Below are 72089 nucleotides of genomic sequence, written 5' to 3'. Positions count from 1 at the left end.
TTAAGCTTAAAGCTTCCAACCATGATGAACCTTGTAGGATAATTCTTTCCACTGACCATCTTCCTTTTACTCTTAATGCCACAAAGAGCTCTAAGTTGACCATCCGTCTCCAGTAGCCCATATTCAAGTGGGATTAGAAAGCTATGGGATATGAATTTTACCCACTTGAATGTTGTGAAGGATGATGGCGACTTAGGGGGAGGTATCTTTAATGAAATTGCAAGCTCCACTCCCTTGTGCTCTTCTCTGATAATTACCACCTCTTTGCAAACTTCTTCAATTTCAACCTCTTCCTCTTGGTAGCTTTCTTCCAATTCAATCATCTCTTCATTGCTTTCCAAGGGCATGGGAGGTTGTGCTTCTTCTTCTTGAATCTCCATCTCTTGATCAACCTCTTCCAAGTCTTCAACTATGATATGCTTTGGAGGTTGTACACCCTCCTCAGCATCAATTTCAACCGTCTTGGAAGGAGGCTCTATGTCTTGACTTTCCCATGGAGGTTCTACATCTCCTAAGTCTTCAACCACTTCTTCTTCTTCAATAATTCCGGCTTCCTCTACTTGTTCCAGTACAAAGTCATGCTCCGTACTGTTCACTGGAGTTTCTAGTATCTCCTTCATACTATGTTCTTCATTAGATTGTCCACATGAAGCCATGGGGGTTCCTTGAGTGTCCGAACGTCGGGAGGCTAATTGACTCATTAGGAGTTGCCCCAATTGATGAAGGGTTGCCTGACATCGATCTACTGTTTCCTTGAGACGATCCTTTGCCTCTTAATGCACTCGGTTTTCATAAATAGGATCATAATGCTCTTGGATTGATGGATATGGAGATGGTGAATATTGAAGTGGTGGTTCTTGTGAGTAATTGGATTGGAATTGGGGTGGTTCTACAAATGGTTCATATGGCTCATAAGGTGGTTGGTATGGTGGTTGAGGGTTAGGATCATATGGAGGTGAATGGCGGAAAGGGGCTTGTGAGTATGGTGGTCTAAAGTCATGTTGAGGAGGGGGTTTATAGGCATATGGTGGTGGTTGTTGATAATCAAAAGAGCGCTCACCATAGCCATCATCTTGATATACATCACAGAATGGTTGTTGATAATCCATTGGAGGTGGTTGTTGCCATGAGGGTTGATCAAATCCTTGTGGCTCCTCCCATCTTTGATTGTTCCAACCATGGTGCATGTTGTCATTATAATCTCCCCTTCCTGCAACATAATTGTAACCAGACTCATAGCCAAAGGGGTGAGAGTTCATGGTAGTAAGAGAAAATAAAAACAAAAATTAATAAAAAGAAAATATTTTGAAAAAGATATGGTTTTTGAAAAAGATAAGATAAGATAAAAAAAAATTTTTAAAATAAAAATCTGAATTTTTTTTTTGAAAAATATTTACAATAACCAATAATAAGGCACACGTTTGCAATTTTCCGGCAACGGCGCCATTTTGACGTTAGGATTTTTGCCAGTAAAGAATGTCATAAAAACAGTCGCGTTGTAGATATAGTCTCTAAACCGACAGAAATCCCTTCGTACAAACGTTTTGGTTGTCACAAGTAACAAACCCCTTAAAATTGATAACCGAGTATTTAAACCTCGGGTCGTCTTCTCAAGGAATTGCAGGGAGGTATGTTCTTATTATTGGTTATGGAGATTGTAAATTTGGGGGTTTGAGAAAGTAGTGGTAGGGTTTTTAGAAATTAAGGGAGCAGTATGTTGAATGGCAAGTAACATAAAATAATAATAATAAAATCTCTTGGCAAGGTATGGAGAACTGGAGGTCCTATCCTAGTTATCCTTATCAATTGTGATGAGAATTGGATTCTTCCCCCACCTTATTAACCTCTAACTATGAAGGTAAGTTAAGTGGACAAATTAATTCCAATTTTCAATCAACAATGAGTTTGATAACTCAAGAGTTACCAATTATTTAACCAAAGCCAAAAGGGGAAAAACTAAATCTACTAGAATAACAATATCCTCAGATTAGGAATAATAAAAAGGGACAATCATAAACTAAAATACCTCAAATATCATTAAATAAGAAAATCATCATGAAAGTGGCATAGGCCAAATAGGCAACATAAATCAGATACAAATAAAAGCATGAGAGTATCTGAAAGTAAAAGAGAAATAAAAAGTAAAAGGAATATTAAACCTGGATCGAGAGTTACTCCTAAAACTAAGAGCAATCCTAAATCCTAAGAGAGAGAGAGAGAGAGGAGAGAACCTCTCTCTCCAAAACTACATCTAAAACATGAAAAGTAAATTATGAGAGGCATGATTATGAATGGATGCATTTTCCCACTTTATAGCCTCTAATCTGTGTTCTCTGGGCCGAAAACTGGGTCAGAAACAGCCCAGAAATCACTTCCAGCGCTTTCTGGTCTGTACAGGTCACGGAAAAGTGACGCGGCCGCGTCGTCTGCGCGACCGCGCGGATTGGGTGTTGGCCAGGTCACGCGTCCGCGTGACCCACGCGTTCGTGTCACCTGGCGTCGGGGCAACTATGGCAAATTATATATCAAATCGAAGCCCCGGATGTTAGCTTTCCAACGCAACTAGAACCGCGTCGTTTGGACCTCTGTAGCTAAAGTTATCGCTATTTGAGTACAAAGAGGTCAGGCTGGACAGCTTAGCAGTTTCTCCAACTTCTTGCATTCCTTTCACTTTTGCATGCTTCCTTTCCATCCTCTGAGCCATTCCTGCCTTATAATATCTAAAAACACTTAACACACATATCAATGCATCTAATGGTAATAAGAGAGGATTAATAATAAGCAAATATAAGATCAAAAAAGCATGTTTTCAATCATAGCATAAAATCAGGAAGGAAAATGTAAAACATGCGAATTGTATGAATAAGTGAGTAAAGAGTTGATAAAAACCACTCAATTGAGCACAAGATAAACCATAAAATAGTGGTTTATCAGTCATCCATTTTAGAGAGAAGTATTGATTCAGGAATTTTTCTGACAGCTGTTTCCATGTCTTTATGCTAGCTTTAGGTTGGTTATTTAACCACCTTTTAGCTTGGTCTTTTACAGAAAATGGAAACAGTAATAATCTGTAGACATCCTGATCTACTTCTTTATCATGTACTGTGTCAGTAATTTGTAAAAATTGTGCCAGAAACTCTGTAGGTTCTTCCTGTAGAAGACCAGAATACTAGCAACTTTGCTGCACCATGATAATGAGCTGAGGATTCAACTCAAAACTACTAACTCCAATAGAGGGTATACATATACTACTCCTATATGAAGCAGTAGTGGGGTTAGCATATGACCCCAGAGTCCTTCTGGACTGTTCATTTCCACTTAAGTCCATGATGGAGAAAGGGGAGATGATGTGAATTTATTTTATTATATATAAAAATTTCGAAATAATAATAACAAAATAAAATAAAATAAAGACGACAAGAAAATAAAAATAAATAAAAATAAAAATAAAATAAAAAAAAGAATTTAAAAATATTTTATGAAGATTTTCGAAAAATTGAGGAGAGAGAAAGTGGTTAGGATATTTTCGAAAAAGATATATATTTTTTTTTAAAAAAAATCTTAGAAAGATAAGATTTGAAAAATTTTGAAATTGAAATCTGAATTTTTATAAAAAAAAATTCGAAAATATGGCTTAAAAATAGTTAGAAAATATATTTTTTTTTGAATTTTGAATTTTATGATGAAAGAGAAAAACACACAAAACAAAAGACACAAGACTTAAAATTTTTAGATCTAATGCTCCTTATTTTCGAAAATTTTGGAGGGAAAACACCAAGGAACACCAAACTTAAAAATTTTAAGATCAAAACTTAAAGAAGACTCAAGAACACTTTGAAGATTTACAAGAACAGCAAGAACAAAAGAAAGAACACCAAACTTAAAATTTTTTTTTTGAAAACCAAATTAAATTTTCGAAAATTAAAGAAAATTAACAAGAGAACACCAAACTTAAAGTTTGGCACAAGATTCAATTAAAGAAAAAATTATTTTTGAAAAATTTTTAAAAAGAAGATACCCAATTGCCAAGAACATAAGCCAACGCTCTAGCCAACTGAGCTATAAATTTAACGTGTTTTAAAAAGGTATTTAATAAATAATTTTTTTTTGAAAACTAAAAATTTAAAAAAGCACAAGAAAAATAAGAAAAGACACAAAACAAGACAAACCAAAGATCAAACAAGAAAAATTGACAAGAACAATTTGAAGATCAAGGAAAAAAAAGAACACGCAATTCGAAAAATTGAGAGACAAAGAAAAGCATGCAATTGACACCAAACTTAGAACATGACACTAAACTTATATAAAAAAGAATGAAAATTCAATTAAAGAAAAAATAATATTTTTGAAAAATTTTTAAAAGGAATAATAGAAGATGCAATCCTAGTGACTCTAAACCAAAAAGACAAATTTTTCCTAATCTAAGTAACAAGAATCACCGTCAGTTGTTCAAACTCAAACAATCCCCGGCAACGGCGCCAAAAACTTGGTGCACGAAATTGTGTATGCCAATATTAATGGACTATTTCTCACAGCTTCGCACAACTAACCAGCAAGTGCACTGGGTCGTCCAAGTAATACCTTACGTGAGTAAGGGTCGAATCCCATGGAGATTGTTGGCTTGAAGCAAGCTATGGTTATCTTATTATTCTTAGTCAGGATATAATATTAATAATGATTCTTAGTTTTGATTGTAAAAAGTAAATGAACATGAAATAAATACTTATTATGCAGTAATGGAGAATATGTTGGAGTTTTGGAGATGCTTTGTCCTCTGAATTTCAGCTTTTCACTTGTCCTCCTCTTCACACACGCATGGCTCCTTCCATGGCAAGCTGTATGTAGGGCGTCACCGTTGTCAATGGCTACTTTCCATCCTCTCAGTGAAAATGGTCCAAATGCTCTGTCACAGCACGGCTAATCATCTGTTGGTTCTCGATCATGTCGGAATAGAATTCATTGATTCTTTTGCGTTTGTCATCACGCCCAACAATCGCGAGTTTGAAGCTCATCACAGCTATTCAATCCTTGAATCCTACTCGGAATACCACAGACAAGGTTTAGACCTTCCGGATCCTCAAGAGTGGCCGCCAAAATGTTCTAGCTTATACCACGAAGATTCTGATTAAGGAATCTAAAAGATACTCATTCAATCTAATGTAGAATGGAGGTGGTTGTCAAGCACACGTTCATGGATTGAGGAAGGTGATGAGTGTCACGGATCATCACCTTCTTCATAGTGAAGCGCGAATGAACATCTTAGATAGGAACAAGCTTGTTTGAATGGAAAACAGAAATAATTGCATTAATTCATCGAGACGCTGCAGAGCTCCTCACCCCCAACAATGGAGTTTAGAGACTCATGCCATCAAAAGGTATAAAGTTCAGATCTAAAAATGTCATGAGATACAAAATAAATCTCTAAAAGTTGTTTAAATACTAAACTAGTAACCTAGGTTTACAGAAAATGAGTAAACTAAGATGGATAGTGCAGAAATCCACTTCTGGGGCCCACTTGGTGTGTGCTGGGGCTGAGACTTAAGCCTCTCACGTGCCTGAGCTTTTTCTGGAGTTGAACGTCAGGTTGTAACCTATTTCTGGCGTTGAACTCCAACTTGCAACCTGTTTCTAGTGCTGAACGACTGACTGTAACATGGAACTGGCGTTGAACGCCAGTTTACATCGTCTATCTTCGCGTAAAGTATGGACTATTATATATTTTTGGAAAGCCCTGGATGCCTACTTTCCAACCCAATTGAGAGAGCGCCAATTGGACTCCTTTAGATCCAAAAAATCCATTCCGTGTGCTGGGAGGTCAGAATCCAACAGCATCAGCAGTCATTTTTCAACCTGAATCAGATTTTTGCTCAGCTCCCTCAATTTCAGCCAGAAAATACCTGAAATCACAGAAAAATACACAAACTCATAGTAAAGTCCAGAAATATGAATTTTGCCTAAAAACTAATAAAAAATATACTAAAAACTAACTAAAACACACTAAAAACTACCAAGAAACAATGCCAAAAAGCGTATAAATTATCCGCTCATCACGTGGTCAAAAGACAACTAATACAATAGTAAAAAGTTGTATTTATACTAAACTAGCCACTAGGGTTTACAGAAATAAGTCTAAGTGCAGAAATCCATTTTCGGTGCCCACTTTGGTGTGTGCTTGGGCTGAGCTTGAGCTTTACACGAGCTGAGGCTTCTATTGGAGTTAAACGCCAAGTTGTAACGTGTTTTTGGCGTTTAACTCTGGTTTGTGACGTGTTTCTGGCGTTTTACTCCAGAATGCAGCATGGAACTGGCGTTGAACACAAGTTTGCATCATCTAAACTCAAATAAAGTATGGACTATTATATACTGCTGGAAAGCTCTGGATGTCTACTTTCCAACGCCGTTAAGAGCGCGCCATTTGGAGTTCTATAGCCCCAGAAAATCCATTTTGAGTGCAGGGAGGTCAGAATCCAACAGCATTAGCAGTCCTTTGTCAGCCTCATATCAAAATTTTGCTCAGGTCCCTCAATTTCAGCCAAAAAATACCTGAAATCACAGAAAAACACACAAACTCATAGTAAAGTCCAGAAATGTGAATTTTGCATAAAAACTAATGAAAACATCCCTAAAAGTAGCTAGATCCTACTAGAAACTACCTAAAAATAATGCCAAAAAGCGTATAAATTATCCGCTCTTCACAACACCAAACTTAAATTGTTGCTTGTCCCCAAGCAACTGAAAATCACATAGGATAAAAAGAAGAGAATATACTATAAATCCCAAAATATCAATGAATATTAGTTCTAATTAGATGAGCGGGACTTGTAGCTTTTTGCTTCTGAACAGTTTTGGCATCTCACTTTATCCTTTGAAGCTTAGAATGATTGGCATCTATAGGAACTCAGAGTTCAGATAGTGTTATTGATTCTCCTAGTTAAGTATGTTGATTCTTGAACACAGCTACTTTTATGAGTCTTGGCCGTGGCCCTAAGCACTTTGTTTTCTAGTATTACCACCGGATACATAAATGCCACAGACACATAACTGGGTGAACCTTTTCAGATTGTGACTTAGCTTTGCTAAAGTCCCCAATTAGAGGTGTCCAGAGCTCTTAAGCACACTCTTTTTGCTTTGGATCATGAATTTAACCACTCAGTCTCAAGCTTTTCACTTGGACCTGCATTTCACAAGCACATGGTTAGGGACAGCTTGATTTAGCTGCTTAGGCCTGGATTTTATTTCCTTGGGCCCTCCTGTCCATTGATGCTCAAAGCCTTGGATCTTTTTTACCCTTGCCTTTTGGTTTTAAGGACTATTGGCTTTTTCTGCTTGCTTTTTCTTTTTCTTTTATTATTTTTTTCGCCATTTTTTTCGCAAACTTTTGTTATTCACTGCTTTTTCTTGCTTCAAGAATCAATTTTATGATTTTTCAGATCATTAATAACATTTCTCTTTTTATCATTCTTTCAAGAGCCAACAATTTTAACATTCATAAACAACAAGATAAAAAATATGCACTGTTCAAGCATTCATTCAGAAAACAAAAAGTATTGTCACCACATCAATATAATTTAAACTAATTTCAAGGATGAATTCGAAACTCATGTACTTCTTGTTCTTTTGTATTAAAAAACATATTTCATTTAAGAAAGGTGAAGGATTCATGGAATTATTCATAGCTTTTAAGACATAAAACACTAGACACTAATGATCATGTAATAAAGACACAAACATAGACAAACATAAAGCTCAAAAACTGAAAAATAGAGAAATAAGAACAAGGAAGTTAAGGAATGAGTCCACCTTAGTGATGGTGGCGCTTTCTCTTTGAAGGACCAATGGTGTTCTTGAGCTCCTCTATGTCTCTTCCTTGCCTTTGTTGCTCCTCCCTCATAGCTCTTTGATCTTCTCTAATCTCATTGAGAATGATGGAGTGCTCTTGATGTTCCACCCTTAATTGGTTCATGTCATGACTCAATCCTTCTAGAGAAGTGTTGAGTTGTTCCCGATAGTTGTTTGGAGGAAAATGCATCCCTTGAGGTATCTCAGGAATTTCTTGATGATGAGCTTCCTCATGCGTCTCTTGAGATCCATGAATGGGCTCTCTAGTTTGCTCTATCCTCTTTTTAGTGATGGGCTTGTCCTCTTCAATGAGGATGTCTCTTTCTATGACAAGTAGCATAGATGGCAAATGAGATGAGGGAAAGCTAGCCTTGCCAAGGTGGATGGCTTTTCGGCTACTTTGTTGAGTTCTAGAGAGATGACTTCATGAACTTCTACTTCCTCTCCAATCATGATGCTATGGATCATGATGGCCCGATCCACAGTTACTTCGAATCGGTTGCTAGTGGGGATGATGGAGCGTTGGATGAACTCCAACTATCCTCTAGCCACAGGCTTAAGGTTCAGTCTTCTCAATTGAACCGGCTTGCCTCTTGAGTCTCTTTTCCATTGAGCTCCTTCCACACATATGTCCATAAGGACTTGGTCCAACCTTTGATCAAAGTTGACCCTTCTAGTGTAGGGGCATGCATCTTCTTGCGTCATAGGCAAGTTGAACGCCAACCTCACATTCTCCGGACTCAAATCTAAGCATTTTCCCCGAACCATTGTAAGCCAATTCTTTGGATTTGGGTTCATGCTTTGATCATGGTTCCTAGTGATCCATGCATTGGCATAGAACTCTTGAACCATTAAGATTCTGACTTGTTGAATGGGGTTTGTAAGAACTTCCCAACCTCTTCTTTGGATCTCATGTCGGATCTCTGGATACTCATTTTTCTTGAGCATGAAAGGGACCTCAGGGATCACCTTCTTCTTGGCCACAACTTCATAAAAGTGGTCTTGATGGACCTTTGAGATGAATCTCTCCATCTCCCATGACTCGGAGGTAGAAGCTTTTGTCTTCCCTTTCCTCTTTCTAGAGGTTTTTCCGGTCTTAGGTGCCATAAATGGTTATGGAAAAACAAAAAAGCTATGCTTTTACCACACCAAACTTAGAATGTTGCTGGTCATCGAGCAAAAGGAGAAAGAATAGAAGAAAAAAACGAAGAAATGGAGGAGGGGGAGAGAGAGGTGTATTCGGCCAAGAGGGAGAAGAGAGGGTTGTGTTGTGTGAAAATGGAGAAGGAAAAAGGGGGTTTATATAGGAGTGGGAGAGGGTAGTAGGTTCGGTCATTTAGGGTGGGTTTAGGTGGGAAAGAGATTTTGAATTTGAAGGTATGTGGGGTTTTTGGGGAAGAGTGAATGGATGTGAGTGGTGAAGAGGTGATAGGGAAGAGAGATTGAGGTGATTGGTGAAGGGTTTTTGGGGAAGAGTGTTATTGGATTGTGTGAAGAAGAGAGAAGGTAAGTTGAGGTAGGTGGGAATTCTGTGGGGTGCACAGATCCTAAGGTGATCCTGTGGGGTCCACAGATCCTGAGGTGTCAAGGATTTATCATCCCTGCACCAATTAGGCGTGTAAAATGCCCTCTGCATGCAATTTTGGCGTTTAACGCCAGATTGATGCTTGTTTCTGGCGTTAAATGCCAGTTCTATGCTTGTTTTGGGCGTTCAACGCCAGTCTGCAGCATGTTTTTGGCGTTGAACGCCAGTTCCATGCTTGTTTCTGGCGTTTAACGCCAGCTCTCCTTAGGGTGTAATCCTGGCATTTAAACGCCAGACTGTTGCTTGTTTCTGGCATTCAATGCCAAATTCATGCTCTGTTCTGGCGTTGAACGCCAGCTAGATGCTCCTTACTGGTGTTTAAACGCCAGTAAGCTCTTCCTCCAGGGTGTGTTGTTTCCTCTGCTATTTTTTATTCTATTTTTAATTTTAGTATTTGTTTTGTGACTCCACATGATCATGAACCTAATAAAACATAAAAAGAACAATAAAAATATAGATAAATAAAAATTGGGTTGCCTCCCAATAAGCGCTTCTTTAATGTCAATAGCTTGACAGTGAGCTCTCATGGAGCTTCACATAAGTTTAGAGCATTGTTGGGACCTCCCAACACCAAACATAGAGTTTGAATGTGGGGGTTCAACACCAAACTTAGAGTTTGGTTGTGGCCTCCCAACACTAAACTTAGAGTTTGATTGTGGGGGCTTTGTTTGACTCTGTATTGAGAGAAGCTTTTCATGCTTCCTTTCTATGTTTACAGAAGGATAACCTTGAGCTTTAAACACAAGGTAGTCCCCATTCAATTGAAGGACTAGTTCACCTCTGTCAACATCAATCACAGCTCTTATTGTGGCTAGGAAGGGTCTTCCAAGGATGATGCATTCATCCTTCTCCCTCCTAGTGTCTAAGATTATGAAATCAGCAGGGATGTAAAGGCCTTTAACCTTTACTAACACGTCCCCTACCAATCCATAAGCTTGTCTTATTGACTTGTCTGCCATCTCTAATGAGAATGTGGCAGCCTGTACCTCTAAGATCCCTAGTTTCTCCGTTACAGAGAGTGGCATAAGATTTATACCTGACCCCAAGTCACACAGAGCCTTCTCAAAGGTAATGGTGCCTATGGTACAGGATATTAAAAATTTACTAGGATCTTGTTTCTTTTGAGGTAGAGTTTGCTGAACACATGTATCTAGTTCACTAATGAGCAAGGGAGGTTCACCTTTCCAAGTCTCATTACCAAACAACTTGGCATTCAGCTTTATGATGGCTCCTAGATATTGAGCAACTTGCTCTTCAGTTACATCTTCATCCTCTTCAGAGGAAGAATAGTTCTCAGAGCTCATGAATGGTAAAAGGAGGTTCAATGGAATCTCTATGGTCTCTAGGTGAGCCTCAGATTCCTTAGGTTCCTCAGTTTGGAACTCCTTTTTGTTCAGAGGACGTTCCAGGAGATCTTCCTCACTGGGATTCACGTCCTTCTCCTCCTTTGTGCATTCGGCCATATTGATTATATCAATGGCCTTGCACTCTCTTTTTGGATTCTCTTCTGTATTGCTTGGGAGAGTACTAGGAGGAGTTTCAGTGATTTTCTTACTCAGCTGGCTCACTTGTGCCTCCAAACTTCTAATGGAGGATCTTGTTTCACTCATGAAACTTAAAGTGGCCTCTGACAGATCAGAGACTATGTTTGCTAAGCTAGATGGGCTCTGCTCAGAATTCTCTGTCTGTTGCTGAGAAAATAATGGAAAAGGCTTGCTATTACTAAACCTGTTTCTTCCACCATTATTAAAGCCTTGTTGACGCTTTTGTTGATCCTTCCATGAGAAATTTGGATGATTTCTCCATGAGGAATTATAGGTGTTCCCATAGGGTTCACCCATGTAATTCACCTCTACCATTGCAGGGTTTTCAGGATCATAAGCTTCTTCTTCAAAAGATGCCTCTTTAGTACTGTTGGATGTATTTTGCAATCCATTCAAACTCTGAGAAATCATGTTGACTTACTGAGTCAATATTTTGTTCTGAGCCAATATGGCATTCAGAGCATCAATTTCAAGAACTCCCTTCCTCTGAGGCGTCCCATTACTCACAGGATTCCTCTCAGAAGTGTACATGAATTGGTTATTTGCAACCATTTCAATTAGTTCTTGAGCTTCTGCAGGCATTTTCTTTAGGTGAATGGATCTACCTGCAGAATGGTCCAGTGACATTTTAGAGAACTCAGATAGACCATAATAGAATATATCTAAAATGGTCCACTCTGAAAGCATGTCAGAAGGACACTTTTTGGTCATCTGCTTGTATCTTTCCCAAGCTTCATAGAGGGATTCACCATCTTTTTGCTTGAAGGTCTGAACATCCACCCTAAGCTTGCTCAGCTTTTGAGGAGGAAAGAACTTGGCCAAGAAGGCCGTGACCAGCTTATCCCAAGAGTCCAGGCTATCTTTAGGTTGTGAGTCCAACCATGTTCTAGCTCTGTCTCTTACAGCAAAAGGGAAAAGTATGAGCCTGTAGACTTCAGGATCTACTCCATTAGTCTTAACAGTCTCACAGATATGCAAGAACTCAATTAAAAACTGGTAGGGATCTTCTGATAGAAGTCCATGAAACTTGCAGTTCTGTTGCAGTAGAGCAACTAGTTGAGGCTTCAGCTCAAAATTGTTTGCTCCAATGGCAGGGATTGGGATGCTTCTTCCATAAAAGTTGGAAGTAGGTGTAGTATAATCACCAAGCATCCTCCTTGCACCTCCACCATTGTTATTGGGTTCGGCCATGTCCCTTTCTTTTTCGAGATTCTCTGTAAGGTTTTCTCTGGATTGTTGTGCTTTAGCTTCTCTTAGCTTCTTCTTCAGAGTCCTTTCAGGTTCAGGATATGCTTCAACAAGAATGTCCTTGTCCTTGCTCCTGCTCATATAAAAAAGAAAGAGAACAGAAAAAGAAGAGGAATCCTCTATGTCACAGTATAGAGATTCCTTTATGTGAGTAGAAGAATAAGAGAATAGAAGAAGAAAAAGGTAAGAATCCAAATACAAGGGGGAAGAGTGGGTTCGAATTCTTGAGTAGAAGAGAGGTGTTAGTAGATAATTAAATAAATAGAAGAAGATGAGAGAGAGGAGTTTTCGAAAATTATTTTTGAAAACAGGTTAGTGATTTTCAAAAATTAAGAGAAGAAATAAAAATAAAATTAAAATTTGAAACAATTAGTTAATTAAAAGAATTTTTGAAAAAGAATAAGAGATTTTCGAAAATTAGAGAGAAAAAAGTAGTCAGGTGGTTTTGAAAAAGATAAGAAACAAACAAAAAGTCAATTAGTTAGTTGAAAAAAATTTGAAAATCAATTTTGAAAAGATAAGAAGTTAGAAAAGATTTTTGAAATTGATTTTGAAAAAGATATGATTTGAAAAAGATATTTTGGAAAAGATTTGATTTTTAAAAATAAAATTGATTACTTGACTAACAAGAAACTAAAAGATATGACTCTAGAATTAAAGATTGAACCTTTCTTAACAAGAAAGTAACAAACTTCAAATTTTTGAATCAATTACATTAATTGTTAGTGAAGTTTTCAATTTTGAAATAAAGATAAGAAAAAGATTTTGAAAATAATTTTTAAAATTTTCGAAAATTATAAAAGAAAGATGAAAAAGATTTGATTTTTGACAAAGATTTTGAAAAGATAGGATTTTTAAATTTGAAATCTTGACTTGACTAATAAGAAACAACTAATTTAAAAAATTTTGACTAAGTCAACTCAAATTTTCGAAAATTATGAGCAAAATAAGGAAAATATATTTTTTTTGATTTTTTTTGAATTTAATGATGAGAGAGAAAAACAACTAAAATGATTCACAACATGAAAATTATGAATCAAAACACATAATACATGCAAGAACACCTTGAATGTCAAGATGAACACTGGTGCACGAAATTGTGTATGCCAATATTAATGGACTATTTAACACAGCTTTGCACAACTAACCAGCAAGTGGATTGGGTCGTCCAAGTAATACCTTACGTGAGTAAGGGTCGATCCCACGAAGATTATTGGTTTGAAGCAAGCTATGGTTATTTTATTATTCTTAGTCAGGATATCAATTATAATTATCAGTTTGAATTATTAAAAAAATAAAAGAGCGTGAAATAATTACTTGTTGTGCAGTAATGGAGAATATGTTGGGGTTTTGGAGATGCTTTGTCCTCTGAATCCCTGCAACATAATGCTTACTCACTTTCATAAATGCAAGGCTCCTTCCATGGCAAGCTGTATGTAGGGAATCACCGTTGTCAATGGCTACTTCCCATCCTCTCAGTGAAAATGGTCCAAATGCTCTGTCACAGCACGGCTAATCATCTGTTGGTTCTCGATCATGTCGGAATAAGATCCATTGATCCTTTTGCGTTTGTCATCACGCCCAACACTTGCGAGTTTGAAGCTCGTCACAGCCATCCAATCCCAGAATCCTACTCGGAATACCACAGACAAGGTTTAGACTTTCCGGATTCTCATGAATGCCGCCATCAATCTAGCTTATACCACGAAGATTCTGATTAAGGAATCTAAGAAATACTCATTCAATCTAATGTAGAATGGAGGTGATTGTCAGGCACACGTTTATGGATTGAGGAAGGTGATGAGTGTCACGGATCATCACCTTCTCCATAATTAAGTGCGAATGAACATCTTAGATAGGAACACGCATGTTTGAAAGGAAAACAAAAATAATTGCATTAATTCATCGAGACGTTGCAGAGCTCCTCACCCCCCAACAATGGAGTTTAGAGACTCATGCCGTCAAAGAGTATAAAACTCAGATCTAAAAATGTCATAAGATGCAAAATAAATCTCTAAAAGTTGTTTAAATACTAAACTAGTAACCAAGGTTTACAGAGAATGAGTAAACTAAGATAATTGGTGTAGAAATCCACTTCTGGGGCCCACTTGGTGTGTGCTGGGGCTGAGACTTAAGCTTCTCACGTGCCTGGGCTATTTCTGGAGTTGAATGTCAGGTTGTAACGTGTTTTTGGCATTGAACGCCAACTTGTAACCTGTTTCTGGCACTGGACGCCAGACTACAATATGGAACTGGCGTTGAACGCCAATTTATGTCGTCTATCTTCGCGCAAAGTATTGACTATTATATATTGCTGGAAAGCCCTGGATGTCTACTTTCCAACCCAATTGAGAGCGCGCCAATTGGACTCATGTAGCTCCAAAAAATCCATTCCGAGTACAGGGAGGTTAGAATCCAACAGCATCAGCAATCCTTTTTCAGCCTAAATCAGATTTCTGCTCAGCTCCCTCAATTTCAGCCAAAAAATATCTGAAATCACAGAAAAACACACAAACTCATATTAAAGTCCAGAAATATGATTTTTGCTTAAAAACTAATAAAATTCTATTAAAAACTAATTAAAACATGCTAAAATCTACATGAAATTACCCCCAAAAAGCGTATAAAATATCTACTCATCACAACACCAAACTTAAACTGTTGCTTGTCCCCAAGCAACTAGATAAATAAAATAGAATAAAAAGAAATTAAGAAGCAATAATATCTCAGAGTTTTAAGTGAAGCTCAGATTTTAATTTAGATGAGCGGGGTAGTAGCTTTTTGTTTCTGAAAAGTTTTGGCATCTCACTTTATCCTTTGAAATTCAGAATGATTGGCATCCGTAGGAACTCAGAATTCAGATAGTATTATTGATTCTCTTAGTTTAGCATGCTAATTCTTGAACACAGTTACTTTATGAGTCTTGGCCGTGGCCCTAAGCACTTTGTTTTTCAGTATTACCACCGGATACATAAATGCCACAGACACATAATTGGGTGAACCTTTTCAGATTATGACTTAGCTTTGCTAAAGTCCCCAATTAGAGGTGTCCAGAGTTCTTAAGCACACTCTTTTGCCTTGGATCACGACTTTAACCACTCAGTCTCAAGCTTTTCACTTGGACCTGCATGCCACAAGCACATGGTTAGGGACAGCTTGATTTAGCCGCTTAGGCTGGGATTTACTTCCTTGGGCCCTCCTATCCACTGATGCTCAAAGCCTTGGATCCTTTTCACCCTTGCCTTTTGGTTTTAAGGGCTATTTGGCTTTTTCTTTTTCTTGATCCTACGAAAAAAAAAATTTTTCACTGCTTTTTCTTGCTTCAAGAATCAAATTCATGATTTTTCATATCAGCAATAATATTTTTCGTGTTCCTCATTCTTTCAAGAGCCAATATTCATAAAATTCAAGATAAAAAATATGCACTGTTCAAGCATTCATTCAGAAAACAAAAAGTATTGCCACCACATATAATTAATTATAATTTTTTTTATTAAGAACTCGAAAGATATAAATTACCCCTTTATTCTAAAAATCTACTATTTTATTCATGTTGATGATGATGAGAAAAATAAATTATAACTTAATTGAAAATAAAATCAAAATAGACATACTAATTACCACTACTCCTATATAACTTCTAAGGTAAATTCCTATAGTAACAACTATCACAGAGTTAAAGCTAAAGTTAGAACTCAACAACCTGTATTTTGGGAAGTGGATGTTCCTCTAGTCTGTGGGGTGCTTGGTCCTTCAAGAATTAATTTCTGACGCTTCAGTTCCCTCAAGTCACGCCCTTGCTCCTCTTGTTCCCTAAGCAATTTGCAAAGCATGCTATTTTGATATTTTATTCTTCCTTTATTTGGTCCATAGCTTCTTTCAACTTGGAAACAGATGCCCCAAGATGCTCCCAATATTCAAATTGAGGGATTTCTGGGAGGAATTCTGTGCTCTCCTCTTGATGGGGTCATCCTAAACTTGTTATTTTTCCATTGATATTTTAGTGATTGGCCGTTCAACTGAGATATACTCAGTTATTCCCATCCTCACTCCCGCATCTTTGCAGAGCATAGAAATTAAGCTTGGATAAGCCAATTTGGCATCTTTGGAGTTCTTGTTTGCTATTTTGTAAAGTTCACACGTGATTAGTTGATGAACTTCTACTTCTCTTCCCAACATGATGAAGTGAATCATCACTGCTCTTTTAACAGTGACTTTAGAGCGGTTGCTAGTGGGCAATATAGAACGCCCAATGAAGTCCAGCCAGCCTCTGGCGACTGGTTTGAGATCTTCTCTCTTGAGTTGATTTGAGATGCCAGTTGTGCTGGTAGTCCACCTGGCTTCGGAGATGCATATATCCTCTAGAATCTTGTCAAGGCCCTTGTTTGTTCTCATCATTCTCCTATTAAAGGAGTCTGGGTCATCTTTCAGCTGAGGTAGCTTAAAGATCTCCCTGATTTTGTCAAGGTAGATGTGAACAATTTTTTCTCTGACCAAGGTCCGATAGTCATAGAGGGCAATTCCATATATTCTCTGTCTGTCTGTTTGCCACAGATTAGTATAGAATTCCTGAACCATGTTCCTTCCCATTTTTGTTTCAGGATTAGCTAGGATTTCCCAGTTCCTGTTTTGAATTTGCTCTTGGATCTCCGGATATTCATCTTCTTTCAGATCGAACTTGACTTCTGAGATCACTAATCTTAGACCCATTATTTTGTAGTAATGGTCTGAATGTTCTTTGGTTAAGAACTTCCCTTGATTCCAAAGTGATTTTGGAATACTCTCTTTCTTGCCTCTTGAAGTGGGTTGTTTTCCTTTAGGAGCCATGATCTTAGTGGGTATGGTTTAGTGATCACGGATAAACACACCAAACTTAGAGGTTTGCTTGTCCTCAAGCAAAAGAAAAGAAAGGAGAGGGATAGACGGAGAACTAGTGTGGAATGGTGGATGAGAAGAGGGAGGCCGAATGGGGATTTAAAAGGGAGGGGGGAGGGTTTTCAAAAATTTTAAAAAGATATAAGATAAAAGATATGATTTATAAAAGATAAATATGATAAGAAAAAGATATAATTTTAAAAAATTGTGAATGATATTTGTAAAAGATAAATCTGAATTTTTATTTTGAAAAAAAGATTTAAAAAGATAGTTGAGTTTTGAAAGATTTGAAAAAGAGTTGGATTGGATTGGAAAAGGATTTGTTTTTTATGGATTAAGATGCATTTGATATTTTTGAAAAAGGAATTTTAGAAATTAGGATTAAAATTTTTGGAATTGAGGGATGAGATTTTGGAACATGTTTATGCAAGAAATTATGAATTGAAACATAAAAAATTAAAAAAATTGTGAAGTGAAAACGAATTTACCTCCTCCCCACCATCCTGGCGTTAAACGCCCAAACGCTGCATGTTTTGGGCGTTTAACGCCCATGTGCAGCTTCTCCTGGGCATTCAACGCCCAGCTGTTGCTTCTTTCTGGCGTTGAACGCCAGGAAGTCCTTTGTCACTGGGCGTTTTTCTGAACGCCCAGGATGCTGTCAATCTGGCGTTAAACGCCTAGAAGGTGCTTCTTTCTGGCGTTCAACGCCCAGAAGATGCTCCTTTCTGGCGTTTAACGCCCAGATGGCTATCCTTACTGGCGTTGAACGCCCAGTGGATGCTCCTTTTGGGCGTTCAACGCCCAAAATAGCTTTTACTGGCTTTTTCGCACCAGTGAGCTTCTTTTTGCTGTTTTATTCTCTGAATCCTTCTGTAACTCTGTGAACTCATGCAATTTCCATTTTACCTTGAAGAAAATTGACATAAACCTGTAAAAATTAATTAATTAAAGAAAGAAAAAAAACTTTTATAAATGGCTGGGTTGCCTCCCAGCGAGTGCTTCTTTATTGTCTTTAGCTGGACTATTACTGAGCTTTTAATCAAGCCTCAGTTTTGAGCATTCTTGCTCAAAGTTACCTTCAAGATAATGCTTGACTCTCTGTCCATTAACAATGAACTTTTTATTAGAATCATTATCCTGAAGCTCTACGTATCCATATAGTGACACGCTTGTAATCACATATGGACCTCTCCACCGGGATTTCAATTTCACGGGGAATAATCTGAGCCTACAATTAAATAGCAGAACTTTCTGCCCTGGCTCAAAGTCTCTGGATGATAATTTCTTATCATGCCATCTTTTTGCTTTCTCTTTGTAAATTTTTGCATTCTCGAAAACATTGAGTCTAAATTCCTCTAGCTCATTTAACTGGAGCAATCGTTTTTCTCCAGCTAACTTGGCATCAAGGTTTAGGAATCTGGTTGCCCAGTAGGCTTTATGTTCCAGTTCCACTGGCAAGTGACATGCTTTTTCATACACAAGCTGGTATGGAGAAGTTCCTATAGGAGTCTTGAATGCTGTTCTGTATGCCCATAGAGCATCATCCAAGCTTCTTGCCCAATCCCTTCTGCGGTTAATCACAGTCCGTTCCAAGATTCTTTTAAGTTCTCTATTAGAGACTTCAGCTTGCCCATTTGTCTGTGGATGATATGGAGTGGCTACCCTGTGGCTGACTCCATATCGAACCAAAGCAGAGTAACGCTGTTTATTGCAAAAATGAGTGCCCCCATCACTGATTAATACTCTAGGGGTACCAAATCTGATGAAGATGTGTTTCTAGAGGAATTTTAGCACTGTTTTAGTGTCATTAGTGGGTGTTGCAATAGCTTCCACCCATTTGGATACATAATCCACTGGCACCAGAATATAAGTGTTTGAGTATGATGGTAGGAAAGGTCCCATGAAGTCAATACCCCATACATCAAACAACTCAATCTCCAATATCCCTTGTTGAGGCATGGCATAACTGTGAGGCAGATTGCCAGATCTTTGGCAACTGTCACAATTAAGTACAAACACTCGGGAGTCTTTATAGAGAGTAGGTCAGTAGAAGCCACATTGGAGGACTCTTGTGGCTGTTCTCTCACTTCCAAAATGTCCTCCATACTGTGATCCATGGCAGTGTCAGAGGATCTTCTGTGCTTCTTCTTTAGGCACACATCTACGGATTACTCCGTCTACGCATCTCTTGAAGAGATATGGTTCATCCCAAAGATAGTACTTTGCATCCGTGATAACTTTTTTTGTTTGCTGCCTACTGTACTCTTTGGGTATGAATCTCACTGCCTTGTAGTTCGCAATATCTGCAAACCATGGCACTTCCTAGATGGCAAAGAGTTGCTCATTCGGAAAGGTTTCAGAGATCTCAGTAAGAGGGAAGGACGCCCCTTCTACTGGTTCTATTCGAGACATGTGATCAGCTACTTGGTTCTCTGTCCCTTTTCTGTCTCTTATTTCTATATCAAACTCTTGTAGAAGCAACACCCATCTGATGAGTCTGGGGTTTGAATCCTCCTTTGTGAGTAGATATTTAAGAGCAGCATGGTCAGTGTACACAATCACTTTTGATCCTACTAGATAGGATCTGAACTTGTCAATGGCATAAACCACTGCAAGTAATTCTTTTTCTGTGGTTGTGTAGTTCTTCTGTGCGTCATTTAAAACATGACTGGCATAGTAAATGACGTGCAGAAGCTTGTCATGCCTTTGTCCCAACACTGCACCAATGGCATGGTCACTGGCATCACACATTAGTTCAAAAGGTAATGTCCAGTCTGGTGCAGAGATGACTGGTGTAGTGACCAGCTTAGCTTTCAGAGTCTCAAACGCCTGCAGACACTCCTTATCAAAGATAAATGGCGTGTCAACAGCTAGCAGATTACTTAGAGGTTTGGTGATTTTTGAAAAATCTTTTATAAACCTCCTATAGAATCCTGCATGCCCCAGAAAGCTTCTGATTGCCTTAACATTAGCAGGTGGTGGTAATTTTTTAATTACCTCTACCTTAGCTTGATCTACCTCTATTCCCTTGTTCGAAATTTTGTGCCCAATGACAATTCCTTCAGTCACCATAAAGTGAAATTTTTCCCAGTTTAAGACCAGGTTAGTCTCTTGGCACCTCTTTAGAACAAGTGCTAGATGGTCAAGACAAGAGCTGAATGAGTCTCCAAATACTGAAAAGTCATCCATGAAGACTTCCAGAAATTTTTCCACCATATCAGAGAAAATAGAGAGCATGCACCTTTGAAAGGTTACAGGTGCATTGCACAGACCAAATGGCATCCTTCTGTATGCAAATACTCCGGATGGACACGTGAATATCCATCCAGGAAGCAGTAGTATTCATGACCTGCTAGTCTTTCTAGCATTTGGTTTATGAATGGTAAAGGAAAATGATCCTTTCTGGTGGCTGTATTGAGCCTTCTGTAATCAATACACATATGCCACCTTGTAACTGTTCTTGTAGGAACCAGTTCATTTTTTTCATTATGGACCACTGTCATGTCACCTTTCTTAGGGACGACTTGGACAGGACTTACCCAGGGGCTATCAGAAATAGGATAAATAATCCCAGCCTCTAGTAATTTAGTGACCTCTTTCTGCACCACCTCCTTCATGGCTGGATTCAGCCGCCTTTGTGGTTGAACCACTGGCTTAGCATCACCCTCCAATAGGATCTTGTGCATGCATCTGGCTGGGCTGATGCCCTTAAGATCACTGATGGACCACCCAAGAGCCGTCTTGTGTGTCCTTAGCACTTGAATTAGTACTTTCTCTTCCTGTGGCTCTAAGGTAGAGCTTATGATTACAGGAAAGGTATCACCTTCTCCCAGAAATGCATATTTCAGGGATGGTAGTAATGGTTTGAGCTCAGGTTTAGGAGGTTTCTCCTCTTCCTGAGGGATTTTCAGAGGTTCTATTATTCTCTCTGGTTTCTCCAGGTCAGGCTGAACATCTTTAAAGATATCCTCTAGTTCTGATTTGAGATTCTCAGCCATATTGACTTCTTTTACCAGAGAGTCAATAATATCAATGCTCATGCATTCATTTTGGGTGTCTGGATGCTGCATGGCTTTGACAACATTCAACTTGAACTCATCCTCATTGACTCTCAGGATTACTTCCCCTTTTTGAACGTCAATAAGGGTTCGGCCAGTTGCTAGGAAAGGTCTTCCCAGAATGAGAGTTGCACTCTTATGCTCCTCCATTTCCACCACCACAAAGTCAATGGGAAAGGCAAATGGCCCAACCTTGACAATCATGTCTTCAATCACGCCTGATGGGTATTTAATGGAGCCATCAGCAAGTTGAAGACATATCCAGGTTGGTTTAACTTCATCAGTCAACCCAAGCTTTTTGATAGTAGCTGCAGGTATTAGATTAATACTTTCCCAAAGATCACATAGAGCTTGCTTGGTGCAAGTACCTTCTAATGTGCATGGTATCATAAAGCTTCCCGGATCCTTAAGCTTCTCAGGTAAGCTTTTCAGAATGACTGCACTGCATTCTTCAGTGAGGTAAACTTTTTCAGTTTCCCTCCAATCCTTCTTATGACTTAAGATCTCTTTCATGAACTTAGCATAAGATGGTATTTGCTCAAGTGCCTCTGCAAACGAAATCTTTATTTCTAGAGTCCTGAGATAGTCTGCAAAGTGGGCAAATTGCTTATCCTGTTCCGCTTAGCGGAGTTTCTGAGGATAAGACATTTTGGCTTTATATTCCTCAACCTTAGTTGCTGTAGGTTTATTGCCTACAGATGTGTGTTGAGAAGCCTTTTTAGAGGGGCTATTATCAGTACTTGTATGTGTCTGATCTCCCACTGGCGTTTGAATGCCAGGGGTGGAAGCTGGAGTGGCGTTAGATGCCAGCTCCTTACCTGTTTCTGGCGTCTGAACGCCAGAACTGTGCTTCCTTTGGGTGTTCAACGCCACTTCCTTGCTTGTTTCTGGCGTTGAACGCCAGGACTGAGCATGGTCTGGGCATTCAGCGCTAGCTTTTCACCCATTTTTTGGCGTTTGAGCGCCAGAGTTATTCCTCTCTGGGCTCTGATTGTCCTCAGATGGATTTTGGGTGGTTTGCTCATTTCTTGGCTTCCTGCTATCTTGAAGTGAGGTATTTAATGTTTTCCCACTTCTTAATTGAACTGCTTGGCATTCTTCTGTTATTTGTTTTGATAACTGCCGTTCTGTTTGCTTCAACTGTACTTCCATATTCATATCAGCCATTCTTGTTTCTTGTAGTATCTCCTTGAATTCGGCTAGCTATTTTGTTAGAAAATCTAATTGCTGATTGAATTTGGCAGCTTGATCTGCAGGACTGAGTTCAACAGTTACTGTTTTAGCCTCTTCGTTGATGGAAGATTCACTGCTTAGGTACAGATGCTGATTTTTGGCAACTGTATCAATGAGCTCTTGAGCTCCTTCTATTGTCTTTCTCATGTGTATAGATCTACCAGCTGAGTGGTCTAGAGAAATCTGAGCTCTTTCTGTAAGCCCATAGTAGAAGATGTCTAACTGTACCCACTCTGAAAATATTTCAGAGGGACATTTTCTTAGCATCTCTCTGTATCTCTCCCAGGCATCATAGAGGGATTCATCATCTCCTTGTTTGAAGCCTTGGATGCTTAGCCTTAGTTGTGTCATCCGCTTTGGAGGAAAATAGTGATTCAGGAATTTTTCTGACAGCTGTTTCCATGTCCTTATGTTGTCCTTAGGTTGGTTATTTAACCACCTCTTAGCTTGGTCCTTTACAGCAAATGGAAACAGTAATAATCTATAGACATCCTGATCTACTTCCTTATCATGTACTGTGTCAGCAATTTGTAAAAATTGTGCCAGAAACTCTGTAGGTTCTTCCTGTGGAAGACCAGAATACTGGCAATTTTGCTGCACCATGATAATGAGCTGAGGATTCAACTCAAAGCTACTGACTCCAATGGAGGGTATACATATACTACTCTCATATGAAGCAGTAGTGGGGTTAGAATATGACCCCAGAGTCCTTCTGGACTGTTCATTTCCACTTAGTTCCATGATGGAGCAAGGGAGATGATATGGATGTAGATATTATTTATTTTATTATATATAAAAATTTATTTTTGAAATAATAAAACAAAATAAGATAAAATAAAAACGAAATAAAAATAAAAAATTTGAAAATGTTTTGTGAAGATTTTCGAAAAAAATTGAGGAGAAAGAGAAAGTGGTTAGGATATTTTTGAAAAAGATAATAAAATATATATTTTTTTTAAAATCTTAGGAGGATAAGATTTGAAAAATTTTGAAATTGAAATCTGAATTTTTATAAAAAAAATTTCGAAAAAGTAGCTTAAAATAGTTAGAAAAGATATTTTTTTTGAATTTTGAATTTTATGATGAAAGAGAAAAACACATAAAAGACACAAGACTTAAAATTTTTAGATCTAATGCTCCTTGTTTTCAAAAATTTTGGAGGGAAAACACCGAGGAACACCAAACTTAAAAATTTTAAGATCAAAACATAAAGAAGACTCAAGAACACCTTAAAGATTCACAAGAACAACAAGAACAAAAGAAAGAACACCAAACTTAAAATTTTTAGAAAACTTCAATAAAATTTTCGAAAATTATAAAAAGATTAACAAGAAAACACTAAACTTAAAGTTTGGCACAAGATTTAATCAAAGAAAAATTATTTTTGAAAAAGTTTTAAAAAGAAGATACCCAATTGCCAAGAACATAAGCCAACGCTCTAGCCAACTGAGCTATAAATGTAACGTGTTTTAAAGATGTATTATTTTTATAGATAAAAATAAATTTTTTTGAAAACTAATGTTTTGGAAAAGCACAAGAAAAACAAGAAAAGACACAGAACAAGACAAACCAAAGATCAAACAAGAAAAATTGACAAGAACAATTTGAAGATCAAGGAAAAACAAAGAACACTAATTCGAAAATTTAAAGGAAAATACAAGATATGCAATTGACACCAAACTTAGAACAAGACACTAAACTCACGAAAAAAATTAAAAATTGATAAAGAAAAATAATATTTTAAAAAAAATTTGAAAAGAAAATAAAGGACTCAGATTTGATGACTCTATAGCAACAAAAATAAATTATACCTAATCTAAGCAACAAAATAAACCTTTAGTTGTTCAAACTCGAACAATCCCCAACAACGGCGCCAAAAACTTGGTGCACGAAATTGTGTATGCCAATATTAATGGACTATTTAACACAGCTTCGCACAACTAATCAGCAAGTGCACTGGGTCGTCCAAGTAATACCTTACGTGACTAAGGGTCGATCCCACGGAGATTATTGGTTTGAAGCAAGCTATGGTTATTTTATTATTCTTAGTCAGGATATCAATTATAATTATCAGTTTGAATTATTAAAAAAATAAAAGAGCGTGAAATAATTACTTGTTGTGCAGCAATGGAGAATATGTTGGGGTTTTGGAGATGCTTTGTCCTCTGAATCCCTGCAACATAATGCTTACTCACTTTCATAAATGCAAGGCTCCTTCCATGGCAAGCTGTATGTAGGGAATCACCGTTGTCAATGGCTACTTCCCATCCTCTCAGTGAAAATGGTCCAAATGCTCTGTCACAGCACGGCTAATCATCTGTTGGTTCTCGTTCATGTCGGAATAAGATCCATTGATCCTTTTGCGTTTGTCATCACGCCCAACACTCGCGAGTTTGAAGCTCGTCACAGCCATCCAATCCCAGAATCCTACTCGGAATACCACAGACAAGGTTTAGACTTTCCGGATTCTCATGAATGCCGCCATCAATCTAGCTTATACCACGAAGATTCTGATTAAGGAATCTAAGAGATACTCATTCAATCTAATGTAGAACGGAGGTGGTTGTCAGGCACACGTTCATGGATTGAGGAAGGTGATGAGTGTCACGGATCATCACCTTCTCCATAATTAAGCGCGAATGAACATCTTAGATAGGAACACGCATGTTTGAAAGGAAAACAGAAATAATTACATTAATTCATCGAGACGCTGCAGAGCTTCTCACCCCCCAAAAATGGAGTTTAGAGACTCATGCCGTCAAAGAGTATAAAATTCAAATATAAAAATGTCATGAGATGCAAAATAAATCTCTAAAAGTTGTTTAAATATTAACTAGTAACCTAGGTTTACAGAGAATGAGTAAACTAAGATAATTGGTGCAGAAATCTACTTCTGGGGCCCACTTGGTGTGTGCTGGGGCTGAGACTTAAGCTTCTCACGTGCCTGGGCTGTTTCTGGAGTTGAACGTCAGGTTGTAACGTGTTTTTGGCGTTGAACTCCAACTTGTAACCTGTTTCTGGCGCTGGACGCCAGACTGCAACATGGAACTGGCGTTGAACGCCAGTTTACGTCATCTATCTTCACGCAAAGTATGGACTATTATATATTGCTGAAAAACCCTGGATGTCTACTTTCCAACCCAATTGAGAGCGCGCCAATTGAACTTCTGTAGCTCCAAAAAAATCCATTCCGAGTGCAGGGAGGTCAGAATTCAACAACATCAGCTGTCCTTTTTCAGCCTAAATCAGATTTCTGCTAAGCTCCCTCAATTTCAGCCAGAAAATACCTGAAATCACAGAAAAACACACAAACTCATAGTAAAGTCCAGAAATATGATTTTTGCTTAAAAACTAATAAAATTCTATTAAAAACTAATTAAAAAAATGCTAAAATCTACATGAAATTACCCCCAAAAAGCGTATAAAATATCCGCTCATCAAACACCAAGAACACTTTGAAGATCAAGATGAACATCAAGATTTATTTTTGAAAAATTTTCAAGAAAAGAAAAATATGTAAGACACCAAACTTAGAAATTTTCAATGCTTAAACACTATGAATGCAGAAATGCATATGAAAAATAACAAAAGACACAAAACAAGAAAATATGAAGATCAAACAAGAAGACTTATCAAGAACAACTTGAAGATAATAAAGAACACATGCACGAATTTTCGAAAAATACACAAATTTTTAAAACATGCAATTGACACCAAACTTAAAAATTGACACTAGACTCAAACAAGAAACACAAAATATTTTTGGTTTTTATGATTTTATTAATTTTTTTGGTTTTTTTTTTCGAAAATTATTATTAGAAAAATGAAAAAGAAAAGAAAATTTTTGAAAGATTTTTGAAAACTTTTTGAAAATAAAATAAGAAGAAAATTACCTAATCTGAGCAACAAGATGAACCGTCAATTGTCCAAACTCAACAATCCCCGGCAACGGCGCTGATGTTGCTGAAAACGATCCGACACAAAACTCACCGGCAAGTGTACCGGGTCGCATCAAGTAATAATAACTCACATGAGTGAGGTCGATCCCACAAGGATTGAAGGATTGAGCAATTTTAGTTTAGTGGTTGATTTAGTCAAGCGAATTAAGCTTTGGTTGAGTGGTTTGTATTTAACAGAAGCTAAATTGCTTGGAATGTAAAGGGAGAGGGAAAATTGCAGTAAATTAAAGAGCAGGAAAGTAAAAGTCGTGAATCTTAAAGAACAAGAAATTAAATGACTGAAACTTAAAGTGCAAGAAATGTAAATTGCAGTAACTTAAAGTGCAAGAAATGTAAAGTGCTTGAATTTAAAAGGGGAATTAAGGATTGGGAATTCAGAATTCCAGCGAGAGAAAGTAAATTGCAACAATTAATAAAGTAGAAGATGAATTGGGATAAACTAAATTTCAAACAGAAAATGAATTTAAATTGCAGAGGTTCACAGAAGAACCAACCAGGAAAATGGGATCTCAGGTCTCAAGAGACTAGAAAGCAAAGTCTAGATCTCAATTGCCTTTCTAGATCCAAGTTCACAAAGCAATTGACAAGAAATAGAAGAAGAAGCATTAAAGGAAATTGAAATTGAACTCAATTGTGCAGAAAGGAATTAAAGAGATTTTGAATGGAGATTGAGACAGAATTTCCTCAATTCTTCACACCCAAAACTCAAAACAAGAAAAGTAAAATTGCTCAAGCAAGAACGAGGAAGAAGAGAGATCAATTCTCCTCCCTAATTCTCTAAAATCTCCGTGAAGTCACCAAGAGAAGTTCCAAAGTTCAAAAAAAGAAGATTCAAAGCTCAAAAGAAAGATCAAAGTTCAAAAGTGAAAAAAAGGGTCCTAATTACATCAAACTATCTCCTATTTATACACTTTCTATTCTTGGATCTTAGGATTTGGATGGGCTTTTGATTTGGTGAAGAAATGAATTTTATTGGATTTTTAATCCAATTTTAGCCCATGAAGAAAGTAGCTCCCAGGAGGCTGCCCTGCCCTTGCGGAGGGCAGGGCAGGATTTGATGCATGCGGCCATGGTGCAGGCATGGCGTGTGAGCTTGGTGCGCAGGATGCTGCCCTGCCCTCGCGGAGGGCAGGGCAGAAAAATTTGGTGCACTATATTGGTGCCTTGGTGCGCTGCTGGTGCTGCCGAATGATGCTTTGGTGCGCCAGATTGGTGCGCTGGCCATGCCACAAAAAAATGCTGCCCTGCCCTCGCGGAGGGCAGGGCAGTGTTTCCAAACTGAAGTCCCACGTTCGAGACATGGCTGAAACACACGCTACTTATTTTCCTTGGCTTTCTTGGCACCATAATCAAGCCTAGTTCCTTGCTTCTTCACTGTCCCGTGTTCGACTCTTGTGGAATGCATGGGTGAACTTTTTCCTTTGATTTATTTTCCATGAAGGCCCGATACTGCCCTTGAGGAGGGCAGGGCAATGTTTTGATCTTCTTGATTCCAAGGCACAGATTTGTGCTCTGCCCTTGTCGTGGGCAGGGCAGAGTTGCCTTTCAAGCCTTGTTCCCTTATGTTGCCCTCCAAGAGGGCAGTGTGCCCTTGTGGAGGGCAAGGCTTGCTTCCTCCATTATGCGCCACGCCTTTTTCTCCTTGGGCCACGCTTCCTTAAGCCACGCTTTCCTCTTTTCTTCTTTTCTTCACCTACAATAAACCAAAACAACCACTCCAAGTATCACTAAATTCACAAGGCTTATAAATCAATTAAAAATCAATTAAATTTAGCTTAAACCTCATGAGTTAACATTAATTTCATGGTGGTTGTTTGATTTAAAAAAGTTATGCATTTTCACTCCAAACCACTTACTTAGGATGCAAGAAAGTGCATAAAGACTAACAAAACAAGTGAAATTAGCTTGAAAAATGGGTATATGATGACCAGTCATCACAACACCAAACTTAAATCTTGCTTGTCCCCAAGCAAGCATCAAAACTAAGAGAAAATGAAATGAACAAGAAAAGAAACATATCCTTATTAAGCAAATAGCAGAACTTGATTTATGGAGTCTTTATGCAGACAATGATAACTCAAGTTATTGTTTGCTGTTACATAGTATACATTTTTCATCAAAGGCTTGCTAAACTTGCTGTTATAAGACTTACTTTTTAATTACTCCCTTGCTAACTTTTCTTTCTTATAATGCTTGACAAGCTTATTCTTTTAGAGGTTTGGTGTCTAATGTTGCAGTAGTAGCCTTTGGCTTTATTTTTTTTTTCTTTCTTTTACTCAACATCTTTCCACAACAGACACATGGCTCACTAATTCTTCCTAGGATCATTGATGCCCAGCATCTCTTTGGATAACTAAATGTTCTGTAGCTAAGTTGCTCTTTATTGTGGACTTTCAATTGGCCATCCCAAATCAGTTGATCTAAGTGACCGGGTTTTAAAATACCCCTTAGAATTTACTCATCCAAGCATATCTTAGTACAAGAACACCACAGGCATATGTCCTAGGGTCCAAGCTATTGGTGTCCAACCTTTATTTTTTTGCTTTTCTTGCCACTTTGGCTTTTTCTTCTCCCTTTTCTTTCTGTTTTTGTTCTCAAGGGCTTTTTATTTATTGATAAGGGTCTTTATAACAGCAAGCTAACTCACACTTGAATGAGAATGATATTATGCAACAATTATTTCATGAGTTATGCATTAAATCAAACATATATACCACCATTAACTTCCATTCTACTTATGCAACATTGGATATTTCACTTTTCAATTCAAACCAAATCTCTTTTATTCAAGCATATGGGAAACAAAACAAAATTAAAGCTAAGTGATGAATGACAAGCATTATGCAGATTTAGCATAATCAAACAATTTCACTTGCAACTAATTAAACACTTTAGCAGGATATATAATGGTTCCCATGTTCAAAATAATACACAGCAGCAAGGATTAAGTTTAGATACAACCTTTGAAGTTGCAGCCCTTTGATTTTTCCTTCTGCTGTGTTTTCTTTGGGTTAAGATGCACAATATCTTCAATTGTTGACTCATGTCCTGCATAATTCTCAAAGTTGCTTGCTTCTCAAGCCCTTAATTACATGGTTAGTATGCATAAATTGAGTGTGGCTCTTGGATTTATTTAGGTGTGTGAACACCAAACTTAATTGTTTGCCACTGTCTCAGATGCAGCAAGTTAACCATATTTGAAACCTTGTGTCCTTGCTAAAGGTTATGGAATCCAAGCTAGAAAGCAGTTAAATAGTTGAATAATTTGTCTGATTGCTTGGAGCTATCATTATGCAAGAAGTGAGAATGTGCTTTTAAGTGAGATTTTTGGTGGAACACCAAATTTAGAATCCTTCATTCTCCCTTAAATTGTTTTGGTGTGCAACACCAAACTTAGCTCCTTGCAATGCATACCAATTATTCAACATTTTTATTGAAAAAGCTATGAAAAGAAAACTACCTCAGGTTGGGTTGCCTCCCAACAAGCGCTCTTTTATTGTCACTAGCTTGACATTTGGACTCCCTTTAGGGTGGTTGATGTTGGTGATGTCTCAACTTGTCACCTCTCACTGTAAGCTTTCTCTGTGTGCCTTGATGCTCAATTTTAATGTGCTCAAGAGAGAGTACTTGGTTGACAGTGTAATGATCTTCTGTTCCCAGCTGTTGATATACTAATTGTACTTTGTCACCTTTGGAAAATCCCTCAGTTGGGATTTTCTTATTCTTCCACCCTTTGTAAGCCTTTTTCTTGTTTTTCTTCTTTTTCTTTCTTGTTGATCTTTCTTTCTTGGCAGTGACTTGGGTTGTGACACCTTCCTTCTTGTTTATCATCCCAGCTTCTTTTTGAATTCCTTCTTCTTCTTGCAGATGCTTGTTTTTCTGTTCTACTGCCTTGTCGGTTGCTTGTCTTGGAAGGAAGTCACCACTTGTCTTGCTTGTTTCTTCATTCCTTTGTAATTCTGGAAAGACTTTCAAGGTGATGCTCTCCTCATGCATCCTGAGGGTTAGCTCTCCCTGCTCTATATCCACAATGGCTCTAGCAGTGGCCAAAAATGGTCGACCAAGTATTATGGAGTCATTTCCATTTTCTGAAGAATCCAGGATCACAAAATCTGCCGGATAGATGAACTTGTCAACCTTAACTAAAAGGTTCTCAATCAGCCCTTTAGGATATACTACTGATTGGTCCACCAACTCCAAGGATATCTGTATTGGTTTCACCTCCTCTATGCCAAGCTTTTTCACTAAAGAAGATGGGATTAGATTTATGCTTGCTCCTAAGTCACACATCCCCTTGTTGATGAATAGGTTTCCAATAGTGCAGGGTAGGAAGAAACCTCCAGGATCTTCAAGCTTGGGAGGGAGTCTCTTTTTGATGAGTGCACTGCATTCTTCACTAAGCATTACAGTCTCCTTCTCATTCCAACTTCTCTTCTTGTTGATGAGCTCCTTTAAGAACTTGGCATACAGAGGCATTTGCTCCAATGCCTCAGCCAAAGGTATGTTGATTTCCAACTTCTTGAAAGTCTCAAGAAACTTGTGGAAATGCTGATCCTTTGTCTCTTTGTGGAATCTCTGTGGATAAGGTATTGGGGGTGTCAAGCTTTTCTCCCCTTGAAGTTGTCTTGGAATCGGTTCTTCCATGATCTGCTTTCCCTTCTTCAGATTCTGTGGTTGGTTATTTTCCTCTGTGAGTTTTTCTGAGACATTCTTGGTTGTCATGTCCTTGTTGATGGCTTCATCATTCTTTGTTGGCTCATTGTCATTCTCCATAAGTTTCTTGGTTGCTCCTTGGTTACCATCCACTAACATCTTTCCACTTCTTAGTTGCACGACCTTGCATTCTTCCTTTGGGTTAGGAATGGTGTCACTTGGTAGTGAACTTGATGGTTTTTCAACAGAAATCTGTTTGGAGATTTGCCCAATCTGCCTCTCTAGGTTCTTCATGGAAGCTTCTTGGTTCTTTGTTGTCAATTCTTGGTTTTTCATCATTTTCTCCATGAGCAGCTCTAGATTAGTGATCCTCTGAGAGTCTTGTGAGATTGGTTGGTTTTGGGGTGTTGATGGATGATGGTAAGTGCTTTGGTTAGTTGGGTGGTTATTGGGTAGGTGATGGTTAGAATTGGGGTAGTTATTTTGTGGTTTTCTGTATGTGTTTTGGTTAGTGTTTGGCTGGGGGTTGTGGTTTGTGTTTTTCCAATTGTTCTGACTTGAGTTCCTTTGCCATGGTTGTTGGCTTTGATTGTGGTTGTCTCCCCATCTGAGGTTGGGATGATTCTTCCAAGATGGATTGTAAGTATCACCATAGACTTCATTTGTTCCAGGATTTTGGTTGTGCATGTATTGGACTTGCTCTTGCTGTTGCTCCTCTTGAGTTTCTTCACTTTGCACCCATGTGGTTGATGGTTGGCTTGTGGTGCTCACTGCTGCTACTTGCAGGCCATCAATTCTTTTGGCCATTTGCTCAAACTGTTGTTGAATCTGCTGCTGCATCATCTTGTTCTGAGCTAGAATTGAATCCACTCCTTCTAACTCCATTACTCCTCTTCTCTGTGATGGTTGGCGTTGTCTTTGATAAGCAAAGAAATATTGGTTGTTGGCCACCATATCAATGAGGTTTTGAGCTTTCTCTGTAGTTTTCATGAGTTGTAATGAGCCTCCAGCTGAGTGATCAAGTGCTTCTTGAGCCTTTAGAGTAAGTCCTTCATAGAAGTTTTGCAACTTATCCCACTCAGTAAACATCTCTGGTGGACATTTTCTCAATAGAGCTTTATATCTTTCCCATGCTTCATATAAATTCTCAGCCTCCATTTGAGTGAATGTCTGCACCTCAGTCTTCAATCTTATGATTCTTTGAGGGGGATAAAATTTGGCAAGGAACTTGCTCACCAAGTCATCCCAAGTGTTGATGCTTTCCTTTGGGAACGTTTCTAACCATTGAGTGGCTTTGTCTCTGAGAGAGAATGGAAAGAGCAACAACTTGTAACTGTCAAGAGGCACACCATTGGTTTTAACAGTGTCACAAATCCTCAAGAAGGTGGATAAGTGTTGATTTGGGTCCTCCAATGGTCCTCCTCCAAAAGAACAGTTGTTTTGAACCAAAGTGATGAGTTGTGGCTTTAGTTCAAAGTTGTTTGCATTGACATTGGGGGGAAGAATGCTACTCCCACAGTGTCTAGCATTTGCAAATGTGTAGGAAGCCAGTACTCTTCTTTGTTGTTGGTTATTATTGGCTCCTCCTTCTGGTTGATTGGGATTTGATGGATCTCCTTCCATTTCTTGGAATTCCTCCTCAGATTCTTCCTCTCCAATAACCTTCTTCCCTCTTTCAGCTCTTCTTATTCTTCGAAGAGTTCTTTGGTCAAGTTCAGAGAGGATAGGGGAAGATCTTCCTGTACCTGACATACAAACACACAACAATAAACACACAGATCCAGAAAATCAATAAAACTTCAATCTATAGCTAGAATAAAGTTTTAGTTAGTTTAAGCAAAAATTCAAACAGTTAGTGTGTTAGAGAAACAGAAAAGAAAAAGTGCTTGATCTAGACCTCCACTTCACTTCATCATTGTCAATCTATTTCAATCCCCGGCAACGGCGCCAAAAACTTGATGTTGCGGAAAACGATCTGACACAAAACTCACCGGCAAGTGTACCGGGTCGCATCAAGTAATAATAACTCACATGAGTGAGGTCGATCCCACAGGGATTGAAGGATTGAGCAATTTTAGTTTAGTGGTTGATTTAGTCAAGCGAATTAAGCTTTGGTTGAGTGGTATGTATTTAACAGAAGCTAAATTGCTTGGAATGTAAAGGGAGAGGGAAAATTGCAGTAAATTAAAGAGCAGGAAAGTAAAAGTGCTGAATCTTAAAGAACAAGAAATTAAATGACTGAAACTTAAAGTGCAAGAAGTAAATTGCAGTAACTTAAAGTGCAAGAAATGTAAAGTGCTTGAATTTAAAAGGGGAATTAAGGATTGGGAATTCAGAATTCCAGTGAGAGAAAGTAAATTGCAACAATTAATAAAGTAGAAGATGAATTGGGATAAACTAAATTTCAAACAGAAAATGAATTTAAATTGCAGAGGTTCACAGAAGAACCAACCAGGAAAATGGGATCTCAGGTCTCAAGAGACTAGAAAGCAAAGTCTAGATCTCAATTGCCTTCCCAGATCCAAGTTCACAAAGCAATTGACAAGAAATAGAAGAAGAAGCAGTAAAGGAAATTGAAATTGAACTCAATTGTGCAAAAAGGAATTAAAGAGATTTTGAATAGAGATTGAGACAGAATTTCCTCAATTCTTCACACCCAAAACTCAAAACAAGAAAAGTAAAATTGCTCAAGCAAGAACGAGGAAGAAGAGAGATCAATTCTCCTCCCTAATTCTCTAAAATCTCCGTGAAGTCACCAAGAGAAGTTCCAAAGTTCAAAAAAAGAAGATTCAAAGCTCAAAAGAAAGATCAAAGTTCAAAAGTGAAAAAAGGGTCCTAATTACATCAAACTATCTCCTATTTATACACTTTCTATTCTTGGATCTTAGGATTTGGATGGGCTTTTGATTTGGTGAAGAAATGAATTTTATTGGATTTTTAATCCAATTTTAGCCCATGAAGAAAGTAGCTCCCAGGAGGCTGCCCTGCCCTTACGGAGGGCAGGGCAGGATTTGATGCATGCGGCCATGGTGCAGGCGTGGCGTGTGAGCTTGGTGCGCAGGATGCTGCCCTGCCCTCGCGGAGGGCAGGGCAGAAAAATTTGGTGCGCCAGATTGGTGCCTTGGTGCGCTGCTGGTGCTGCCGAATGATGCTTTGGTGCGCCAGATTGGTGCGTTGGCTGTGCCACAACAAAATGCTGCCATGCCCTCGCGGAGGGCAGGACAATGTTTCCAAACTGAAGTCCCGCGTTCGAGACATGGCTGAAACACACGCTACTTATTTTCCTTGGCTTTCTTGGCACCATAATCAAGCCTAGTTCCTTGCTTCTTCACTGTCCCATGTTCGACTCTTGTGGAATGCATGGGTGAACTTTTTCCTTTGATTTATTTTCCATGAAGGCCCGATACTGCCCTTGAGGAGGGCAGGGCAATGTTTTGATCTTCTTGATTCCAAGGCACAGATTTGTGCTCTGCCCTTGTCGTGGGCAGGGCAGAGTTGCCTTTCAAGCCTTGTTCCCTTATGTTGCCCTCCAAGAGGGCAGTGTGCCCTTGTGGAGGGCAAGGCTTGCTTCCTCCATTATGCGCCACGCTTTTTTCTCCTTGGGCCACGCTTCTTTAAGCCACGCTTTCCTCTTTTCTTCTTTTCTTCACCTACAATAAACCAAAACAACCACTCCAAGTATCACTAAATTCACAAGGCTTATAAATCAATTAAAAATCAATTAAATTTAGCTTAAACCTCATGAGTTAACATTAATTTCATGGTGGTTGTTTGATTTAAAGAAGTTATGCATTTTCACTCCAAACCACTTACTTAGGATGCAAGAAAGTGCATAAAGACTAACAAAACAAGTGAAATTAGCTTGAAAAATGGGTATATGATGACCAGTCATCAGGCGCCAAAAACTTGGTGCACAAAATTGTGATCTCTAACAATGGTGCTTGGTGCACAAAATTGTGATCTCTAACAATGGCATTCAACTTGGTATGCGCATCTACTAACTCAGCACTTTCTTCACAACTTCGCATCATTAACCAATAAGTGTACTGGGTCGTCCAAGTAATAAACCTTACGTGAGTAAGGGTCGATCCCACAGAGATTGTTGGTATGAAGCAAGCTATGGTCATCTTGTAAATCTCAGTTAGGCGGATTCAAATGGTTTATAGTGGTTTTCGAAAATAATAATAAATAAAGCATAGAATAGATGAAAGAGATACTTATGTAAATCCTTGATGGGAATTTCAGATAAGTGTATGGAGGTGCTTTGTCCCTGTTGGATCTCTACAACATACTGCTTTCTTACTTTCAATCCTTCATACTCCTTTCCATGGCAAGCTGTATGTATAGCATCACCATTGTCAATGACTACATCCTATCCTCTCAGTGAAAATGGTCCAAATGCTCTGTCACAGCACGACTAATCATTTGTCGGTTCTCGATCATGTTAGAATAGAATCCATTGATTCTTTTGTGTTTGTCATCACACCCAACAATCGCGAGTTTGAAGCTCGTTACAACCATTCAATCCCTGAATCCTACTCGGAATACCACAGACAAGGTTTAGACTTTCCGGATCCTCAAGAGTGGCCGCCAAAGAGTTCTAGCTTATACCACGAAGATTCTGGTTAGGGAATCCAAGAGATACTCGCTCGTTCTAAGATAGAACGGAAGTGGTTGTCAATCACGCGTTCATAGGTGAGAATGATGATGAGTGTCACAGATCATCACATTCATCTTGTTGAAGTGCAATGAATATCTTAGAACATGAATAAACTGAATTGAATAGAAAATAGTAGTAATTGCATTAAAACTCAAGGTACAACAGAGCTCCACACCCTTAATCTATGGTGTGCAGAAACTCCACCGTTGAAAATACATAAGTGATAAAAGTGTTCATTGGTTTTGGCCCCAGAGAGGGAACCAGGATAACCAAGACGTCTAAAACAATAGTAAAAAATTCTATTTATACTAAACTAGCTACTAGGGTTTACAGAAATAAGTCTAAGTGCAGAAATCCACTTCCAGGGCCCACTTTGATGTGTGCTTGGGATGAGCTTGAGCTTTACACGTGCAGAGGCTTCTTTTGGAGTTAAACGCCAAGTTGCAATGTGTTTTTGGCGTTTAACTCTGGTTTGTGACGTGTTTCTGGCGTTTGACTCCAGAATGCAGTATGGAACTGGCGTTGAACGCCAGTTGCGTCGTCTAAGCTTGAATAAAGTATAGACTATTATATATTGCTGGAAAGCTCTAGATGTCTACTTTCTAACGCCGTTGAAAGCGCACCATTTGAAGTTATGTAGCTCTCGAAAATCCATTTCGAATGTAGGGAGGTCAGAATCCAACAGCATCAGCAGTCCTTTTTCAGTCTGAATAAGATTTTTGCTCAGGTCCCTCAATTTCAGCCAGAAAATACCTGAAATCACAGAAAAATACACAAACTCATAGTAAAGTCCAGAAATGTGAATTTAGCATAAAAACTAATGAAAACATCCCTAAAAGTAGCTAGATCTTACTAGAAACTACCTAAAAACAATGCCAAAAAGCGTATAAATTATCCGCTCATCAGCGCTCAACTTGATATGTGCATTTCTAACTCAGCACTTTCTTCACAACTTCGCATCACTAACCAGCAAGTGTACTGGGTCGTCCAAGTAATAAACCTTACGTGAGTAAGGGTCGATCCCACAGAGATTGTTGGTATGAAGCAAGCTATGGTCATCTTGTAAATCTCAGTTAGGCGGATTCAATTGATTATAATGGTTTTCGAAAATAATAATAAATAACACATAAATAGATGAAAGAGATACTTCTGTAAATCCTTGGTGTAATTTCAGATAAGTGTATGGAGATCCTTTGTCCTTTTTGAATCTCTGCTTTCCTACTGCCTTCATCCAATCCTTCATACTCATTTCCATGGCAAGCTGTATGTAGGGCATCACCGTTGTCAATGACTACTTCCCATCCTCTCAGTGAAAATGGTCCAAATGCTCTGTCACATCACGGCTAATCATCTATCGGTTCTCGATCATGTCGGAAAAGAATCCATTGATTCTTTTGCGTCTATCACTATGCCCAACAATTGCGAGTTTGAAGCTCATCACAGTCATTCAATCCCTTAATCCTACTCGGAATACCACAGACAATGTTTAGACTTTCCAGATTCTCAAGAATGGCCGCCAAAGGGTTCTAGCTTATACCACGAAGATTCTGATCAAGGAATCCAAGAGATACACGTTCGTTCTAAGGTAGACGGAAGTGGTTGTCAAGCACGCGTTCATGGGTGAGAATGATGATGAGTGTCACGGATCATCACATTCATCATGTTGAAGTGCAACGAATATCTTAGAATAAGAATAAGCTGAATTGAATAGAAGACAGTAATACTTTGCATTAAAACTCGAGGTACAACAGAGCTCCACACCTTAATCTATGGTGTGCAGAAACTCCACCGTTGAAAATACATAAGTGATGGTCTAGGCATGGCCGAGAGGCCAGCCTCCAAAACGTGATCAATAGTCTCCTAAGATGAACACTAGATTCAAACTGAGACCAAAGATAAGACGTGGTCAAAAGACAACTAATACAATAGTAAAAAGTTCTATTTATGCTAAACTAGCCACTAGGATTTACAGAAATAAGTCTAAGTGCAGAAATTCACTTTCGGGCCCCACTTTGGTGTGTGCTTGGGCTGAGCTTGAGCTTTACACAAGCTGAGGCTTCTATTGGAGTTAAACGCCAAGTTGTAACGTGTTTTTGGCGTTTAACTCTGGTTTGTGACGTGTTTCTGGCGTTTTACTCCAGAATGCAGCATGGAACTGGCGTTGAACACCAGTTTGCGTCATCTAAACTCGAAAAAAGTATAGACTATTATATATTTCTGGAAAGCTCTGGATGTCTACTTTCCAACGCCATTGCGAGCGTGCCATTTGAAGTTCCGTAGCTCCAGAAAATCTATTTCGAGTGCAGGGAAGTCAGAATCCAATAGCATCAGCAGTCCTTTGTCAGCCTCCTATCAGAATTTTGCTCAGGTCCCTCAATTTCAGCCAGAATACACCTGAAATCACAGAAAAATACACAAACTCATAGTAAAGTCCAGAAATGTGAATTTTGCATAAAACTAATGAAAACATCCCTAAAAGTAGCTAGATCCTACTAGAAACTACCTAAAAGCAATGCCAAAAAGCGTATAAATTATCCGCTCATCAATGAGCTGTGAATTCCAACCCCCTATCTCATTGAATAATTGTCTTAGCCAAATCAAATTTTCATCACTGCAGTCGCCTTCTTGTAATCGGAATGGAGTTAAGTTACCAAACCTTGGGTCTTCTTTGAATTTTACTATAACATGTGTTGTAACTTTTTATTTGGTACCTTGTTCCAGGACTTTTCTGCCTTCCAGTAAGCTCTACCAGGCCCAAGATGGTCTCAAACCCGATTTTGCTTCCAAAAAAGAGATAAGTCTAAAATGTTTGCTTTTGAAGACTTTATAAAACAGAGAATTTGATTTAGTCATTAGTCTCCACCCTTTTTTGCTAACATCGCCAGATTAAACGTTTTGAGATCTTTAAACCTCATAACTCCTTCCTCTTTAGTTTTGTTGATTGTATCCCAGCTGATCCACTGAAGTTTCTTTTCATTCTATTTTTGACCCACCAGAATCGCATCATCATTTTTTTGAATATCATCTAGTAGAGTTTCAGGAAGTTTGAAATAACTTAGAGTATAGATAGATATAGCACACTCCACAGCTTTGATTAAGATTTCTCTTCCGCTTGTTGACAATAGATGGCGCTTCCAACGTTGTAGCTTCTTTGAAACCTTATCTTTCACATAACCAAATGTCTGACTTTTAGATCTGTTAACAATAGATGGAAGACCCAAATATTTATCCTGTGCAGCGATATTGAAAACTCGGAGAAAAGTAGCTAGTTCTTCCTTAATAGAATGAGGGGTATTTTTACTGAAAAATACTGCAAACTTATGGAAATTGATGATTTGACCACTTAGGGAGCCATACTGCTGAATAACATTAATCAAATTTGCACAATTATGCGGTGTTGCTTTACAGAATAGTAAAGAGTCATTAGCGAATAAAAAGTGATTGATGGATAGACATCTACTGTTCTACCAAAGTCCCTGAAATATGTTATCCTATTTTTCTTTGTGGAGCAGAAAGGATAGACCTTCTGCACATAATAGAAAAAGGTAGGTGAGAGAGGTTCTCATTGCCAAAGCCCTCTACTTGGTTCAAAGAGGCCAATAGAAGAATTTTTCACAATAACAAAATAAGAAATAGTAGTGACACATTTCTTTACCCATTCTATCTACCTCTGACAAAAACTAAGCTTTTCCATTGCGAAACACACAAAACTCCATTCTATCCGATCATAAGTTTTGCTTATATCCTCTCTTAGTGCTAAATCAGTGCCCCCAAATTATTTATTTTTTAAGAAAATGCATGCATTCATGAGCCACAAGAATATTATCACTAATAAGTCTCCCTCTAATAAATACACTCTGATTATCACTAATTATTCTATTCATAAGAGGCTGCAAGTGATGGACAAGTACCTTGGAAATAATCTTATAAAATACGGTGCTTAAGCTGATGGGTCGAATCTGCGACATATTTTCTGCATTTGGAGTCTTTGGAGTTAGACAAATTTGGGTATGGTTGAAACTTTTTAGGATTCCTCCTCTGCCAAAGAAGCTCTTGACTGCCCTGCATATCTTATTTCTCCTGTTTCTAACTTGACTCTTGGAGTGAAAAAAATTTGTATTTTGATCTTCCTATTTCAGTCAATCGATTCTTGATTTCTCCCTCCAAAACTTTTTTCTCCATAATACATGCATTACTAACTCTTCTTCTAGCTATAAGATCTCTATTTTATTAGCAGAGTTGAGATATTCCTTTAAAGTAGAGAGTTTAGTCACAATCTTTTCATTTCTTTTCTTGAATTTCTTATCTCTGAAGCTTGCCATTTGACTATTTTAGATTTGCAGCGTTTTAATTTCTGAGACAATTAGTACATTGGAGAGCCAAAAATACTTGTTTGCCACACTTCATTAATAATTGAATCAATAATTTTTTTCCATACTATCTCTCTTAAAATTTGAATCTCCGTTTACTCTTAATAGTTATTGAATTTGAGTTTAATAACAAAGACGATGGCCTGAACTAATATCTTCTAAGTGTGTGAGTGTAGTCAATGAATATTCTTCCTTTAATTTTAGTAGCATAAAAGCTCTATTTAATCTGTCTCTTCTTCTTTTTCATTTGATGATAATATAACGTTAAAATCACCAATGACTACATATTTATTTTCTAGCTGCCCAATAATCTCCAGCAAAACCTCATATTGATTATCTAGCTGCACAAATAATTATTTACCCCTTCTTAACTTACAATTGACACTCTTCTATATTCAAGTCAATTCTTTGTGAAATAAACTAAGGAAAAGTTTAATAATATTTGTTACTGGGTTGTCAGTGGTTTCTCCATATTTCGTGATTTCACATGCGGCACAAGTTTCTTATTTAATTTGAAAATATGCTAGTTGGCCAAGTTTTATAATATATTTATTGCAATTCAACAACTTATACTATTTTTACGTGTTTAGTTGTTTACTAGGTCAATGCATTGCACTTGTCAATTCTTTTTACATTTGCAAATTTTGGTTAATTCAATCGCACTTAATTTTTCTATACCTAACCTATTTTTAACTTTATCCAATTCTTTTTTGGCAAAGAATAAATATTTTTCTTTTAAATGTGTAATAAGGTACTAGTTTCAATATATTTGATTTCACAAACTATGTTTTTACATTATTTTTATCTAATTTCCAAATCAATTTCATTCTCATGATCGAGTTACTCAATTCTGATATTTTAATTTTCTTAGCACAAATTGATTTAAAAAAAAAACCCAGTCGACCTTATAATTATGATAAGGTGAATGGATACATTTTTTTAATCAAAATTTTTTAAAGTAAAGAAATTAATAAAATAATAAAATAAAAAATTGATTATTCTTAAATTAAAATAACGAGACACATATTTTATAAAAATTATAAAATGAATGATAATTAACGTTTTATTTTATTACTTTATTAATTTTTTTTATTTTAGAGCATCTAAATTTGATTTTTTTTTAAGTGACCATAAGATGAGTACTTCTACTGTTCTACAGTTTACGGCAATTATTAAATGACTAATTTGAGAAAATATTTTTAGTTAATGTTATAAAATATAAATCAAAGTCAAAAAGTATATTAATAATTTTCCAATTGATTGAAAGATAAATTAAAAATTAAAAACACATGGGTTATTCTAGAATTTGGATCACAGACAGTTGATAATACGTAAAAGCCAAAATTAATAAATAAATAGTTAAATACTAATTGGTAAAATCCTTGGGGCGCTTTGAATTTAGCATTTTAGAATTAGGATTTGTCAATGGGCTGTGTGAAAGGGTTTTGTTCAATTGTTCGTCAGACTGGTGGAATAAGAATCGTTGAAGGTAAAGGTTGGAATCTAAATGTTAGAGGTGAGATGAAGTGCGGAGTCAAGGGCCGTCGGTGGGTCAATAGGTGAGACCATCAGCAAAGACATTCCAATACTAAAATAAGTGTCTGTACGATAAGACGGTTAATTAGGATAATAGTGACGTACTTTGGGCAATGAGTAGGTCCCTTTCTTTTATTCCATGTTTTCGGGGCTCTTCTATTTGGGCCCATTCATATGAAAGTTTCTGCTAGCTGTCCAAATTTTCGTTAGAAGGATGGTGTCATGTGAGGGGCACCGTCGGTTAAGCGGGTCGTGGGTCCGCCAAGTGGACCCTCGGTTCTTATTGGGATGGGTCGGAACAGTGCCCTGATAAGCGGATAATTTATATGCTTTTTGGCATTGTTTTTACATAGTTTTTAATATGTTTTAGTTACTTTTTAGTATATTTTTATTAGTTTTTATGCAAAAATTACATTTCTGGATTTTACTATGAGTTTGTGTTTTTCTGTGATTTCAGGTATTTTCTGGCTGAAATTGAGGGACCTGAGCAAAAATCTGATTCAGAGCTGAGAAAGGACTGAAGATGCTGTTGGATTCTGATCTCCCTGCACTCGAAGTTGATTTTCTGGAGTTAGAGAAGCCCAATTGGCACGCTCTCAATTGCGTTGGAAAGTAAACATCTTGGGATTTCCAGCAATGTATAATAGTCCATACTTTGCCCGAAATTTGATGGCCCAAATTGGCGTCCAAACACCCACCAGAGACCCTTTTTCTGGCGTAAAACGCCAGAACTGGCACCAAAGCTGGAGTTAAACGCCCAAACTGGCACCAAAACTGGCGTTTAAACTCCAAGAAGAGCCTATGCACGTGAAAACTTCAATGCTCAGCCCAAACACACACCAAGTGGGCTCCGGAAGTGGATTTCTGCACTATCTACACTTAGTTACTCATTTTTTGTAAACCTAGTTTACTAGTTTAGTATAAATAGAACTTTTTACTATTGTATTCATATCTTTAGATCATTTTTGAGACTATCTTTGGATCATTTTTGATCTCTTGATCACGTTTAGGGAGCTGGCCATTAGGCCATGCCTAGACCTTCATCACTTATGTATTTTCAACGGTGGAGTTTCTACACCCCATAGATTAAGGTGTGGAGCTCTGCTGTTCCTCATGAATTAATGCAAAGTACTATTATTTTTCTATTCAATTCACGCCTACTTCTCCTCCAAGATATACTCTCGTACTTAATTCAGTTAAGTCAGAATGAATGGGTGACCTGTGACAATCATCCAATCTTCGTTACTCGCTTAGCCAAGATCCGCGTGCCTGACAACCACAAAGCGGTCTACATGATGTTCAACATAGTCATTGGACGACAGCTGGAGTATACTCTCTTTGGTCTCTGACCCACGGATCTGAATCACCTCTCCTGACAACAGAGCATTCGAATCCGTGACGTTAGAACCTTCGTGGTATAAGCTAGAATCATTTGGCAGCATTCTTGAGATCCGGAAAGTCTAAACCTTGTCTATGATTTTTCGAGTAGGATCTGGGATGGGATGACTGTGACGAGCTTCAAACTCGTGACTGTTGGGCGCAGTGACAGTGTGCAAAAGAATAACTGTATTCTATTCCGACACGATCGAGAACCGACAGCTGATTAGCCATGCGGGAAACCGTAGCGGACATGTTTTCACTGAGAGGACGGATGGTAGTCATTGACAATAGTGATCCACCAACATACAGCTTGCCATGGAAGGGAGTACGCATGATTGGATGAGGACAATAGGAAAGCAGAGGTTCAGAGGGAACAAAGCATCTTCATACGCTTATCTGAAATTCCCACCAATGAATTGCATAAGTATCTCTATCCTATTTTATGTTTTATTTCTTTTTTAATCATCAAAACCTCATAACCATTTGAATCCGCTTGACTGAGATTTACAAGATGACCATAGCTTGCTTCAAGCCGACAATCTCCGTGGGATCGACCCTTACTCACGTAAGGTATTACTTGGACGACCCAGTGCACTTGCTGGTCAGCTATGCGGAGTTGTGAAAAGTGTGATTTACGATTTCGTGTACCATGCCCCCAATGCGTCAAGTTATAAGACTTACGGCTAGCACATTAACTTACTCATGTCTTCGTGTGTGGTTTACTTCTTCTAATCGCGACTTCGGCGATAGGGCTGATGCTTCTAGCGCCTTCTTCGTGCACGTGAGTTGCCCCCAGCTGTGACTTGAGACATCGTCTCAATTCTCGTGTCCAAAGCATTTATTGCTCTTTAAGAATGATTTGAAAGCCAGCGGAAAGGTCAATTTTTGCCCTGACCTTTCGCATTTCTTCCTTGACGGTTACCACCCCATTACTTTTATCTGCCCTTCATTTTCCATTTCCTTTTTGTAACTGCTACCATCATTACTGCCTCCATTTTCTTTACTGCCATCGCCGTTTGCGTCATTGTGTTCCTCTACGATCATCCTCTTTGTCCTTTCTCGTGGTTTCATCCTTCTCCTATATTTGTCGCTGTTTGCTTCTTGCAATCTCCTACATTCATCTTTACTGATAAGTGGCTACTTCTTTGCATTATTTTGCTTTACTTTTCGTCATTATCATGCTGGTTTCTTCTTGTTGTTACCTTTTGGACCAAACTGGCTTTGTTAGATAGGTTGCAGGGGGTGACATAGGTTTGCTTTTTGTGGTTTAGGCTAAAATGGTTTAGTGTAGTATGAACTTAGTTTAAGTATAGAATAACTTAGCTTTGGCTTAGAACCTTCTCCCGACCTCACAATTTGAGTGGTGTCCCCTCTGTACGTATAATGCAATGACACCCTGTGAATTGGTATGCTTGGTGTACTACCGATGTCACGAGTACATCCTCTAGGGTAACCACGGAGGAATTACAAGAGCTCTGTAATTCAGGAGCATTGTGTGGTGCCACTGAGGATGCGAATTACGAGGTCTTAGTGTTGGGCCCTCGGAAACGTGTTTTTTAGCTGAACCTTGAAGATCCTCGTATCTCGGACTGGATGTGGACGTATAAACTCATGTTCACTACATTGGGTGTTCGGCTTCCCTTCTCCCTTTTTATCATGGCCCTTTTGAACAGATGTGAGGTCGCTCCTTCGCAACTCCATCCAAATAGTTGGGTTTCCATCTGTTGTTTTGAGATGGTTTGTGAATACTTGGACCTCCCGGTCACCGTGGAGGTTTTTCTCTATTTCTTCCTCCTTACAAATCCTTCTTGGGAGGGTAATCATAAAAAGAAATACCTCTCTTTCCGAGCCATACAGAACTGGAAGATCTTAGATCTCTTCGAAGACTCCTTCCATGAATTTAAAGAAACTTTATTCAAGGTGAGACAAGCTCGAGGTCGTCACCTTTTGGCGCCGGCTTTAACTATATGATTAAGGTCACATATGATGGCATAGGTTGGAAGAACCAACAAATTGTTGATGTCTTACTGGCGATCTTTGCTTCTAACAACCTTAACCCCTACCTCCTAATGGGTAACTGGGAAGACAGTCGAGAATGTGTAGGTAAACTCATGCTTCCTACTATTGTTCTTCCGTTTTCCTGATTTGTATACTGCTGCTTTATTTCCAACTTTGTAACTTGGTTTTCTTTTTCTTTTGTAGTTGGAATGGCTACTGGGAATACCTCGATTAGAAATTTGATGACTCACTTCTTCCCTAGGGATAAAGACAACTCTGATTCCTCCACTCCTCAAGTCGAGGTCCCTCAAGCCGATGAGCTAGAGGTTCAGTCTTAGCCTCCATTTGGGCCACCTCCCGGGCACAGTGCTGGTGGTAAGGTCGACGATGGCCAACCAGTAGGGGTTGCTCAGTCTTCGGGTGCTCAAGTTGAGGAGCCCAAAGTAATCGTGATTCCCAACCCCAAGAAAAGAAAATCCAACTCCATCCCGGGTCAGGTGCTCTCCAAGATGGAGAAGAACTTTGACGCGGGTTTCTTTATTGATTCCTAGCTGTTTCCAGGCACTGAAAATTTCTTCTAGGATGAAGATTTGGCCGTCCGAGGTGGACGAATAGGAGCATTCTCCAAGCTACCGCCATCGAAAGGAAGGTGGAGCCGGTCCTTACCTAGTTCTAGGTATTATATGGAAAGCTCAGTGTGAAATTATCAAGTTAAAGGTTAAAGGAGATTCCTCGGAGGCCAAACTAGGTGAAGCCGAGAAGAAAATGAAGGAGGTAAGTGACGAGATTGAATGTCTTATTGATTGGGATCTTTCTCTTTCCAAATAGCTCAACACTGCTCAAGGTTGGGCCGAAATGGCCGAGAGTAAGGTGATGAAACTAGAAAAGGAGCTGACGGAGGCCATGAGATCGGCAAACGCGGTTCACCTTGAGGCCGCAAATATGAAGAAGAAGAACAAAGAGATTATCAAAGATTCCTGGGACGCAATAGCTGCTACCGAGGAGGCGGTCAAAGCCCAAGTCTCGCTGCTTGCCCTTTACTTCGACACCTCGATTGTTGGTGCTTTCAAAATGATCTAAGACGATAAGATCATTGACATACCAAGGAAGTGAAAACTTTGTAATGAAACTTGTAATGTTGAAATTTCTTTGTTGTTATTGGGCCGATGTGATGCCCTTTTGGACTTGTAATTTTCAACTATTTTGTTGTTGGGCCAGTGTGTTTCCCTTTTGAAGTCCCGATTTGTAGGCTTTTTCTGCTTAAAACTTGGTTTATTTTTATGTATTATATTGGTCATTTATTTGCATATCGTTTCTTTATTTAGTCGTTTGGCCGTATCTTGATGGATATCTGTGTGTCTTTATGCAGGGGCTTCCGGGGTGATCAGTCCTAAAAAGCTGTAATCGTGACTTGGTAGTAGTTTCCAGACTAAATTTTAATGCAAAAGACTAGTAGTTTTCAAAAAATAGGCCTACTCAAAATCCCTTACTGCTGTTCCGAGATGACAGTAAGGGAAAATAGTACCCTTTCTTTCATATATCATGATACAAGTAGGCTTGCAAGATTAAAACAAGGTAAATAAAAATTAACACAAGATATGGAAAGAACACGAGAAAGAAAAGTAACCGAATCTTGACTGACAGTCAGCACGTGGTCGGTAGATCGTCTAAGCCTTAGGAGTAGAATCTTTTGAGGTTTGCTGCATTGCAAGTCCTCGGTATCTCCTTTCTATCTAGTCGCTCAAGCTTGTATGTGCCTTTGTGTTGCACCTCTTTTACCCTATAAGGTCCTTCCCAGTTGGAGGAGAGCTTCCCTTCTCCTGGGATTGGCGGACCGATGTTGTTGCGTCGTAATACCAGGTCTCCCTCTTCGAATATTTTGTTGAGAACCTTGCAGTTAACTGCGTAACGCCAACCTCTGCTTTAGCACTGCTTCCAACAAATGGGCCATTGTTCTGGTTTCATCTACCAGGTCTTTTTTTTTGTCACCTTATCACCTCCCAATAGCAACCTTGGGCTAGGTTCTCCTATCTCGATGGGAATGACGGCGTCAACACCATAAGTGAGCCAGAAAGGCGTCTGCCTGGTAAAAGATTGCAGCGTTGTCCTGTGGGATCATAGGACTGAGGCAAACTCATCTGGCCACGAGCCCTTCCTTTGATCCAAACGCTTCTTCAGTTCCTTCAAGATGACTTTGTTCGCTGCCTCTGCTTGCCCGTTACTCTGATGGTGCTCCACAGAGGAGAACTTTTGCTTGATGTCAAGGCCCAATAGGAACTCCCTAAACTTCTTATCTGAGAATTGTGTTCCATTATCTAATATGACGACCTCAGGGATTCTAATCCTTGCGACCACCTGCCTCTACAAGAAGTTTTGGCAATTCATAGACGATATACTTGCCAAAGGTTCTGCTTCTACCCATTTGGTATAATAGTCAATGTCCACAATTAGGTATTTGACTTTCCCTGGAGCCATCAAAAATGGACCCAGCAGATCGACTCCCCACTGGGCAAAAGGTCGGGAGGCCATGATGGAGCTCAACTCCTGAGCCAGCGCCTTATGAAAGTTTGCATTTTCTTAGCATCTGTGGCACCTTTTCACATATTCATTGGCGTCAGTCATCATAGTAGTAACTGGCTCTGACGAGCTTCTGGGCCAATGACTTCCCCCCGATGTGGTGTCCACAACACAGTGATGACATGTCACCATGTCATGTTTTTTCTATGCTTTTTCATATAAGAAATTGATGATTTGTGCTCAAATATTGCATTCTTTTGTGCTTAAATGGTATATTTCTTTGATCTTTTAATTTTATAAATCATGTAGGAAATAAGAAGAAAAAGAAGCAAAGAAGCACAAAATAAGTTAAAAAGGAGAAAAAAAGAGCTTTGGGGCACACTTTGAAGTTGGAGCACACTTTGGAGCCTTAGGCCACGTTTTTAAAAGCGTGGCCCATGACCAAATTAAGGAAGAAAAGCGTGGCTCAACACAATGAGCAAGAGCACAAAGCTCTTGCCAAGAGCCTAGAGCTCTTGCCAAGAGCTTAGCTTTGCCGAACAAAAAGTGAGCACTGGAAGCAAATTTTCGCTAAGTTAAAATCTGGGCGCTCACAGTATGACCATGCCTCCTTCAAAGGGCTATAACTTGAGCTACAGGTGTTTGATTGATGCGCTTTTAGTTGCGTTGGAAAGCTGACATTCAGAGCTTTCCAACGATATATGGCAATACATATTTGGCATGAAATTGAGGCACAAGTGAAAGGAATCTTTAAGGGCAAAAAACAAGCAAAAAAATCAGCCAATGCCTTCACAAGGTTCGAAGCTGGAGCCTCACTCCAAAGCAAAGTGGAGCTCTTGCGGAGAGCTCTAAGCTCTTGCCGAGAGCTTTATCATGCTTCACAAAGAAAAAAAGAGAGGAATACAGCATGGGAAAAGTGGGGATGCTAGGATTCAAACTTGGAGACTTCACTAGAGACAAAGAGGAAGCTCTTGCCCAAAGCTCTTGGTGAGAGCCGAGCTTTGCCCTGGGAGTGTGACCCATGGGCCAAAAATTCAACCAAAATTCCCATTTAATTCAATTCCTCACCAAATCAATTGCCAACATCCGGATCCACTCTTCTTCAAACTCAAATCAAGCAAAGCCCAATCAACATGAATCAAAGGCACAAGAAATAATTAGCTTAGGAATTTATTTTTAATTGTAATTTGTTTAGAATTTCATTTTTCATTTTCATTTTCATTTTGTGAAAAGCCTATAAAAAGACATCTGCTTCATTTCAATAAAGGGAGGCTAGCTCCAATAGGGAGTTTTGCACTCTTTAGTTTTCATTTTGCTTTCTCTCTTAGTTTTCTTTTCTGTTTTGAAATTTTGGATTGAGATTGGAAGGAATTCTGTTTTCATTCTCCATCTGCAACTTCTCTTGTTATTTTTCTGCATAATTCAAGAAATTGTGATTTGAATCAAAGCTTTCATTTATTGCTTCCATCTTTCTTTATTCTTCAATCTGTTTGCTGTTGGATCAAGGAAGGAATTGAGATCTATACTTGTTTTCTAGTCTCTTTGATTTCCTGAGATCTTCAATTTCATTTTGCAATTAAGCTGAATTTCATCTCTGTTTAGCTTTGTCAAGCAATTTTGCTTTGCTACTTTTTGTACTGTTTCATTGAAATTGTTGAGTGCTCTTCTGGATTTCACAATTGAGTTGAATTTACTTGCTGTTTTGATCCTTTACTGAAATTTTCCCTTTTTGTTTAGATTTGCTGCAACTCCCAATTTACTTTCCTGCACGTGTGTTCCTCTGCATTTTACATTTGAGCTTGATGTGATCTGAATTTACGGCAATTGTTCTAAGCCTTGATTTACTGCTTTCATCTAATTTCTCTGCTCCCACTTTCCTTTACAATTGATGCAATCTACATTTCTTGTCATTTAAGTTTCTGTAATTTACATTGCTTGTTCTTTAAGCTTCTGTTCCATTTACTTTTTGCAATTTAAATTCATTGCAATTTTACATTTTGTTGATCAATTTCACCCAATCACTCAATGTTAGCTTGACTAAACTAATCACCCACTAAAGTTGCTTTATCCATCAATCCCTGTGGGATCGACTTCACTCTAAGTGAGTTATTACTACTTGATGCGACCCGGTACACTTGCCGGTGAGTTTGGGTGTTTGGAATTCGTTTTTCAAAAATACACCATCACACAGCTCGTGCACTTCTTTTAAGACATACTCCATCTGTTCGGGCTGCAAACACTTCAACAGGGGTTGACTGAGTCCTTTCTTGTATAATTGACTTTGCACTGCCGCATATTTGCTAGCCTCTCTCTTTATGACCTTAGCTTCTTCCTTGTTGCCCGACAGCATGCCTTCCTCAAGAAACTACTGGATCGGGTCGATCCAGGAGGGAGATTCTTCCTAGCTCTTGGCCAAACACAAGGCCACCAACGGCTCCTTCACTAAGCCTTGAATGAGAGATTGGTTTCCTGTTCTGGGCTTGGTGCTAGCCAACTTTGACAAGAGGTCTTCTCTAGCATTCTTTTCTTGGGTACATACCGGACAATTACCTCCTCGAAGTTATTGCATAGTTATTTGGTTTTTTCCAAGTATTTTTGCAGTAGTGGATCCCGAGCTTAGTACATCCCATTTACCTGGGCCGTCACGACCTGGGAAGCACTGTTAACTTCGAGCATTGTTATACCGACCTCTTTCACTAGTATCGAACCTCCAATCATGGCTTTATATTTTGCCTGATTATTGGAGACCGAAAACTCGAACTTGATGGATTGCTCGTAAGTCACTCCCTTCAAGCTTTCTAATATAATCCCTACCCCGCCGAATGCTTGGTTGGATGCTCCGTCAACATGGAGCTTCCACCATGTGCTCGGGGCCTCGGGAGGTTCTCCCACAACTTCTACCAAGAAATCGACCATTGCCTGGGCTTTAATGGTATGAGGGATTCATATTGAATGTCGTACTGAGATAGCTTTACTACTCATGCCGTCGTTTGTCCGGCTAGGTCGAGTTTCTGCAAGATTTGCTTGATTTCTTGGTCGGTTCTCACCTTGATCGGATGCCCTTGAAAATATTACCTTAACCTTTGAGAGGAAACCAACAAAGCAAAAGCCACATTTTCTAGGCTCGTGTACCTCAGTTCCGCCCCTTGGAGTACCTTGTTTATGAAGTAGACGGGTTGTTGTTGCTTGCCTTCTTCTCGCACTAAAGGGCCTCCTTTGTCACAGCTAGGTAGAGGTATAAGGGCTCCTCTTCTCTTGGCTTCCCGAGGACGGATGTTCCGACAAAATTCTTTTAAAATGGCTAAAAGTCTCGTTGCAAGACGAGCTCCATTCGAAGGCCATTCTTTTTCTCATTAAGTTGAAGAAAGGTAGCGCTTTAGCCGCCGATGCGCTGAGGAAACGAGATAAGGGTGTCAACCTTCCTGCTAGTCTTTGCACATCCTTCACACACCCGAGAACTCGTCATGCACCGCACAGCTTTGCACTTCTCCGGGATAGCTTCTACCCCCCCCCCCTTGGGTGATCATGAATCCTAAAAACATTCTTGCTTCCATGGAAAAAGCACATTTTAAGGGGTTCAGTCACATGTTGTGTTTCCGAATAGACTTAAAAATGACCTGCAAGTCGGCTACCAAGCAGCTCGGCTAAGCTAATTTAACTAGCATATCATCAACGTAGACATCTACTAACCTGCCTGTTCCGAGGGTTACCTAAAACTGTAGGTTGATCTCGGACGAGATCTTCTGTACTGACCGGAGCTGTGATGTCTGACTTGTTGGACTTGGTGGTGGTACTGATCCGTCGTCACCGGAGGGTGGGGGGTACCTGCAAGGGACTCCAATGCTTAAGTTAGCAAGGGTATTAAGCAAGTTTTTAGTAGAATCAGAGTATGAGTTATACCTGGGTGCTTCAGTGTATTTATAGTAGTGTGGAGTGACCTTTTTAGATAAGATAAGTTAGTTATCTTATCTTATCTTGATCTTCGAGTGAGGTCATCTTATCTCCAAGGGAACCGCCCTTCTCTTTTGAGCTGCCCTTGGGATTTGGGTCGTGTTCCTCTATTTAGGCCCTTTTTCTGGGCTTCCCTGGCAATTTGGCCGACCTCTTTGAGAAGAGGTCGGATAGCCTGACCCGAAGAGGTCGGTCGCTTTATCGCCAAACATCCTGGGTCGGACAGCTTTGACCCGGGATATGAACAGTGCCTGTGCTCGAGCTCGGTCTTTATTTTGGGGGTTGAGTCTTAGTTTTAGGACTTTGAACCTTCTTGGGTGAAGCCAAACTCGGGCATTTTGTCGATTTTATCTTTGTAGAGTTCCTTTTTGAATACGGAACGTTTCTTCTTTCGTTTCCTCTAAAAGCGCGCGCTTTTGTATTAGCGTCCTAGCCTTGGGAATGCATGAGGGTTTTAATGCCCTCATTAATTAGTTTTTAATGCCCCGTTTCTCTTGCTTCTTTTATTTTGAACTTTGCACACAAAAATGGTTTTTTCCCTTTTCTGTAACTTCCCCTTTTCTTTCTCACTTTTCTGTTTTCACCTGTCATCTGCATTTTCGCGTTTCTCCTTGCGACATTGTTTGGTGATCGTAGGTGCTTTCTTTGCTTTCGACGTCAATTCCTGATTTCTTCGTCTTCAACTTCCTTCCGTACTCTTCTCCTTTTTCAGGTTGGTTCATCTTTTCTTCTTTGTTTGTATTGTTCTATTTCCTGGTAAAGTAGGGATTTTACTTGAATGTATGTTTGGAAAGCTTGAATTTTTTTGCATTTCTATACTTTTTGTCACTGTGATTTCTGGTTTCTTCTTTTCTGGCGTTTCCTTGATGGTTGAAGCTTCTAGGGTTTTGCATGTTGTTGCCTGTCTCTGTATAAATGGCTTGTTTGATTTTGAAGAAAGATTTTGTCTTTGACAATTTTTCGCTTGGCATGTTCTTGCTGTTTGGTAGTTTCCTTTGCTGATAAACTGAAACCGTAATTTTGAGAGGTGGCTATTTTGATGACTTTATTCGGTTTGTGGCCTTTCAGAGTGTCATTTTTGTTGAAATAGAGACTTTATCTTCCTGTTAGGAAGTGTAGAGATGTTGGCTTGTTGATTTTTCTGAGTCTTTTATTCTGCCTCCAAAGGATGCCCCTGGATCTTTTTGGAGTGGGTCCTAGGGTTTCCTTTTGTTGCTTTGCCTGGCTTCTTGGCACCTATATGCTTTAGTTTCGAGTTGTCTCCATTTATGCCCGAGTTGTTTGATTAGTGTGCCGAGATGTTTTTGAGTAATCCGATCTTCTTTTCTTCTTGTAGGACTAGTTGACCTCATGTCTTCTCGCAAAAATATTGTTGAGACATCTTCCCAAGTCCCTGAGGGCATGGCTGGTTGGGTGGATTCTATAGTCCTTTTGTGTGTCTCGTTGGTTGACTCAGAGTTTTGTCAGCAACTTAGGTAGTTTCATAGGATTTGTGGCAACGGTAGTGATGAGAAGAATTATGAGCTCGTATCTCCAACTTCTGAGGAAAGGGTCTGCTTTTCTACCTGAATTGCTGGAGAGCACCCCTTTTTCTATGCCTAAGACTTCTTTTTTAGTCAAATGAATATTAATTTTCCTTTTACCTGTTTTGAGACCAACCTGTTAGGGTCCTGTAATGTAGCTCCATCCCAACTTCACCCTAATTCCTAGGGTTTTATAAAAATCTTTCAGCTGCTGTGTTGTGAGTTTGGTATCCCTGCTTCACAATCTCTTTTTTTATCTTTTTGTTTTGACAAAGCCTGGTGTAGTGAAGAAGAAGGCTGCTTGGGTTTCTTTCCGAGCTTCCCCGGGGAAAAAGGTTTTCTCCATGTTTGTTGAATCCTTTCGCGATTTCAAAAATTACTTTTTTAGGGTCCGAGCTGTTGAAGGAGCTCGACCCTTTTTCCTAGATGAAAATGATGAGCCCACTTTTCCTTTAGAATGGCAAAAGAATGTAATGGTATCGAAATATTTGTGGGAGATGTTAGATGAGGCTGAACAAGCTTTTGTGACTGTGTTGGAAGAAAACTGAGGGCAGCCTCCTCATCTCGACACAAAGAAATTCTTAGCAAACCCCTCTCTCCTCCGAGCTGAGCTAGGTAGTGGTCAATTCTCCTTTTGGTTTTGCTTTATTTTGTCGAATTTATCTCTTATAAGATCTTTTCTGATTCGTAATTTGTTTTCTCACTGTGATGTTTTGTTTGCAGAGATGATTAAAAAATAACGAATCCATGAAGGCCTTTAAAAGGGCAAGGAAGGCTACCGCAGCTCAAAACGTCTCATCTAGGTCGGCCGGGGAGGGTCTTCTCAAGTTTCGTCGAAGCCTTTGGTTCCGAGCTCTCCTGGACCAAGGAGGATGATCCATATTCCTCGAGTTCATTTGGTTGATCCTTCATAAACTTCTGCTGGTACCTCTTCTCCTTCCGCAGCTCCTCCTCCAAAAAGACCTCGAACTGTCGAACCTTTTAGTCTGGATGCTCCCGACTTTGATGTTGTCGGGTTTGTAGATCAACAGATTGCTCCCTATGGTGTCATGCCTACTGATGATGTATCCATTCTTCATCATTTGGATTTTATTACTCGGAGTGGCATTAAACTAGCACACATGGGAGCAACTTTATACCGGACCGCTCAAGATCTTCTTATCCATGCTACAAAGGCCTTTATAGAGGAGGCGAAATCGGATTTTGACCGGATTAAGGGTTTGAAAGAGGAGCTTGAGGTGAAAGTGACCAAGCTAGAGAAGGAGTTGGATGGGAAAAAGACTCGGGCTATTGGTCTTGCGGCTGCTGTGCAACTAGCTGAAGACACGGCGTTAAAACATAAGAATAGCTATGTTACCACCTATAGAGAGATGATGGATCTCAGGAATAGCTTGGAATCTGTCTGGGCCGATTATGCCGAACTTCAAAGTCATCTTGTAGGCAGCGTTACTGCTGCTTATAAGAATCTGAAAGAGCAAGTTTGAGTTCTTGCGCCAGAGCTCGACCTTTCCCTTTTTAGCCTGGACAACAATATTAGGGATGGTAAGATTGTTCCTGATGATGATGATGATGATGATGATGATCGTCCTTCACTGCCTGCCACCAAAACCTCTGTCGTGCTGACCTCTTTGACTTCCACTGCTGAGATCGATCGTCCCGAGTCAGAACTGGATTGCCACATCTTGAACCGAAATGATGGGATGGTGGATGCAGTGCCTCTTCAGACTCGTCCCCTTTCACCCCGTGTTGATGCTGCCGAGAAGCATTCGGATGTTAATTGGATTTTCTAATTGCTTGTGTAGATAGCCCGGCTTGTGGGCTTTTAAACTCTTTATTTTGTAAATGATGTTTTGCTGACTGTTGACACCCTTTTAGTTGCTTGTTTAGCAACTTTATTTTGAAAAACAAAGTAGTTTCTGAGCTTTTGGGGCTAATTTTGGTGGCCTCTGAAGTTTTCTATTTATCATAACTAGTAGTTTTTATATCATGCCTGCTTGCACTCGGCTTGGTACCTTTCTAGGTTTTGGGAGTGTTAGGACTTTTCGTTGTCTGACCTCTTTGAATTGGCTTGATTCCTTTGCCTGATGTTATTTCCAGCGACTCGTTTTGTTTGGACTTTGTTCAAGTCGCTGAGGTTGCCGATTTCGTTATGTCGATTTTGTCCAAGTTGTTGTTAGTAACCCTCTTTTTTGGACCTTGTTTAGGTCTCTTTCAGGGATTACTTTTGTAGCTTTATGTTTTGGGCCGACTTCATCACGTCAGGCCCTTCTAAGTTATTTTTGTAATCCTCTTTCTTAGACCTTGTTCAGGTCTCTTTCAGGGATTACTTTTATAACTTTTATGTTTTGGGCCGACTTCATCACGTCGGTTTCTTCAAAGTTATTTTGTAATCCTCTTTCTTGGACCTTGTTCAGGTCTCTTTCAGGGATTACTTTTATAACTTTTATGTTTTGGCCCGACTTCGTCACGTTGGGCCCTTCTAAGTTATTTTGTAATCCTCTTTCTTGGACCTTGTTCAGGTCTCTTTCAGGGATTACTTTTATAACTTTTATGTTTTGGGCCGACTTCGTCACGTCGGGCACTTCTAAGTTATTTTGTAATCCTCTTTCTTGGACCTTAATCAGGTCTCTTTCAGGAATTACTTTTATAACTTTTATGTTTTGGGCCGACTTCGTCACGTCGGGCACTTCTAAGTTATAGTAATCCTCTTTTATAGGGCTGGCCAGACCTCTTTCCAAGGATTTACTTATAACTTCGGTTATTGCGACTGGTCCGACTTCTTTATGTCGGCCAGTCTTTAAGTTATTTTATAGCAATCTATTTTATTAGGACCTCGTCAGGTCCTTTCTATGGATCACTTTCTATAACTTCTTGCATTATTCTGTTTTCAGTTTTGCCGATTTTGTAGAGATTGGGTTTTAACCCTCGTTTGGTCGACCTTTTAATGAATTTGGTTTTCATTTTTGGTCTTTATCGTGATCGCGTAGTGAATTTGATTTTCACTTTCTGCCGATCTATAGCTTTATAATCGGACAATGAATGTTTCAGATTAGTACGGCTTGAGCATTTGTAGAAGATCTAGACAGATTTTATTCAAAAGAAAATGCAGATATATACATGCGGGAGGTTAATCCTCTAAGTCGGGTGATTTGTAGGTCTTGGCTTGGCGCCTCATTAAAAAACCTTTTCAGGAAAAAGAGTGCGCCTTATCCTAAGATCCTTTATCATCCCTAACTATAGTACCTTCTTAGGTTGCAGGTGTGCCATGACCTAGGAAGCTCTCGCCCATCGAGTTCGGACAGCCTGTAGTAGCCCTTTCCAAGTACTTCTATGACTCAGTAGGGTCCTTTCCAGTTTGCTGCTAGCTTTCCTTCTCTAGGTCGAGTTGTTCTGATATCATTTTGGATTAGAATGAGGTCGGTCTCAGCAAAAACTCGCCGTACTACCTTTTGATTGTATCTCACAGCCATTCGTCGTTTTAATGCTTCTTCCCTAATCCGAGATCTTTCTCGGACTTCCGGAAGTAGGTCGAGTTCTTCCCTTTGAAGTTGGGAGTTGGCTTCTTCACTATAGTGAATCACTCTAGGTGACCTTTCTTCAATCTCCATTGGGATCGTTGTCTCCATTCCGTATGCTAATCGGAAGGGTGATTACTTTGTGGTAGAATGTGGCGTTGTTCGATATGCCCATAGGACTTGTGAGAGCTCCTCGGCCCAGGCTCCCTTTGCGTCCTGTAATCTCCGTTTCAGCCCGGCCAGTATGACTTTGTTGGCAGCTTCGACTTGTCCATTGGCTTGGGGATGTTCTACAGAAGTGAATTGTTGTTTTATATTCAAGTCGGCCGCCAGCTTTCTGAAGCCTGCGTCTGTGAACTAGGTACCATTGTCTGTGGTGATGGAGTATGGAACCCCGAACCTTATGACAATGTTCCTATATAAGAATTTTCGACTTCTTTGAGCAGTGGCATTAGCTAGGGGTTCTGCCTCGATCCACTTTGTGAAATAGTCTATCCCTACTATGAGGAATTTAACTTGTCCCGATCCCTGAGGGAAGGGTCCAAGAAGATCGAGTCCCCATTTTGCGAATGGCCAAGGTGAGGTCACGCTGATGAGCTCCTCTGGTGGGATGATGTGATAGTTGGCATGTTTCTGACATGATGGACATGTGTTTACGAACTCTGTGGCTTCCTTTTGTAGAGTTGGCCAATAAAACCCTGTCCGAAGTACTTTTTTGGTAAGTGCTTGCACTCCGAGGTGATTGCCACAAATGTCACTGTGTACTTCTTCTAGAACTTCCTTTGTGTTAGAAGTCAGTACGTAATTTAACAATGGTATTGAATCTCTCTTTTGTATAGAGTATTGTTTATGATAGTATAGTATTGTGCCTCCCGTTTCAACCTTTTTGCCTCTTTTTCCTCTGTGGGGAGTGCTTCTGTTTTGAGGTAGTTAATTATGGGAGTCATCCATCCTTGATCCTGACCTGTTATGGCCAGGACTTTTTCTTCTTCCGAGATTGATGGATTCTGTAGAATTTCTTGGATGAGGCTTCTATTGTTGCCCCCTGATTTGGTGCTAGCTAGTTTTGAAAGTGCGTCAACTCGAGCATTCTGTTCTCGGGGTATGTGACGGATCTCATATTCTCCGAGTTGTCCGAGCTGTTCCCTGGTTTTGTCCAAGTACTTTTTCATGGTGGTATCTTTGGCTTGGTAGATCCCTGCTATTTGCGAAGTGACTACCTGTGAGTTGCTGAAGATGATAAGCTTTTGAGCTCCAACCTCGCTAGCCAACTTCAAACCAGCTAGTAGTGCCTCATATTCCACTTGGTTGTTTGAGGCAGGGAACCCGAATTTGAGGGAGAGTTCGATTTGGGTTCCTTGGTCGCTTTCAATTATCACACCCGCGCCGCTTCCAGTTTTATTTGAGGAACCGTCCACGTAGAGATTCCATTCTGTGGGGATTTTCGGTGTGTCTGTAAATTCTGTGATGAAGTCGGCCAGGTATTGTGATTTGATGGCTATCCGGGCTTCGTATTGAAGATCGAATTCGGACAACTCGACTGTCCATTGCAAGATTCTGCCCGCCAGGTCTGTTTTCTGTAAAATCCCTTTTATGGGCTGGTTGGTCCGAACCCTAATGGTGTGGGCTTGGAAGTATGGACGAAGTCGTCGAGATGTTAGTATGAGAGAATAGGCAAACTTTTCTATTTTTTGGTAGTTCAGCTTGGATCCTTGTAATGCTTTACTGATGAAGTACACGGGTTGTTGTCCCCTGTCATTTTCTCGGACTAGTGCTGAGGCTACTACTCGACTTCTTACCGTGAGGTACAATATGAGTGGTTCTCCTTCCCGTGGCCGAGTTAGGATAGGTGGTTGTTCCATGAACCTTTTGAAATCTTGGAAGGCTTGCTCGCACTTCGTTGTCCATTCAAACTTCTTTTCCTTCCTTAGAGTGGCGTAGAAGGGAAGAGATCTTATTGCCGATCCGGCTAGAAATCTAGACAAGGCTGCCAACCTCCCGTTGAGTTGTTGTACCTCTTTGACACAAGTCGGGCTCTTCATGTCGAGTATGGCCCGGCATTTATCTGGGTTTGCTTCGATTCCTCTGTGTGAGCATAAAACCCAAGAATTTGCCAGCTTCTACTGCGAAGGTGTATTTTGCGGGATTGAGTCGCATGCCGTGCCGATTTATAGTGTCGAATACTTGGGTCAGGTTGGACAATAGCATCTCTTCATTTTGTGTCTTTATTAGCATGTCGTCCACGTAGACTTCCATGATTTTTCCGATGTGATCCGAAAAGACCTTATTCATTAATGTCTGATAAGTAGCTCCCGCATTTTTAAGACCGAAAGGCATGACAATGTAGCAGTAGTTTGCTTTTGGGGTTAAGAAAGAAGTTTTTTCTTGGTCGGGTGGATACATTGGGATCTGATTGTATCCCGAGTATGCGTCCATAAACGAGAGGTATTTATATCTGGAGGAGGCATCTACCAGAGCGTCGATACTTGGGAGTGGATTAGGATCTTTTGGGCAGGCTTTGTTGAGATCAGTGTAGTCAGTGCACATTCGCCACTTCCCATTTGACTTTTTCACCAAGACGACGTTAGCCAGCCATAGTGGGTATTTGACTTCTCTTATGAACCCTGCCTCCAGTAGAGCTTGTACCTGCCCTTCCACAGCTTAGGAGCATTCTGGTCCAAGCTTTCTACGCCTCTGTTGTACTGGCCGAGATCCTGGGTAGACTGATAGCTTGTGGCACATTAGCTTGGGGTCTATGCTTGGCATGTCTGCGGCCTTCCATGCAAAGAGATCAATGTTGTCTCGCAAGAACTGTATGAGTAATTCTCTTATGTCTCCTTTTAGGATTGTACTGATATTAGTTGTTTGGTCCGGGGTGTTCCCGATCTGGACTTTTTCTATTTCACCTTCGGGTTGTGGGCGAAATTCTTCCCGCCTCTGTACTCCACCGAGCTCGATTGTGAGGAATTCTTCTCCTCTGCCTCTGAGGTTTAGGCTTTCATGGTAACAGCGGTGCGCCGTCTTCTGGTCTGCTTTTATTGTAGCTATCCCTTCTGCAGTTGGGAATTTTATGCATAGATACGGAGTCGAGACTGTTGCACCGAGCTGATTTAATGTTGTCCGGCCTATTAAGGCATTATAGGCTGAACTTACATCGACCACGATGTAATCTATCTTGAGTGTTCTTGACCGGTTTCCTTTTCTGAAGGTTGTGTGCAGCGAGATGTATCCAAGCGATTGAACCGGGGTGTCTCCTAGTCCGAACAGGCTGTTCGGATATGCTCTGAGTTCTTTTTCTTCCAAGCCGAGCTTGTCGAAGGCAGTTTTGAACAAGATGTCGGCGGAGCTCCCTTGGTCTATCAGTGTGCGGTGGAGATTTGCATTTGCCATTATAACAGTGATGACCATGGGATCGTCGTGTCCTGAGATTATACCGGATGCATCTTCTTTGGTGAAAGTAATCACGGGGACGTCGGGTGCTTCCTCCATCCCCTCGACATGATATACTTCTTTAAGATATCTTTTGCGAGATAATTTGGAGATTCCTCCTCCCGCAAATCCGCCGTGTATCATGTGGACGTGTTTTTCTGGTGTACGAGGTGATCGCTCGGTTCGTCCGACATCTTCTTCTCTTTTTTTTCTTTGCTCATCGTCTTAGGTGGCCAGATACTGATCTAGCTTCCCTCTCTTACTAGCTTTTCTATGACATTTTTTAAATAAAAACATTCATTGGTGAAATGCCCGCGGACTCGATGATATTCACAATATTCAGCCCGATTTCCTCCTCTTTTTTTGCCTTTGAGTGGTCGAGCTGGAGGTATTTTTTCACTGTGGCAAACCTCTCTGTAGAAATCTACAAGAGACACCTGAAGAGGGGTGTAGTTGTGGTATTTTTTTATTTTTTCTCCATGTCGATCTTCCTTCCTTTTGGACTTTTTGTCCTTATCCCGGGAGGTGAGTCCGAATTTCGAGGTCTCTCTTAGTCAAGAGTTTTTCTCCATGTTGATGTTCTTCTCTACTCGTTCTTGTACTTTGTTCAGAGATGTGGGGTATTTTTTCGATATAGATTGGCTAAAAGGTCCCTCTCGCAAGCCGTTGATGAGGCCCATAATGGCAGCCTCTGTTGGTAGGCTCTGTATATCCAGGCACATTTTGTTGAATCTTTCCATGTAGTTGCGGAGACTTTCCCATTCTCCTTGCCTGATTCCTAATAGACTTGGGGCGTGCTTAGCCTTGTCTTTTTGGATGGAGAATCTATCCAAAAACTTCTTGGCCAAGTCGTCAAAACTCGAGATGGATCTAGGAGGTAGATTGTCGAACCATCTAATTACCGTCTTTGTTAAAGTAGTCGGAAAGGCTTTGCAACGAACTGCATCTGAGGCGTCGGTGAGGTACATTTGACTTCTAAAATTGCTGAGATGATAGCCGGGATCCGTAGTGCCGTCATATAAAGTCATGTCTGGAAGTTTAAAGTCTTTTGGGATTTTGGTCTTCATGATCTCCTTGGTGAATGGATTTTGTTCCTTGCGGGAGCTATCCTCATGAGGGGATCGGTTGGCTTTGGTCTTGAGATTGGCTTCGAGTTTTAAGAGTTTGTCCTCTAATTCCTGACGTCGCCTTATTTCCTTTTGTAGGTCTTTCTCAGCTTCTTGTTGACGTAGGGCTTCTTCTTTAAGTTGTTTTAAACAATCTTGAAGCGCTTCCATGGCTCCTGTGTTTGGGGAATTCTTTTTGTTGTTAAGTTGAGAAGTATTCTTTGTTGTAGTGTCCGCGTTTTTGTGCGGCGTTCTATCCTCTAGATCTAAATTGTGGTCGTTGTCATGGTCGTCTGCCATGATGATGGGATGACTTCCAGGTTCCCCGGCAATGGCGCCAATGTTCCGAGGGTTACCTGAAATTGTAGGTCGATCTCGGACGAGATCTTCTGTACTAATCGGAGCTGTGATGTCCGACTTGTTGGACTTGGTGGTGGTGCTGATCCTTCGTCACCGGAGGGTGGGGGGTTCCTGCAAGGGACTCCGATGCTTAAGTTAGCAAGGGTATTAAGCAGATTTTTAGTAGAATCAGAGTATGAGTTATACCTGGGTGCTCCAGTGTATTTATAGTAGTGTGGAGTGACCTTTCTAGATAAGATAAGTTAGTTATCTTATCTTATCTTGATCTTTAAATGAGGTCATCTTATCTCTGAGGGAACCGCCCTTCTCTTTTGGGCTGCCCTTAAGATTTGGGTCGTGTTCCTCTGTTTGGGCCCTTTTCTGGGCTTCCCTGGCAATTTGGCCGACCTCTTTGAGAAGAGGTCGGATAGTCTGACCCGAAGAGGTCGGTCGCTTTATCGCCAAACATCCCGGGTCGGACAGCTTTGACCCGGGATATGAACACTGCCTATGTGGTCCTTAAAGACCTTATTCATCAACCTTTGGTAGGTTGCTCCCTCATTCTTCAGGACGAACGGCATAACTTTGTAACAATACGTCCCTCCTGGCATTATGAATGCTATCTTTTCCTCATCAGGTCAGTGCATTGGGATCTGGTTGTATCCTGAGTTAGTGTCCATGAAACTTAAAAACTTGTATCCCGCCGCTGTATCCAACAAGGTATCAATGTTGGGAAAGGGGAATGAGTCTTTTCGGAATGCCTTGTTAAGGTCTAAGTAATCTACAAAAATTCTCCATTTTTTGTTTGCTTTCTTCATAAGAACCACATTTGATAACCATGTGGAGTAGTCAAGTTATCTAATAAAACTGGCTTCCAACAGGTTAGCCATTTGTTTGCCATTTTGTTTGCCCTTTTTTATGACATTTTCCTCTTCTTCTGCGCGATGGGATATGCCTCTGGTCTCACGGCCAGACGGTGAGATGTGAAGTCCGAGTCTATCCTTGGTTTGTTGACAGGGGTCCAGAAAAAGAGGTGTCTGTTGGCTCGGATGGCTTCAATCAGGGGTCCTTTCAACTCATAGGAGGGAGGTTACAATTTGCGAATGTGAACTTATCCTCCGTTTTTCTACCCATAATTTTTCCAAATCGCCCTGGGGTTAGGGCCTTAGGTGCTCGTCAATCCTGGAATCTAGATTTGCTAAAAACACCCCAGCTGCATCCTTGGAATTTATTCGGAGAGATAAATTGGCATTATCACAAGCGAAGGCCATTTCTAAGTAGCCCCAAATTGTCCCTACCGACTCTTCATCCGCCATGAACCTCATTAATAGAAACTTTGTGCAAATGACCGCCAAAAGTTCGTTGATGGTTCTTTTCCCGATGATGACGTTGTACGCTGTGGAGTCTATCAGGATCACAAATTCAGCCATTGCGGCCTTTCTGCTCGTCCCAAAACCCACACAGATCAGCAAAATGACGAAGCTGTTAGGATTGATAGAGTTGTCACCCAATTCTACAACTCTGTGACAATGGTCCTTGAGGTCACTTTCCTTGAAACCCAGAGCATCGACACGTTTCGAAACATGATGTTCGAGTTGGCCCCTATGTCGACCAAGATTCACTTGACCAAGCTGACCCCGATCTTCGCCATGATCACCATTGGTGGTTCCTTTTGGAGGTCATCACGCCAGCGGTCTTCGGGACCAAATGATATTTCAAGAAGGATCAGCACAATACCTGCTTAATACCCTTGCTAACTTAAGCATCGGAGTCCCTTGCAGGTATCCCCCACCCTCCGAGGACGAAGGATCAGCACCATCACCAAGTCCATCAAGTCAGACATAACAGCTCCGACCAGCACAGAAGATCTCGTTCGAGATTGACCTACAGTTTCAGGTAACCCTCGGAACATTGGCGCCGTTGCCGGGGAACCTGGAAGTCATCCCATCACCATGGCAGACGATCATGACAACGAACACGATTCAGACTTAGAAGATAGAACGCCGCATAAAAACAATGACGCTACGCCTAAAGATACCCCCCGGCCTAGCGGAGACAAGAATGTGCCAAACCAGGAAGCTCTGGAGACGCTTCAAGATCGACTAAAGCAACTCGAGAAAGATGCTCAACATCAACGAGAGGCAGAGAAAGACCTGCAAAGGGAGATAAGGCGACATCGAGAGCTGGAAAGCAAACTTCTACAAATTGAAGCCGATCTCAAAACCAAAGCTATTCGACCTTCTGATGAAGATAACCCCCACAAGGATCAAGATCCATTCACCAAGAAAATCATGAAGGCCAAGATCCCAAAAGACTTTAAACTCCCGGACATGACTTTGTACGACGGCACCACAGATCCCGGCCATCACCTCAGCAATTTCAGAAGTAGAATGTATCTCACCGATGCCTCAGATGCAGTTCATTGCAAAGCCTTTCCAGCTACTTTAACTAAGACAGCAATCAGATGGTTTGACAATCTGCCTCCGAGGTCCATCTCCAGTTTCGATAATTTAGCCAAGAAGTTTTTAGCCAGGTTCTCCATCCAGAAAGACAAAACCAAGCACGCTCCAAGTCTGTTAGGAATCAAGCAAGGAGATCGGAAAAGTCTCCGCAACTACGTGGAAAGATTCAACAAGGCATGTCTAAACATACAAAATCTACCCACTGAAGCGGCCATCATGGGCCTCATTAATGGCCTCCGAGAAGGGCCCTTCAGCCAATCCATATCAAAAAAGTATCCCACATCGCTAAATAAAATACAAGAGCGAGCCGAAAAGTATATCAACATGGAAGAAAACGCCCGACTAGGAGAAGCATCAAAATCCGGATTCTCCTCCCGAGACAAAGATAAAGAGTCTAAGAAGAAGGAAGACCGACACGGGGATAAGATCAAAAAATACCACAATTACACCCCTCTCCAGGTGTCCCTTGTAGATATATACAGAGAAGTTTGTCACACTGAAAAAATACCCCTAGCTCAACCGCTCAAAGGCAGAAGAGGAGGAGAAAATCGGACCGAATACTGTGAATACCATCGAGTTCGCGGACATTCCACCAACAAATGCTTTGACTTAAAAAATATCATAGAAAAGCTGGTAAGAGAGGGGAAGTTAGATCGGTATCTGGTCACTCGAGATGAAGAACAAAGAAAAAGAAGAAGGGATGAAGATGCCGGGCGAACGGAGCAATCACCCTGCGCACCTGAAAGACACATACACATGATACATGGCGGATTCGCTGGAGGAGGAATCTCAAAATCATCCCGTAAATGATATCTCAAAGAGGTATATCATGTCAAGGGGAAAGAGAAAGTACCCGACATCCTAGCAATTACTTTCACCAGAAAAGATGCATCTGGTATCATCGCAGGACACGACGATCCCATGGTCATCACTATTATACTAGTAAATGCAAATCTCCACCGCACACTGATAGACCAAGGGAGCTCCGCCGACATCTTGTTCAAAGCTGCCTTCAACAAGCTCAGCTTAGAAGAAAAAGAGCTCAAAGCATACCTGAACAGCCTGTTCGGACTGGGAGATACCCTGGTTCAACCACTTGGATACATCTCGCTACATACAACCTTCGGAAAAGGAAATCGATCAAGAACACTCAAGGTAGACTACATTATGGTCAATGTAAGTTCAGCCTACAACATCCTAATAGGACGGACAACACTAAATCAGCTTGGTGCGATAGTCTCAACTCCTCATCTATGCATGAAATTCCCGACCGCGGAAGGAATAGCCACAGTAAAAGCAGATCAGAGGATAGCACGCCGCTGCTACAACGAAAGTCTAAACCTCAGAGGGGCAGGAGAAGAATGCCACACAATAGAGCTTGGTGGAATTCAGAGGCGAGAAGAGCTCCGCCGACAACCCGAAGGGGAAGTAGAGAAGATTCAGATTGGAGACACCCCGGACAAAACAACCAACATCGGGACAACCCTAAAAAGAAACACGAGAGAATCACTCGCATAGTTTCTACAAGATAACGTCGATCTCTTTGCATGGAAGGCTGCAGACATGCCAGGCATAGACCCTAAATTAATGTGCCACAAGTTGGCAGTCTACCCGGGAGCTCGGCCAGTACAACAGAGACGAAGAAAGCTCGGACCAGAACGGTCCCAAGCTGTGGAAGAGCAGGTACAAACTCTACTGGAGGCAGGGTTCGTAAGAAAAGTCAAATACCCGCTATGGCTAGCTGGTGGACGAAATTGTGATCATCAATAATGGCTCTTTGGTATGTGCATCTATTAACTCAGCACTTTCTTTCCACAACTTCGCTCAACTAACCAGCAAGTGTACTGGGTCGTCCAAGTAATAAAACTTACGTGAGTAAGGGTCGATCCCACAGAGATTGTTGGTATAAAGCAAGCTATGGTCATCTTGTAAATCTCAGTCAGGCAGATAATAATTGATTATGGAATTTCAAAAATCAAATAATAGTAAATAAACAGAAAATAAGGATAGAGTTACTCATGTAATCTAATGGTGGGAATTTCAGATAGGTGCATGGAGGTGCTGTATTCCTTCTAAATCTCTGCTTTCCTACTGCATCCATCCAATCCTTCTTACTCCTTTCCATGGCAAGCTGTATGTAGGGCATCACCGTTGTCAATGGCTACATCCCATCCTCTCAGTGAAAATGGTCCAAATGCTCTGTCACAGCATGACTAATCATCTGTCGGTTCTCAATCAGGTTGGAATAGAATCCAGTGATTCTTTTGCGTCTGTCACTAACGCCCAGCCTTAAGGAGTTTGAAGCTCGTCACAGTCATTCAATCCCGGAATCCTACTCGGAATACCACAGACAAGGTTAGACTTTCCGGATTCCCATGAATGCCGCCATCAATTCTAGCTTATACTACGAAGATTCTGATTAAGGAATCCAAGAGATATGCACCTGGTCTAAGGTAGAACGGAAGTGGTTGTCAGTCACGCGCGTTCATAGGTGAGAATGATGATGAGTGTCACGGATCATCACATTCATCAAGTTGAAGTGCAATGGATATCTTAGAACAGGAATAAATCGAATTGAATAGAAAATAGTAGTAATTGCATTAAAACTCGAGGTACAGCAGAGCTCCACACCCTTAATCTATGGTGTGTAGAAACTCCACCGTTGAAAATACATAAGTGAAAGGTCCAGGCATGGCCGAGAGGCCAGCCCCCAAAACAAAAACCAGGATGTACAAAATCCAAATATGGAACCAAGATGTGGTCAAAAGACGACTAATACACTAGTAAAAAGTTCTATTTATACTAAACTAGCTACTAGTGTTTACAGGAGTAAGTAATTGATGCATAAATCCACTTCCAGGGCCCACTTGGTGTGTGCTTGGGCTGAGCTTGATTTATCCACGAGCTGAGGCTTCTCTTGGAGTTGAACGCCAAGTTGTAACGTGTTTTGGGCGTTCAACTCTGGTTCGTGACGTGTTTCTGGCGTTTGACTCCAGAATGCAGCATGGAACTGGCGTTGAGCGCCATTTTATGTCATCAAATCCCGAATAAAGTATGGACTATTATATATTGATGGAAAGCTCTGGATGTCTACTTTCCAACGCCGTTGAGAACGCGCCATTTGGAGTTATGTAGCTCCAGAAAATCGATTTCGAGTGCAGGGAGGTCAGATTCCAACAACATCAGCAGTCCTTTGTCAGCCTCCTATCAGAGTTTTGCTCAGGTCCCTCAATTTCAGCCAGAAAATACCTGAAATCATAGAAAAACACACAAAATCATAGTAAAATCTAGAAATGTGAATTTAGCATAAAAACTAATGAAAACATCCCTAAAAGTAACTAGATCATACTAAAAACTACCTAAAAACAATGCCAAAAAGCGTATAAAGACGACATGTTAATAAAGATGCAAAACGAAGAAACGCTACTATCCGACCTGACCAAGGTATTCAACACTATAAGGAAGCATGGCATGCGACTCAATCCCACAAAATGCACCTTCGCCGTAGAAGCCGGCAAATTCCTGGGTTTTATGCTCACACAAAGAGGAATCGAGGCAAATCCGGATAAATGCCGGGCCATACTCGACATGAAAAGTCCGACTTGTGTCAAAGAGGTACAACAACTAAACGGGAGACTGGCAGCCTTGTCCAGATTTCTAGCCAGATCGGCCATAAGGTCTCTACCTTTCTACACTACCCTGAGAAAAGGACAGAAGTTTGAATGGACATAGGAGTGCGAACAAGCCTTTCAGGATTTCAAGAAATTCCTGGGATAACCACCTATCATGACTTGACCACGGAAAGGGGAATCACTCATATTGTACCTCGCAGTAGGAAATCGAGCAGTAGCCTCAGCACTAGTTCGAGAAGACGACAGCGGACAACAACCCGTATATTTCATCAGTAAGGCACTACAGGGATCCGAGCTGAACTATCAAAAAATAGAGAAGTTTGCCTACGCTCTCATTCTGACATCCCGATGACTTAGACCATACTTTCAAGCTCACACTATTAGAGTTCGGACCAACCAGCTCATAAAAGAGATCTTGCAGACACACCGAAAATCCCCATAAAATGGAATCCCTACGTTGATGGCTCCTCTAACAAAACTGGAAGCAGCGTGGGTGTGATATTTGAAAGCAACCAGGGAACTCAAATCGAACTCTCCCTCAAATTTGGATTCCCGGCCTCAAACAACCAAGCAGAATATGAGGCACTACTAGCTGGTTTGAAGCTGGCTAGGAAGGTTAGAGCTCAAAAACTTATCATCTTCAGTCACTCACAAGTAGTCACTTCACAAATAACAGGGAGCTACCAAGCTAAAGACCCCACCATGAAAAAGTAATTGGATAAAACCAAGGAACAACTCGGACAATTCAGAGAATATGAAGTTCGACACATACCCCGGGAACAGAATGCCCGAGCAGACGCGCTCTCAAAATTAGCCAGCACCAAACCAGGGGACAACAACAGAAGCCTCATCCAAGAAACCCTGCAGGACCCGTCAATCTCGGAAAAAGAAAATAACCTGGCTATAACAGGTCAGGATCAAGGATGGATGTCTCCCATAATCAACTACCTCAAAGCAGGAACACTTCCCACAGCAGAAAAGGAGGCAAAGAGGCTCAAACGAGAGGCGCAACACTACACCATCATAAACAACAATCTGTACAAAAAAGGGATTTCAACACCATTACTAAAATGCGTACTGTTCATACCCTGGGTCAAGCTGTCCGACCCGGGATGTTTAGCGACAAAGCCGACCGACCTCTTCAGGTCAGACTATCCGACCTCTTCTCAAAGAGCTTGGTCAAAGGAGCCCAAAGCAGGCCCAAAACGAAGGAACACATCCCAATCTAAAGGCAGCCAAAGCCCAGAAAGATAAAGGCGGTTCCACTAAAGATAAGATGACTTCACTCAAAGATAAGATAAGATAAGATAAGATAACTATCTTATCTCAAGAGAGGTCACTCCTCACCATTATAAATACACTGGAGCACCCAGGTATAACTGATGAGCGGATAATTTATACGCTTTTTGGCATTGTTTTTAGGTAGTTTTTAGTATGATCTAGTTACTTTTAGGGTTGTTTTCATTAGTTTTTATGCTAAATTCACATTTCTGGACTTTACTATGAGTTTGTGAATTTTTCTGTGATTTCAGGTATTTTCTGGCTGAAATTGAGGGACCTGAGCAAAACTCTGATAAAAGGCTGACAAAGGACTGCTGATGCTGTTGGAATCTGACCTCCCTGCACTCGAAATTGATTTTCTGGAGCTACAGAACTCCAAATGACGCGCTGTCAACGACGTTGGAAAGTAGACATCCAAAGCTTTCCAACAATATATAATAATCCATACTTTGTTCGAGATTAGATGACGTACCAGTTCCATGCTGCATTTTGGAGTCAAACGCCAAAAACACGTCACGAACCAGAATTGAACGCCAAAAACACGTTATAACTTGGCGTTCAACTCCAAGATAAGCCTCAGCTCGTGTAAAGATCAAGCTCAGCCCAAACATACACCAAGTGGGCCCCGGAAGTGGATTTATGCATCAATTACTCACTTCTGTAAACCCTAGTAGCTAGTCTAGTATAAATAGGACTTTTTATTATCATATTAGACATCCCGGATTGTATTTTTTGATCCTGTGATCACGTTTTGGGGGCTGGCCATTCGGCCATGCCTAGACCTTCATCACTTATGTATTTTCAATGGTGGAGTTTCTACACACCATAGATTAAGGGTGTGGATATTTTCTATCCAATTCGATTTATTCCTGTTCTAAGATACCATTTGTACTTCAACCTGATGGATGTGATGATCCGTGACACTCATCATCATTCATCCCTATGAACGCGTGCCTGACAACCACTTTCGTTCTACAAGCGAGAGCTAGGATGCGTATCTTTTGGATTCCTGATGCACGACGCATGGTTGCCCCTCGCCTGACAACCGAGCCTTCCATTCCGTGAGATCAAAGTCTTCGTGGTATAAGCTAGAATTGATGGCGGAATTCATGAGAATACGGAAAGTCTAAACCTTGTCTGTGGTATTCCGAGTAGGATTCTGGGATTGAATGACTGTGACGAGCTTCAAACTCGCGATTGTTGGGCGTGATGACAAACGCAAAAGAATCAATGGATTCTATTCCGACATGATCGAGAACCGACAGATGATTAACCGTACCGTGACAGAGCATTTGGACCTTTTTCACTGAGAGGATGGGATATAGCCATTGACAACGGTGATGCCCTACATACAGCTTGCCATAGAAAGGAGTGACAAAGATTGGATATAAGCAGTAGAAAAGCAGAGATTCAGAAGGAGCACAGCACCTCCATACACTTGTCTGAAATTCCCACCATTGAATTACATAAGTAACTCTATCCTATTTTATTCCTTCGCGTATACTATAATTTCTTAATACATTTGAATCCGCCTGACTGGGATTTACAAGATGACCATAGCTTGCTTCATACCAACAATCTTTGTGGGATCGACCCTTACTCACGTAAGGTATTACTTGGACGACCCAGTACACTTGCTGGTTAGTTGTGCGGAGTTGTGACAAAGTGTGATTCATGTTTGAGAGCACCAAGTCCTTGGAGCCATTGTTGATGATCACAATTTCGTCCACCAAGTTTTTGGCACCGTTGCCAGGGATTGTTCAAGTATGGACAATTGACGGTTCATCTTGTTGCTCAGATCAGGTAATTTTCTTTTTATTTTAATTTCAAAAATTTTTCAAAAAAATCTTTCAAAAATTTTTTCTCTTTTTCGTTTTCCTAAAGAATATTTTCGAAAAAAAATAATAAAAATACAAAAAAATAATAAAATCATAAAAATAAAAAATATTTTGTGTTTCTTGTTTGAATCTTGTGTCATATTTTTAAGTTTGGTGTCAATTGCATGTTCATCTTTTTCTTGCATTTTTGAAAATTCATGCATTCATAGTGTTCTTCATGATCTTCAAGTTGTTCTTGGTAAGTTTTCTTGTTTGATCTTGATATTTTCTTGCTTTGTGTCTTTTATTGTTTTTCATGTGCATTTTTGCATTCATAGTGTCCAAGCATTAAAGATTTCTAAGTTTGGTGTCTTGCATGTTTTCTTTGCATCAATAATTTTTCAAAAATATGTTCTTGATGTTCATCATGATCTTCAAAGTGTTCTTGGTGTTCATCTTGACATTCATAGTGTTCTTGCATGCATTAAGTGTTTTGATCTAAAATTTTTATGTTTTGGGTCATATTTGTGTTTTTCTCTCTCATCATTAAAAATTCAAAAAAATAAAAAAAATATCTTTTCCTTAATTTTCTCATAATTTTCGAAAATTTGAGTTGACTTAGTCAAAAATTTTTAAAATTAGTTGTTTCTTACAAGTCAATGCAAATTTTCAATTTTAAAAATCTTATCTTTTCAAAACTTTTTCAAAAAGAATAAAATCTTTTTCATTTTTATCTTATGATTTTCGAAAATGTAAAAATCTTTTTCAAAATCTTTTTCTTAATTTTATTTCAAATTTTCAAAATTACACTAACAATTAATGTGATTGATTTAAAAATTTGAAGTTTGTTACTTTCTTGTTAAGAAAGGTTCAATCTTTAAATTCTAGAATCATATCTTTTACTTTCTTGTTAGTTAAGTAATTAATTTTAATTTTAAAAATTAAATCTTTTTCAACCATATCTTTTTATCATCATATATCATATCTTTTTCAAAATTTTATCTTTTTCAAAAATTTGATTTTAAAATATCTTATCTAACTTCTTATCTTTTTATCTTTTCAAATTTGATTTTAATATATTTTTCAACTAACTATTTGACTTTTTGTTTGTTTCTTATCTTTTTCAAAACCACCTAACTACTCTTCCCTCTCTAATTTTCGAAAATACCTCCCTCTTTTTCGAAATCTTCTTAATTAATTAATTGTTTTAAATTTTAATTTTATTCTCCTTTAATTTTCGAAAATCACTAACTACTTTTTCGAATTTATTTTCGAAATTCCTTCCCTCTCCTCTTCTTCTTTTTATTTATTTATTCACTAATACTTCTCTTCATCTCAAATCACTGTCCCTATCCTCACCCCTGTATTTGGATTATTCATTCTTCTTCACTCTTCTTTCCTTTCTTCTTCTACTAATAATAATGAACCTCTTTACTGTGACATAGAGGATTCCTCTTCCTTTTTCTGTTCTCTTCTTTCTCATATGAGCAGGAACAAGGAAAAAGGCATTCTTGTTGAAGCTGATCCAGAACCTGAAAGGACTCTGAAGAGGAAACTAAGAGAAGCTAAATTACAACAA

Source organism: Arachis stenosperma, chromosome 4, assembly GCF_014773155.1.
Source record: "Arachis stenosperma cultivar V10309 chromosome 4, arast.V10309.gnm1.PFL2, whole genome shotgun sequence".
Taxonomy (NCBI): Eukaryota; Viridiplantae; Streptophyta; class Magnoliopsida; order Fabales; family Fabaceae; genus Arachis; species Arachis stenosperma.
The sequence above is the reverse complement of the archived record's forward strand: the minus strand, read 5'-3'. Positions refer to the sequence as shown.